Source organism: Furipterus horrens, unplaced genomic scaffold, assembly GCF_987537825.1.
Source record: "Furipterus horrens unplaced genomic scaffold, mFurHor1.1.pri manual_scaffold_5, whole genome shotgun sequence".
NCBI classification, from domain to species: domain Eukaryota; kingdom Metazoa; phylum Chordata; class Mammalia; order Chiroptera; family Furipteridae; genus Furipterus; species Furipterus horrens.
In genome coordinates, this window is record NW_028327175.1 from 55,826,877 (window position 1) to 55,898,965 (window position 72,089).

Sequence of the window (72,089 nt, forward strand, 5' to 3'; positions counted from 1 at the left end):
AACTTTACACTTTTTTATAATGGTTTCATTACTCTGCTGCATAAAATATGGTTAACATATATTTTTATTTTCCCTGTCTCTCTCTCTTTTTCTAAGGGGCCCAATATTTTCTTCTGTGCCCAGGGCCTCAACTGACCTTAATCTGCTTCTGTCTGTAAATGAGTTTCTCTTAAAAGATATTTGGTTTCAGATGAAAAGCCAAGATTTCCAGAACATTCCATACTCAGTGCTATGGTATATTAGACAAAAGATTAAGCAAAAACTTGAATGCCGATCTTAATTTTTTAAACCTTCTCTAATTTTTCTTACTGTCACAAGCAATGTATTCTGGAAGTGGCATCGTTTTACAGCTTTGTCTTATACCTCAAGAGAGGTAATATCCAATAAACAAAATGAAAGACATCACCCTGAAATGTGATGGTTTATTGTTGCTGTTATATACTCATATAGCAAAGCTGCATGGATGCTCTTACACTGCTTGAGTCAAGGTTATGTATATTATGTATTTACTGATCAGTTCGCATTCTGAAGCATGAAAGGCATCTCCTTTATGTTATAGAAGATTTGGCTTCATACCTGGGAAAGCATGGAGGAGGCCTTAAGGCTCAATTGACATTTGAAAGTAACAATCTACCTGCATAGACACCATCTGTTTACGGTGATTGCCTATAAAAAGAATATAAGAATCATTCTCTCGTGAATCACCATTGGAGAAGCTATTATTGTTTCATTCTCACTGAGTGTCTGAGTAGCAGAAAAATATCATTTTGTTAGAAAGCAACCTGACCTCCACTTAGAAAAGAACTATGGAATCTTGATTTTTCTCCTTTCAGAATCAAATTAACTTCTTGTCAATGCTTAAATTGAGTATGGCAACCAAAAATCTCAGGTTTACTTTCTTTTCTCCTGAGCATCCTGATTTATTAAAGAATACAAAAAGGGCTTGTGGGAAGTTTTGAATTTTTATATTCCAGATGGTATCTTTCAGAGCTTTTTATACGTAATAAGTAGGCAATATATGCTAAATGTAGTTGAAGAAACTGATGTAGCATCAAAACACAAATTGAGTTAAAACAAAAATATAAATATAATTTAGACTAAATGAACTAGTTGCTTTCTATTTTGTTTTGGCATAAACACAAAATAAAAGAAGTAGCAACACTAAAAATATAGTACTTTTTTATTTTAGAGGACAAAAGCAATATAAACCCTGATGTTGTGAGCATAATTTGCTTAACTGAGTCAGGAAGGCATTGAACTAACTCTGAGAAACATCATTTCTTTAATACTTGTGGTATTTTTTTTCCACTTAGTCCAGATATTTGTCGGATTTTTAAGCTGAGATCATCTATGTACAAGCTTGATACAGTTGAGTAGGAACTAGACTAATTAATTTTTACTTACAATCTGAAAATCACTGATGCACAATTTTCCAGAGACAGTAAATAGACTCAATCCACTCCCCAACTTCTTTTATCTAAAGTGGTAGTGTGGCAAAACTATGGTTATGCAAAATGACATATTTCCCAAATTATGCACTATGAGGACATTAAAGATACTTAAAAAGTAATCACATGTAGGACAAAAAAGGCAAAGACTTATCCAATCCTTCATATGAAATTAGTCCTTATAAAACTAAATAGATTCATGTGTTATTTCTTCTCTTTTTTCCGTTTGCTTACATTCCCAAATTAGTCCTTGCCTATATTTATAAGACCGTAAGCATTCAGGTAAATATGACACTAACATTTAAATGCGTACTTCACCAAGAAGAAAAGAAAGTCTAGACAGAGGCATGTAATGTAATAAACTATGGAGAATATAGAAAAATATTTTAAAATTTGTTGATAAATTTAATTAACTATTATCTTTAATAATAACATTACATACTAAAAATCAAAATTTGTGGCACACAGCTAAAGCAGAGCTTGGAAAGAATTGTACAGCAAAAATGTTTCCATTAGAAAAATGGAAATAGTTAAATCAATAATCTACATTCCCACCATATCTTTTACTAAATTAATATTACCCTGATACCAAACGCAGAAAAAAACAATACAAAAAAAGAAAAAGAAAGAAAGAAAACTACAGCTCATTATCCCTGATGAATATGAATGTAAAAAACCTTAACAAAATATTAGCAAATAGAATTAAGTAATATATGAAAAGAATTATGTGCTATGACCAAATGGGGTTATTCCAAGGATGCAAAACTGGCTCAGTAGTTGAAAATCAAACAATGTAATTCATCATATTAAAAAGCTGAAGGAGAAAAACCACACGATACTATCAACAAATGTAAAAATTGCATTTTACAACATCATAGTATTAGAAGGGAACTCTTAAATTTGATTTTCTTTTTAAGTCTGGAATAAAACTGTGCATTATAATGAAAGACAATACTCATTCCCTAAGATCAGAAAAAGGCATGATATTCACTCTCACAGCTACTATTGTAACAGTGGAAAATTGTAATGGTGGGATATTATAACCAATCCCAGTATTCTTTTGACGTTTTTCTGTAAGCAGTGACTTTGACTAATATGTAGCTTGTAGATGAACAGCATGCTAGTATAGAAACTAACTGCTTAAAATATACAGAATCCAACCTTCAAGCATCCCAGTTCTGGGAGATTTTCTGACCCTCAGCCATGGAGCCAGGATGACCAGAAGCCCGGATGACTAAACCAGGATGACACACACCAGACCATCACTTCGCATTATAGGAATGGACTGTGTTCACCTGCACATAGAGAACTTTGCAATCCCCTCCCTTGATCTCTTGGTTCTGTTCCACTCTCCCTCCTTGTAAAAACCTCTCCCTCCACTGACATGTGGAGATTTTCTTAGAGACATGAGTCCCCCATCTTCCCAGGAGATTGACTTTGAGACATGAGTCCCCCATCTTCCAGATGACTGGCATCTGCAAATAAACCACTTTCCTTTACATCAGCACCTGCCTCTTGAGTGGCAGGCAGCTGGACCTGCCTTTCAGTTACACTATTAAACATAGTATTGGAAGCTTAAGCTATGCCATAAAGCAAGAAATGAATACAGGACATGCAGAATGAAAAGGAATAATAAAATCTGCCTTTATTTGCAGAAGACATGGTGGTCTATGTAGAAAATTATGCTGAGTGACAAAAGTTAATTTCAAAAGGTCACAGACTGTATGATTCCATTTATATAATTTTATCAAAATAACAAAATTATAGGGGTGAATAACAGATTAGTAGTTGTCAGGTATTAGGTATCATGAAAAAGGAGGTAGCTAGGTGTGACTATAAAGAGATAGCATAATTAAAATGTTTGTGTTAATAAAATATACTCTCTCTTGATGGTGGCAGTGGTTACATAAATTGACACATTTGATAAATGACATAATATTGCACACACATATACCAATGTCAATTTCCTGGTTTTGATATTGCATTATAGTATGATTTGGGGAAAGTAGGTGAAGGGTATGAGACCTCTCTATATTATTTTTGCAATTTCTCATGAAACCACAATTATTTCTAAATAAACTATAAAAAAGCCACAAACTAAAAGAAAAAATATTTTCTATTAATGAATTACAAATAATTGCTATATTACATTTATGAAGAATATAAAAATGAATAAAAAGCAAACAACCAATTAGAAAAATGTATAAAGAATAAAGGAAAATTCCTAGAAAAGAAAAAGATGAGAATAGATATCATTAATATACCACTTTTCCTTATCTTACACTCACAGTTTCTTCTGTTTGGAATATTCAGTTGATAAAACTATGAATTTCTCTCAAGCTATAATGGAAAACTGGACCAATAGATTTGTCCATACAGTTACAACGTGAGTAAATTTCACTCAGTTTTATAAAATATTCAGACTTCAATCAGAAATGTTTGAAATACTAAGTTAGTAAATATTGGGTTGGCCAAAAAGTTCATTTTTTTCTCTTTCAATAAGATGGTTCTAGTAGTACTTAGTTGTCTTTAACTTCATTCTAAATGATTTTGTTAGATTGCATTGTGAGAGCTGTCACATCAGCACACATTTAAAATAACATCAAAATTGATTAATTTTTGTGTAGCTATTTTAATATTGAAGATGGAATATGTGTTTTTGGCATATTATGCTTTATTATTTCAAGAAAGGTAAATACACAACTGAAATGCAAAAGGTTTGTGCAGGGTATGGAGAAGGTGCTGTAACTGATCAAATGTATCAAAAGTGGTTTGTGAAGTTTTGTGCTGGAGATTTCTTGCTGGACAATGCTCCACGGTCCAGTCAGGTAGACTAGTTGAAGTTGATAGTGAATAAATTGGTACATTAATTGAGAACAATCAGCATTATGCCATGCGGGAGAGAACCGAAATACTCAATCTATTCAAATCAATTAAGTTATTGGTGCAAATAAAAAATAAATGTGTATTTTATTTTATGGGGAAAAAATATGACTTTTTGAATCCAATAACATCATTTTTAAAATCCTAGTATAGAACTCAGGATCTCCTTGTATTCTAACTAATCAAAAATACTACAAAATGAAACAGGAGCACCTTATTTAACTTGTTGTGCAAGCTGGGTGTGTGGACTGTGGAGCAGGTACTGAGAAATGGGCGGCACAGGGGTGCTTGATGGGACGGGAGAGGGTGTAGCTTACACAGCTAAATAAAACTGCAGTCTAGCCAGGACATACAGAGTTTAGTAACTCCACTGACAGGGATGTGTTATTATTATTATTGATTTCAGGTAGTCATTTTTGAGCAACAACGCCATGATTTTTGTCTTAATTCAACTAAATTACCATGTGTGTCTAGTTCTGACCTGAAGGGAGGTAAGCTTTCTACTAAATGTGTCAAAGTTACTTTCTCAGAGCTCGAGATTAATGAGAAAATAAATCTCAGATCAAACCAAAAGGAAAGAAACATAACATTCAGCAAACTTAATCAATTTGATTTTTAGTCTAGCTTCACAGCACACCTGAGATGAATACATATTTTCTGTAGCAGTATATATTTCCAGGAAGAAAGCACGTCCAGAAAATAAAGATTTAAGATATTCAATGGCAAATATCCTCAGGAACCTATGTCAACAAAACAAACCCTGAACGGTCCAGGTCCTAAGCAGCTTCCTGAGATGGGGTTGTGGGTAGGGGTCCAATTCAAAATAATACTCGTATCTTAGAGTCAAAATGTCTTTGCTCTCAGTAACAGATTTTCCAGTGTGGTAGTTTTGGTTGGAGTATTATGCAGTCAATAAATAATCTTATAAAATTAAGTCATTAGAAGGAAAAAATTTAAGAAAACAGTAGCATCATTTGGAAAAATTATAATGTTTGTATTTTATGTTTTTATTAAGTTTAAAGTTTGTTTTTACAAGTATTATATTAAAAATAAGAAGGATGGAGTGTTTCAGCTGTTTTTGAAATTTACACGTGTCGAATAAACTGACGTTAGCTTAATATAGATTTATTTATGGTATGTAATAAAAGAATTTCTAGCAATATTCTGAATAAATAGATTTACAAATATATTTTTAGATTTCCAGCGAAATTATTCATTTCAGACTGTACCTACAACAAATGAAATGCATATATACCATAACATTTTGAATTTCACTACAATTAATTTCAAACTAAAGGTGTTTTGCCATCAATTACATTGTAATTTATCATTTTCTCATAAATCTACGCTAGGAAATCTGGTTATTGAATATGCTTTGAAAATATAAATTAACTTCAAAGGACCAATAAAACCCTTTTCTTCTTCCTACTTAAATATCAAAGACTTGAATAAATGTAATCACTTATTTTTTTTAACAAAGTAATTAATGTAAGTAAAAGATCATATTTAGGCAAAAGCATAAATTCAGGGTAATTAAGTAACTTGCTACATTTAAAGTTACTAAGATGCTTCTTGTTTATTTGCCTTTTTGCACACCCTTTTTCACCACATACAAAAATATTTCGAAGGAAATTACCCTATTAGTAATCCATATGAATCAGTACTATTAGACTATTAAGAAGATCTCAAAGTATATAGTGACTTTTATGATAAGTGAATATTTTTTCATTTTTTGATTCTATTGTAAGTGTATTAAAGCCAGCACACTCTTCATATGCACATATTTATTTTCCCAATGCAACTATGATATACCTTTTGTTATTTAGTTTTTCACTTTGGATTTATGTGTTTAGGGTACAATGAAACACTATTATTTACTGTAACTTTAAGTGTTAAAGCTAAAGCATTTCAAAAGCAGCTAAGAAAAAAGTGGATATGATATTCCCAGGCAACAGCAAGACACTAAATGAATTTCATAGCTGTAGCAAAACTTCTTTAAAATAAGAATAAGATATTTATATCAACCTTTATCATCATAATCAAATATAGTATTGTTATACTGAATATTGACTTTATACATCATGCAAGACTTTGCTATTGCTGAAATGTATTATTAAAGGTAGAGTGACAGGTGTGACAAAATCTATTGTTTGTGTGCTTTCAACCACATTGTCTCATCACAATCTGAAAGAAAAATGTGTCACATGGGATAAAGAATAAAAAGAACAACTCCCGGGTTATTATCTTGTCACTTCCTATATACCTAGACTTATTCTATCATCATTTTTCAAGTGAATGAAAAACTAGAATATATTACAAGCTGCAGTATATTTCTTGCTAATACCTCTCTTTCAATTTTTCTTCTGTCCTTAAGCAATCACTTCCAAGTCCATGGCTTCAAATTCGTTGTAAATTGATGATGCTCTCAATTAGTTCTCTCTCAGAATTCTTCTCTGAGGTTTATACTCAGAATGGGCAATATCCTTATTTGAACATGTCAAGAGCTTTTCAGTTCCAACATACCCAAAACTGACCAAAGTTTATCAGTCCCCAGAACTTCCAGTTTAACCCTCTAAATATCATGTTCTTATTCATTTATCTTTGTCTACATTGTGAACACGACACTCCCATCTACTACTATCTGTCATCAAACTCAATTATCAAGAACAGCTTTTTCACTGGTCTCCCAGAATCCATTCTTGGCTCTCTCTAAGCCATTCTTCACTCAAGAACCAGAAACATTATTTTTTAAGACCAAAAAGAATTATCTTGGAGCAAAGTGAGTGGTCAAATATATCTTGTACTACTTTCAAGTAAGATGATAAATGAATAGAGGTGTTGACAAAATATAGAACATGGGTCATGTTGACAAGATTCAGTGAAATGTTAGAGATGGGAGCCAGAGTGGAGAGAGATGGAGTACATGAGAGGTAAGGAAGTAGAGATACTGTATGAAAACGGTGATTTTAAGGAGTCTATGGACTGAAGCAGAAAAATAGGATAGTAGTAACATTAAAATATTACATGAAAGGAGAAATTCCTTAGGATGCAAAGTAATAGAAAATATTTTATGCTGGTGGATCCATCATGCCCTAATAGAACAGAAGCATAAAGTTAAAAAAAAAAAAAAAAAAAAAAGTGGGTCTCTGGATTTTAGAGGAAAGAGGTTTAGATAAAATCTGTGGCTCAGAGAACATCTCTTCACTCCAAACTTTGGCCTTATAGACAAGATTGTGGTAAAAAAAAAAAAGGGGGGGGCAACTACGTAACTGAAATATGGTTTCCTGCTCCCCTCCCTCCTCTCTGTCCCCAGGACTGATGAACGTAAGCTACCCCTCTGTTGGAAATAGATCTTCACTAAGAACTCTAACTGAAAGGCATTAGAGAATGGTCATTATAGAACTCTGCCATATTATGGCCTACTGCCAATTGCTCCCTCCTCCATCACGTGAGTGCTAATAATACTCAAGTGTATTGATACTTACTAACCATATAAATAACAAATTAAAGTGAAAGACAATTAGTGCCAGTCTAATGTAGTGCCCAGTGACCAAACTTTCTCTGATTTCTGAGTAAGAATTTACACTCTTAATAGTCACAACTTTCTGACATAAAATTATACCAGAATGTGAAAGTAAAAGCAGTGGTGCCCTATAGCTAGCAACCAAAGATGGAGGAGAGATGAAAAATGAAATTATAATAATGTAATAATGAAACCAGTACTAAAGTTTCTCTCCTTGTACAATTGTAACTTCTACAGGCTTCCTTAAAATTAAATGTATTGGAGTGACTATGCTTGATAAAATTATATAAGTTTTAAGTATACAGGCTTTCACCCTGGCTGCTGTGGCTCAGATGGATGGAGCATTGTCCCATACACCAAAAAGTTGTAGGTTTGATTCCCAGTCAGGGCACATGCCCAGGTTGCAGGTTCGATACCTAGTCAGGTAGCCTACAAGAGGCCCCAATCAATGTTACTCTCTCACATTGAATGTTTCTCTCTCTCTCTCCCTCTTCTTCTCTTTCTAAAAATGATGAGGAAAAAATGTCCTTAATTGAGATTTTTTTTAAAGTCCAGGCTTTGGAGTGAAATTGAGGTCAAAACCCACAAAACCCACGTAGACCCCACCACTTACACAACTAGGGCGATTCTGAGCAATCCATGTTCTGGAGAGGTCAGTTTTATTTGAACAATAAAATCTTTTTTTAAACTTTCACACTGACATTCTTATTAACATCAACTTTTTAAAACTATTATTTTTTTAATTGTCACACAAAAATGCTTCAAGAAAGCAGTCTCACAATCTGATGACAGTTAAACCATGCCAGACACAAATTTCTTTTGACAACACACACATTTTTTAAATGAAAAGTAAAAAGAGAACAAAGGGTAGGGAAACAGAAAAGATTTAGTGTTCAAATTCACTGGATTAGATAGGTAAGTCTTGTTAGATTGGATATAGGTATCTTCTGCTTTTCGAAAGTTCACTTCATGCCATTTCAATTTTATGAAAGACCTACTTTAGTATCTCCTTTCACTAACCGAAAGAAATCCAAAGAGGATTTTCACTTTAATGGGGAAAAAAAGGCAAAAAGCAAAAATAGCACTCAGCGTTTGTTTTGCTGCCTTTCTAAGAAGCAGAGCAGACCCTGGGCAATAAGTGTGCCACCCTGGGCTCCTTTCCCAGGAACTATATGCAGTATCTCAGCATGAAGCTCTGCCTTGTGTTGGTGAGCATCTGTGCTTTATCTTGACTTATTTTGTGCATGCCTTAGCAAGATGTGTCCTAAGGTATCAGAAAAGCCTAAGAAAGCTCAGAAGGGTGTTGTACTTAGCATAAAACTGGACGTAATGAGGTCCATTTGGTATGATCTGGTAGTTTATTTTCTGTATCAGGGAATGCTCGAAAATATTTTCCATATAAATTATTAGTGATTGCTTCTTTTTTACTTTATGTCATTTTGACATAAAAGGTTTCATAGGAATGCTCTACTTTCTCATAGCAGAGGAAACCTATATACTGCTGAAGCTGAGTGGCACATACAGACTTAGAGTATTTGTGTTTTGTTTTGTTTTTCAACCAGTTACCACTAATATACAGGCCCTGCAACCATAACCACTGACTTTTTACATGCTCAACATGAACCAGGTGAAGCTAGTGTTGATACAGTCACAAGAGGTTCAATAGTTGGCCTGTCAGGCATCTAAGACCATTTTCATTAATTCATTCAGAAAGGCCTGGCTAAAATCCTTTTCATTTCTATTGTCTCCCTATATGCACTTCAGGGTTCTCAAATATCATTAAAAAACAAAGAAAAATGTATATCAGTTTCTCTTATTTAATGTGGCTATAACACACACACACACACACACACACACACACACACACACACACACACACACCACATTTTGCAAAACCCTGTTCTAGGCATATATCCTTCTGCTAACCAATTAATCTGATATTTTTGTTTTATCCTTTTCATTGTATTCTCTAAATAGAGGGTATGGCTACAGTAAAGAGAAGTCAACTAAACTTAATCCTTTATTATGTAATATTAAGACTAAAAGAAATTGGATGAACTGTGAAATACTATGCAATTCATATATTAGTAATATGAATGAATAATAGTCTTTGGTGCACAAATATAAAAGAGAGCAATTTTGTCCTCCAAAACTGGTATTTTATCAGCATTGATATTACAACTAATTCATCAGAACTCAATGTGGACTTTTATTACAGTAGTCCTGAATTTTGTCATCTCCCTTCACTCTTTACTGTATTGTCAGCAGGAAGTAGAGTATTTTATCACCTTCGGAAAAAGGCAGCACTCTACACAGGAATAATTGTTGATGAGCTTTTTTAAAAATAATGAGCAGCTTATTGCCAGTAAGACAAGAAAATTACTATTGTAGACAATCATCATTTGTAACTCTGATTGCAAGCATTCTAGAATGTCTGTTTAGAAAAATGATCTTTAGGATATTTAAGGACTTCTCTGAGATCACAAATTACATATTGACAAAAATTTCCTAGGAAACAAATCAATTATAGGTAAATATAGCTTAATAAACAGTTTAAATAAGAAGTTGCTACATTAACTTTAAAAACTGTTAAGTGTATTTTGTTCCATTATATACTCAATGTTTGTTTTAAAACAGCTCAGGCTCTATGTCTGACAGAATTTAACTCAGTGCCTCATTTCAGAAATAACTGTCAAAGTTAATGAACATATGATTCAACAAATGAATTAGAACAGTTAAATAACTAGTAGAAAACATTTATAGAGTGAAAAATGGGTGCTCTACAGGACTGATTTAGCACTCCTTTGCATTTAAAAATGTTGAGTTTTATTGTGTCAGAATTTTCCTGACTTATGTCATATCTTATATCTCTGCTCGCCTGGGCTTGGTGTTTCTTCTGCTCAGTGACCCTAGCATGCTATGACTTCTTTATCACTTATTGCACTTTTTTATAACTATTTATATTTTGTGTCCTCTATTAGACTGTAACCTACCTTAGGAACAAGGTCTGTATTCCTAATAACCAAGCACAATATCTAATATCTAGCATTGTGCCAGATTATGTGCACTAAACTTTTTGAATTAATTAATAAATAAATTCATCTGAAATGGAGAGGTTAGCTTGGTAGAGAATAGAGACTGGAGGGCCAAATAAGGTACTCTTCCAGATATGATTATTCCTCTTAAAGAAGAGACTTTTAAAAGCAGAGAGGGCAAGAGACATAGTTTAGGCAAAAAGAATAAGCAAAAAATGACAATTGGGACCTGAAAATTATTCAGTATGTCAATAATTTAGTATATTGAAATACCAAATGCATGAGCAACTGAGAACTTAGAAAGATCTTGCAGTCAATGCTGGTGCTGCCTGGTGCTCCATCATTGTGGGTTACATTGTGCCTCCCGCAAAAAAGCTGTTAAAATCAAAACACCTGCTATTTGAAAAGATTTTTACAGATGTAATCAAGTTAAGATGAGGCCATTAGGATGGGCTTAATCCTTAAAATAGGAAGAAAATCTGGACAGAGACACACAAGGAGAATGCCATGTGGCAACAGATATACACACAGAAAGCCCACTCACTGCCTGATTCCCCAAACAATAGCAACACCTCATTTCTAGGCACCAAACTGTGTTCCAGTTATGTCTTGTTGCATAAAAACAACTCCAAATTTAGAGATGGAGACAATCATTTTATTATGCTTATGGAAATTAGATGTACTCCAAAATAAAGTCAATTATGAAATCCATGCAGGACCTGATTTTTAAGAACCATATTCATGTGCTTCCACCAAGTGAATGGATGTCTTTATCAGAGACTGACTACTGAGCTGGGAGGACCAGAGGTCTCACTAGTATGAAAGTTCTTTTTGGATGTAGCTTACATCCCTACATCTATATTTCTTTCATCCTTAAGAAAAAATAATTAAAGGATCTGCAAGAAGAACTAAAATCTGTATTGCTAGCAGGTAGAACATGTTCCTGCTATAAAAAAAAGTCTGCTTTCTTACTATGGCTAATTTTCTGCTTAATCTCTCTAAATTATTTTATAGCTCAAAGTTACACATAGATGCAATTAAAATATGATGAAAATATCAACAATTTTTATTATTTATGGTACACTTTATACATACATAAGCAAGCATATTCAGAGATATAGCAAACTGAGCATTTTTTAATGCACTAGTAAAACAGAAAGAGAATGATAAGGAAATATTATCACTTTCTTTCTTTAATTTACATTTCTATTAGTTCTGACATATTCCCCATACTACACAACTTAAAGTAAGCATTTGAATTCAATTGGTTAAAAATATTGACATTCATTAGGAAAAATCAGAATTAAGGTAATTATATGTTGAACATCTTCCCAAACATTCTTCTCTTTTACCCTCTGGTGGCAAAAGAATTATTTCAAAAGAACCCTGTAATTACCTCTCTGTTATCACTATGCTGCCTAAAATTAGCACACATTTACTATACAATACAATAGGACTGATTTTTTTAAGTTATGCAATTGAGGAGATTTTTCTTTTGTCCTTTAATATTTTAATTCATGCATTTTTCCTTTAAAAAAACTTACCTCTTCTTTACAGAACTAAATGTTTGTTTTAAATAAACAAAATGTTAATCTGAATAAACAAATAAAAGTTTATACTCTATTTCATATTTTTTTGCTTCAATACTAAAGCACTTGTCAACCCATCTTTCACGTAATCAAAATGCATTTCAGATTTTATCAGTAAAATCTGATGAGCAAACAATTTTAAGTAACATCATCTTTTTTTTTTATCAAATGAAAATCAATCAACTTAGAAATTGTAGTTTTGGTCTCTTATAGGCCAACTGCCATTTAAAGAAAATCTATGCACTGTTAAAAAATTTTAGATAACATTGGAAATCTTCTATATACTTATTAAGTATTTATTAATAAATACTTAAATTACTGAAAACTGTTCAAGAAAATTTTCATTTTTTGTTTACTTCTTTTAAAGTAAGTTTTTTAATTTGCTGATTTTTAATTTTTTTAAAATATTAATAATAAGTATTTCTACAGACACAGAAGTAAAGCAAAATAGAGCATTAAAACTTGTATCAACATCTATTTCTTTGTTTCAATTATTTGTATATTTTACAAGGAAAAGATTTTACCTAAAACCTGTATTTCACTTTGGTTTCTTTTTGCTCTTTAAAGATCACTCCATTATTTCTTTAAAATAATGTATAATATAACTAATACTTAATATACTAAGATTCTTGAATATATGATATAGCATTTTCTTAAAAATTGATTGTAAATTTTCTATATTTTTTTCTGGCCTCTCCAAATTTTTCTTACATTACTTTCATTTTAACAGGCTCTTTAGTAAAATCACATCCCATTAGACTATATCTAACATAATGTACTGCATTCCCAAACAGAATTACTAGCGCGCACACACACACACACACACACACACACAAAACAGAATTTTGAAGTTTTAGCATGAGTGCCTTAAATGTCTCCTTAAAATTTTATCTGTATAGTGATTTTAGAAGGGATAATCATGATTTAATATTGCCAGAAACAATTAAATTTTGTTAAAGTTATTTGAAATGTATCACTTTTTCTTGTATTTTTAAGTTGAACATAGCTTTCTGACTAATATGGAAGAATTGAAACTGTTGATTTGCTTAAAAATAATTATGGAAGACACTAATATCAAATACCTAAAAAAAACAATGGAAACTAAAATATGATATGTATATTATATTGTTGTACCCATACTAAAGGACAAAACTGATTATCTAAAAACTTCCATAACTTCATAATACTTACATGGCACAGACACCACCTGAACATTTTAAAATTTGTCCAAAACAGTTTCTCCTGATTAAGTAAAAACTGAAACAAAGAACCTCCCTTCTCTTCATGTTATCTGAAATTATCTGTAGAAACATCACTCCTTTTATAGACTTTGATTCCTGTTAACTTGGAGAGTCTTCAGAGAACATTAGCACTCCACTATAATGTCAACTGTTTATATATTAAAAACGTTAATTGTAGATTTTATACCACCACTCCCTCCACCCCCACCAAGACAGCATGTTGCTTGGAATCCTAGAGAGGAACATGAAAAAGAGAAGAGTCACAGACTGACAGGAACAGGATTAGTGCTCAGAAACTGAAAGACTAATGGCAACATTTTCTACCTAAGAGTTGTAGCTAATGTACATACCGTTTTCATACACAACAGATGTGATCTAAATCAGAAGCAAGAAAATCAAGTTTATGACTTTTTTTAGAGCAACTCAGGGAAAATACTTTCCTTTCCTCTTTCCACTTGGATAAGAGAGAAATAAACCGCTATCGTCTGCCCGGAGATTCCCACTTAAAATGTTCAGCACTGCAACGCTGAGCAGCTCTACATGCAAGGATGAGGAAATACTATTCAGCCTTGTGTCTAGGGCAATCCTGTTTGTACTCATTTAAAGCCATTCTGTGTTCTTGTTTTCTCTGTCAATCTGGATTTTCCTCTCCGCCCTACCCCAGTAAGTGGAAAGTGCCTTGAAAAGATAGAAAAAAGAGTAAAGGCAATTCTCAGATTCTGGGCTGGGATGACCAGGGAAAAGGAAATAACCAGGAGACGGAAAACCGGGAGGAAGAATAGATGTGTGGTGCGGGATAGAGCTGCATCAACCTAACATTCCCTTCCACCAGACTGAGTCTATGCTGCCATTACGACTTCATGGGGAACTTAAAACTCTTCAATGATGGTAATGTGGAGAGAAGTCAGGGTGTGTATAGAAAAGGTGGAGGGCCTTACTTTTGAATAGAATAGAGCCATGTACACAAAAGGGGAAAGAATGAGAACTTTTTCTCCTATTATCACTATCAAATCAACTCATCAGACTTCTTTGGTGCTTCTTGATTCAGACTTTGGAACCTATCACATTATTTTCCTGCTATATTAAAAGGTGACCTCCTTAATCTTTAAATCTGTTTCTGTCATGTTTTTCTGGAATTCCAAGTTATTTGAAGTTGTAAATTGATTTTAACTATGGATTTAATGTATGAACTGTATATTTTCCACCAAATTCCAAAGGTTCATGAGGGAACAGGTGGGGGCTAGGGGAGAGGGAAAGAGAGGATGAGAAGTGCTGTCATAAACAAATTATGCAGTTCTTCTGCAATTTTTTTTTTTATCTTGTGTGTTGCTCTACCTGTTCCCTCCTTAGTTCCTTGCTGCTCCCAGGTGTCAATCCCCCCTACCTTCCATAGGTAATCTTGCCTTCTAGAAAGGTCCTGGGTTGTTGATTTAAATGAAATTCTTACTTCTATTCTCTAATTTTAGAATTAAAGGTTTTACTTTCCTCTTGAGAATGGCAGGAAAAATATTTGGATTTATTATTCCTCTGAAGTCAGGTTTGTCTACTTCCCCAAAACTAAGACTGTTTTTTGGAGGTGGATATAACTCAAATCAGTCATTTTAGTTTAGATAATAAAAACCTTTGTTCTGGGAAAATAACTTTTAATTCATCCCCCTTTTTATATAACCACAAATTGCCTTTACCTCTACCCTCTCCCACTATTTACTCCCTTGGGGATAGAATTCCTACAGCAGGGATGCAAAGAGAAAGAGAAAAAAAAACAATCTCAGCTGTTGAGTTTCTGAAAAGACTTTGGAAAATACCAGGTGACACATAGGCAGAGCAATAAAAATTTAGATCTTGCATCCCTGGATATTGAGTGTCAAAAGCCACGTTCATGGGCTGTACTATGAAAATGCAAAATTAAGGCTTATTCAATGACCACTACAATAGACTTTTCCAAATTTATAATAACCTATACTTCTGCAAATAATACAGAATATAGTAATAATAACCTACACTTCTGCTGAAATAAAAAACAGAGACCAGCCTTGAAAAATTCCCCAGACAGACCAAACCAGATTAGTCATACAAATACAGCTTAATTTGGCTTACTTTGCAAGACTAACTTGACCTGAGTCATTTCTTGATCATACTTCTGGAAATCATAAGCAAAACTTGAACTGTTTCCCATGATTGATATAAAGTAACCATTCAAAATTCTAATATTAGGATCAATCAGTGTGAAGAATTAACAGCCACTGCTTTCTCACTATGTAAACTTTTTTATAATAATATACCCCCAAGACTCATTCCATGTTTTGGTTTGAGTGCTCCCAGTTTGAAAAAAGTCTTTTTGGTGTGTGTACAATAAGCCTTTGTTAAATTTTAATTTTCAATTATAGTTGACATACAGTATTATATTAATTTCAGGTGCATAACATAATGATTAGACAGTTATATTCTTACGAAGTGATCACCCCAATACCTTTAGTGTCCATCTGACACCATACATAGCTATTACAACATTATTGACTGTATTTCCTATGTGGTACTTTACATCCTGTGACTATTTTTATAACTGACGATTTATACTTCTTAATACCTTTTACCTTTTTTACCCATCCTCCCAATGCTCCTTCAGTAAACTTTTACTAATCACTACTTCAGTGGTTCATTGGTTTTACCTTAGTTCTGAACTTCTGGCACTCCATAATAATCCTCCACAGTCAAGGTTTCCTGCATGATTTGGGTTCCCCTCCACACAATAAATGAACAATATTCTGGTTTCCTCATCCAGTGAGTAAGAGAGATACTCTCTTACATCTTAAGTTTATGTTTTTTTTTTAATCCTCAACCGAGGATATGTTTATTGATTTGAGGGGGGGGGGGAGACACTTGAATATGAGAGAGAAACAACGAGGTTGCCTCTTGTACGTGCCCTGATGAGAGATTAAACCCACTCTCTAGGTATGAGCCCTGATCAGGAATTGAGTCAGCAACGTTTTGGTGTACAGGATGGCCCTCCAACAATGAGGCCATCCAGTCAGGACTAAAGTAAATATTTTTTTAAGTAATTTTATTTATATTTAATTTAATGTAGTAGTTTTTTTTAGTCAAATGCTCTGTTTACCTTTGTTATTCAAAAAGTGCCTAAGGTACAAGTATGCACCAAGCTCTTCTTGGCACAACAGTGAGAAAACTAGGAAACTATCAGAGACAGAATGTCTGGTTTTATTTTTCCATTCAGAGGATGATCTTCCTATTGGCACTAGTCAGTAAAGCAGTTCCTGCACAACCAGATGATGATTAGGTTTCCTAAGGGTCTGATTTAAAAAAAAAATAAAAACCTTACATCAAAAACTGAGAAAGTGAAATGTGTGATCTGTGACCCAAGAGGCCAAGAGGCAGGAGTGCGTTGGTGGCCTGGGTGACTTGAGAAGCAAGTATCATTGGGACATGTGAGTACAGCTTGTGTGGCCTCAATACAAAAGTTAATGATATAAACAGAGAAATGCTGCCGGTATGATGAAAGTAAGAGTGATCCCAGCAGAGGGAAAAGGGATGATGCGGGGGGAACAGCAGCAGCACAGAAAAACAGTGGTATGAAAGTCATAATGATGGCTGCTGGGTTTTGAGCATTACCACTTAGATACCATTCTAAACACGTGTTCATTTAATTAAAAATTAATTGTCTCATTTTAAAGATAGTAGTAAGTATATGTTTATTACCTTCTAAATGAGTGGGTCTCAGAGAATACAGATTCATAAGGCATGAAGAAAACTAAAGCAAGCTTTGATATCACTTCCTATCTGCCCTGGATTCAGTGTGAAACAGAGAGAGAATCAATAGAAGTTTATAAATGTTCAACAGTACAGGCAGTGGATGACGCACTGATGGCAGGGAAGGGAGTGGGCACTATGCCAGCTGACTGCATGATTCTAAGGCAGTTGAGCCTTTCCTCACTGAGAAGTGTGAAGCACTGCAATTCTTCCAGTGGGTCTTGGCAAGTGCACAAGTGTATGTTTTGTTGACTCACATTGATCTGAAGAGATGGCCTTAGGGCAGTGGTTTTCAACTCAGAACAATGTTTGTCAGTGGAGGGGACTTTTGCTAACATATTTGACTGCTGTTAACTTGGGAATGTGAGTGCCACTGTCATCTAGTGTGTTAGATGCCAGAGATATAGCTAAGCATGCTGTAATGCATAGGGCATCACCCTCAATAAAGAACTGTCTAGCCCGTGCTCGCTTCGGCAGCACATATACTAAAATTGGAATGATACAGAGAAGATTAGCATGGCCCCTGCGCAAGGATGACACGCAAATTCGTGAAGCGTTCCATATTATTTTACAAAGGGTCTTAATATCTGAGAGGGAGGGATAGTTATTTTTTACGAACCATGGGTATGGACTTGGGGGGGATTCTGGGGGAGGGAGATACTGGGTGGAGGGGAGTAAAGGGGAAAAAATTGGAACTACTGTAACAACATAATCAATAAAATATACTTAAAAAAAAAAAAAAAAAAGGAACTGTCTAGCCCATAATGTAAATAGTGCCCTGTTGAGAAGCTCTGCCATAGGGTCTCAGATTTACAGGACTGGGTGCGGCTTCAGCTTTAATTGACAATATCCAGGCATCAAGGGTTAGGGTGCTCAGAGGTAATAAAAACATAAATAGTTTTAAAGTATATTGCTAAAAGTAAATTGTGGGTGATTGAAATGTTGTATATTTTAATTGGTAAATGAGTGTATACTCTTGTCAAACTCATTGAACAGTACACGCAAAATAGATGTTATTGTATATTACTTATTCTTCAATAAAGTGTATTTAAAAAACTAAATCATAATCTCACACTTGAAACATGGTATGTATTTGCATTTAAATTCAAACTGCCACATCATTCATTCATTGTTTTCAGTAAACATTCATTGAATGTCTTTATGGAGGATTCCTAGGATGGATATATAAGTGATCAGAAATAAAAAAAAAACTAACAAATTCCCTGCCTTCAGCTTACATTCTAGTAGTGCATCAGCCTTTCTTATATTTCAGACCAACATATTTCAATGGCCAATATATTGAGAGGATACAGAAAGGTAATTAAAAAGTGACATACGGAGAGAAATATCAAAAGGGCATTGCCATGGGGAAATTTATTAATAGAACACTTTGAAGCAGCAAATATCTCATCCCTTTTAACAACTCCCTATAGTAGGTGACATTATTGTCGCCATTTGATAGATAAGGAAAGGTCATGCCACTTGCCCAAAGCTAAACAGAGTAGGTCTTCGATTTGATCTCATGCCAGTCTGATTCCAGGTTGTAGTATATTGCCTGGAGTGGAAAACTCTGGAGAAATGTGCAAGAACAAGAAATTTCAGAAGAATTATCAGGATTTGCAGCTATTGTAACGAAGTCCCAAGACTATATATAACTACTGGAGATTGAATTCTTGCAGAGGCACTCTATAAGATTTCAACAAAAAACTAGGTTTCCATGGTGTTCAACCAAACCATTTTCAATTTCCTCTGAGACACATACCCATAGCATCTAGGTGGTAGAATGCAACTGGTTTGGATATCATAATGTGGGCACCAATAGTGCATGCCATCCACTGACCTGACCCGTGAAAACCCTGTGGGAGTCTATACTTTTCATGGTTAATTCAGAGAATTGAGTGGACCCCCAATGGCATTTAGATTACTTTGTGAAAGATTGCATGCTGAATATCTGATTCAGATTGTGACATAGTGAAAAATAAATCTTGATTGTGTTAAGTCGTTAAAAAAATTTTTTTTTATATTATCTAGCATTAAGTACCTGACCTAGTCCAGGCTCAATAAATCAAAGATGAGAAAACGTATTGAAGGAGAGCTCTATGGACACCTGGGACTGCCAGAAGGCTAAACAAGTGGGTCCCAGAGCAAATTAAGAGTGAAACATGGCTGGAGGCAAAAATGACAACACTGAAGCTGTCCTACTTTGGGCATATTATAGAAGTTGGACTTCTTTGGAAAAGACAACAATGCCAGGGGAAAAATTGGAAGGCAGTGGAAAGGAGGAAAATTGCATATGAGGTGTTTGACTCCATAAAGGAAGCCATAGGCATGAGTCTAAGACAGGAGCTGAGCAGCACTGTAGAGGCCAGCACATCGTTGGACATCACTCATTCTTAAAGTTGCCAGAAGTTGGAGCTGACTCAGTGGCACATAACACACACAAGTGTAACACTGAAACAACTGTCTAGATTGGGAAAATTTATGATTTATTAGTTTATTTGCATGCTAATGTAGTTGCACACAGTATCGGAGGCAGAGAGCAATATAACAAAACAAAATAAATTTAAAATTGGGGAGAAAAGCAAAGCCAAGATAAATTTAGAAAAGAAAATAGGGCCAGGAGTAAAGTACACAAAATATATTCATCCTTTCCACTGAATGTGGGTTACACTTTTGGCTCTAAGCTTTCAAGGAACCAGTATTAAGAGAAAATCACAATGAAGATTGTGATTCACAGTATTCATAAGACGAAAGCAAATCAGCTACCCAGAATAATGTGTTTATTCTAGTTCTAAGATAAGGACATTTCTTCATAAGAATCATACAGTGAAATATATTGAAACACATCTTCAAAGGGAAAAAAAATCTTCACAGTAAACTCAGCAATGAGTTTCATAAGTCTGTTATTTTTAAAAATCCCTTAGTACAAAGTGGTAAGAAGAAGCTGAGCACAATTCAGGGATAATGATACAGTTTTAGAATACTGTTCAGTAAGGGTCTAGCTTAATCGAGGAGTAGAAAGTGAACTGGAAATCAAACCTAACACCCTTGTGTAATAATTTTATAATTAGTTGAATGTATAAAAGAACTGTTTAATGAGTTCAGTAATAATTTACTCAGAGTGCACAAATGTTATTATCAAGTAAATTCCATTTTTCATAATTATAAATCTAAATTGACAAGCCAAATGCATAACTGTTACAGCATAAACACACACATCTTGATGGACTGTATTAACTATATAGTTGCCAGACCATTGTCTGGAGGAACAGAGTGCCTTGTATTGGATTCCTGCAATCTCACCTAAATGGTAGAAATATAGTAGCAAGCTTATATGCAGTAATCAGCAACAATGGGCCTGGTTATAAATCAAGATTTCCAGATAGTCTTTATTTGCACAATTCTTAACAATCATTACATGTAATGCAAGGAAGTTGGTTCTACTCTCAAATATCTCTTGTTTTTCTTACTTCTGCTCTAACAACAACAAAAGGTTTTTTTTAGAATGATATATCAAATTCTCTTTCAAAATCCCCTTCCTAATTTAAACTATATGTTCCCTAAAGTAAATAAATTAAACTATTAATCATATAGTATCCCAGTTATAGAAACAAGCAGGAAATGCTGTAGTGAATTTAAAGAAGCCTGTTCAAAGTGATGATAACAAGTATCATTGCAAGTAAAGATGAAGATAAAACATAAATGTAACATGAATCATTGATTTTCAAATTGAGAAATGTTAGTTTCTGTATTCATCTTGTAAAATATACCTACCTGTGCTTGGCAATTCTCAATGGCAAATAATTATATTATGTGTTAATCTAAAAAAAAAAGCGAAGCATCCTTAAATTTACATTGAGATTAAGCAATAAGATTGGAATTAGAAACGTGAAATGCTCGTAAGGAAAAAACAGTATTCAAAACTAATGAAAACAAGATGAAGAGTAAAATACACAGCTTGATCAGGTAAGCTTTTTTTTTCTTTTGCGAAACTGTTCTTCCAGTTGGTCATCACTAAATCATTCTGAAAGCTGGCAGAATATTTTCCAATGCTAACTGCCTCTGTGGAATCACATTTTCTCATTTTCTGAAACAAGGCTTTTTGTTGCTGTTGTTGTTTTCCCTACAAATATAAAATTTCAAATAAAAGTTAACATAGAATTCTGACTTTAACTCTACAGTAGCAAGAAATTCTAAAAACTTAAGACCATAAGAAACTTGTTAACTTGAGTTTTTCAATCTAGGATAGAAATATATAATTTCTTCACAAACAATTTGTTTTTAAATAAACTCTAACCTAGTTCTTAAAAAATCTAAGATAGTACTTTTTGCAAGAAATGACAAATACTGCACTTTAATTTTTAGATCTACTGTTCTATATAATGTAATTTGTCTCCAAAGACTCATGTAGGTCTACAAAATACATTTCTTACTCTATGATACACACCCTACTCACTACTTAAAATAACTGAATTTTATTTTTTAAATATAACTTTGGAGTAAATATCATGTCCTTAAAGATGTTTCTTGTTTGTACCAATCCATGAAATGTTTCATTTTTCTTAAAATTTATTTCATAACAAAAGAATATCATACTGAACCAAAAGTTTCTCTAGGATGATTCACATTTTTCTTCTGAGTTATTATGACTGAATTTATATTCTTAGGCTTTCTGTATCAGAAATTGTGTATGATACCTGTTTCAGGATTCTATTCTTGTATAACAAACTACCCTAAAACTTACCAGTTTAAAACAACAATTTATTCTTTTCTCTCATAGCTATAGAGGCTGATGGGCTCAGCTGGGCAGTTCTTCTTTAACATACTTCATATAGGTGCGGGTGAATCATGACTGTGGCTGGAGTCACCTAAAGGCTTTTTATATATTTGATGCCCGGTTGGGGGATGGCAGAAACAGCTGGGGTCAGGCATATGACATATTTCTCCCCTCCTCTCACCTTTACTTCCCTTTCCCCTCCTCCACCTAAGAGGCTTCTCCAAATGGTTAGCCCTGTCCTTCTCAGGGTAGTTAGACTTCTACATGTTGGCTGACCTCTCCTATGAAAACATTCCAAGTTGCCTGAGTGTAAACTGCAATGCTTTTTATAAGCCAGCCTCAGAAGCTCAGAATGTCACCCTGCTCCATTCTATTCTTCAAGGTCACAAAGGTCTAGTGGGGAGTCAGACCACACATTTTAATTGGAAGAGTTAAAAAGAAATTATAGCTATCTTTAATTTAACACAATACCAATTCAAAAATAGAATATTGCCAGACTTCTTTAAACTTCTTTTATTCTCCATAATGAATTTAAGAGATCAATATCAGCATAAAACCCCTAAACTCAGGGCACATTAGTTAGTTAGCTAACTTATTAATTGGTCACTAATTAATAATTAAGAAAAAATATAGAAATTCATATGAAATTTTTCTTTGCACTCAATTTGGTCTTTTGCAAAAACATTCTTTTAAAATCAATATTTTAAATAACACAGCTTAATTCCTAAATGTATAGATTTATCGTGAGAAACTGTGTTCTTCTTGTGGCAGATGATTTCCCTAAATAAAGCAACGTTACTTCCAGGTATCCGTTCCTGTTATTTTTTACTGCCCCAAACTTAATAACTTGAAAGAACAAGCATCTCATAAATCTGTAAATCAGCATTTTGGGCAGGGCTAAACTGGGCAACTCTTCTCTGCACAGCATTGACTGGGGTCACTCAGTGCTAGTCAGTGGCAGCTGACCTAGGTTGGAGGGTCCTAGACAGTTTTACTCATATACCTGACACCTCAGCCCACCTCCACCTCCTTTTGGCAAGTTCTGAAGATCTTCCCAGACAATCAATCAAACTTCTCAAATGAAAGCTCAGGGTTCCAAGGGCAAGTGTTCCAAAAACAGGAAAGGAAGCTACCAATAATCATAAGGCCTGTGCAGGACACTGGCATGGCATTGCTTGTGCCAAATTCTCTTGGTCAAAATAGTCACAGAGAGGCCATCAATTCAGGAAGAGAAGGCCAAGACCCCAACTCCTGATAAAAGAATTTGCAACTTTCTAATTTGCCACAGAGCCCATGAGGACGCAGATGAATAACGTAAAACTTAGGTTCCCAGGGCCCTTCACAATCTAACACACCACTATCCCAGCCTCATTCATCACTAGTTTCCTCCCTCTAGTCAAAGACTACCAGGAACACACCTGTAATTGGACAAACTAGAGTTATTACACACTGCAGTAAAAGAGACTGAGTACAATGAGGAACCGGGGAATCTTAGTGAAGTGTTAGGACTTAGAGTTTTTGGACTTGCTTTCGGTGACTTTTTCATATTACTAAATCTTACTTAGGAAGAAGGAGTAGTAGTCCAAGGTTAAGGTTGTAAAGAGTAAAGAAGCACAAATCATCATATTAGACAGGATACAGTGATATTTCATCATTTTTGTGATGAACAACGTTCATGCTTTGTCTATGTTCAAATATGATAATACAGTGGTCTTACTCAGAGGCAGATTAAGGTTGCTTGAGGCCTCGAGTGCAGAAGAAAATATTGGGCCCCTTAAAAAAAGAGAGAGAGACAGGGAAAATAAAAATAAATGTTAACCATATTTTTAAATAAATAAAAAATATTATGTACTATTAATATTTCCAATAAAATTTGAATATAATATACGTATAATATAATAGCATAATAATAATCACAAAGTTTTGATGTCGTTTCATTTTTCTAGCCATCAATGAAAAGAAAAATATAAAATTTAATAGTCTTAACGGTTCAAATACTAGAGAAGAGAGTTTTCGTTATACTGCAATAAATTAATGATTAATTAAAATTCAAAAATTATTCATAAACTACAAAAACCCAGGCGCTGATGTAACAAGAATTAATTTTATCTTAAAATAATTTCAACAATAGGAATTAATTTTATTTTAATATAATTTCAACTTACCTGAATATTTATTGATACGCACAGAAAACTATTTTTAAAACCATAAATGAAACAAGTACATATCCACAAACTAATTTACATCTCTGTGTATTTGCGTATATCTTAAGTCTGAACTGCAGAAGAACGTTTGTAACTACAAAGTAGCAAATACTATTCTATTGCTCCGATGAGCAGTAGCGCAGCCATGTGAGGCCTATGCAGCATAGTATGTGTATAGTATGCAGCGTAGTAATAAAATAATGAAAATAAGCGAATATAAACATACTATCAGGTTTTACCGCTTATTGTAAACTTGTACGTAATTAAAATAGCACATATGAAACCAAACTAGGTGTCACTAGAAAAAAGTGTAAAGTTGGGGTTTTGCGGAGCCTTTCAGAAACCGGGGACCAGGATGCGCCCCGTGCGCCCACTGTTAAATTCGCCTCTGGTCTTACTCTTTTCTTGATCCATTACTGATACAACAATTTTGTCTGACGTTGATGTCCTGTGAAATTGTTTACATTCAGCAGGGGAACACTAGATCGTACTCCTGTTTAGTTCTAGATATCAGAGGCTGCTTTTCTCATTCACACTCAGAACATGCCTTACTCATATTGGCCTTGAGTTTTCTCTGCCCTCCCCTCGTACTTCGGTTCTATTCAGTTCCCTGTTATCTTCAGAAATCTTACCCTTAACACTCTACTCTCTCCAACATCCTTTGTACTGGTTGCTTGGGTTTATGCTTTATTTCCTCAGATAAGATGACAGCACACATCTCTCTCAGTGCTGGCAGAGTACTGCAACTCACAGGCACCTAGTATAGTCACAACAAAAGGAAAGGGAAAGGTTTATTTCCTTGTTCCATAAACTAGAGCACACATGGTGAAACTGCATTACTAAACTGCATAAAAATCGTTCTGTAAAACAGACTCCAAGATCCTTTCAGATCTGAACAAATCAGTGGCTGCTCTTAAGATGCAATGTAGGTTCTGGTCCTCCCCGAGACTGGCGCGGGACTACATTTCCCACAATCCTTCAGGGCCAACAAGAAGCCTCGATGTTCTAAACTACAATTCCCACAACACACGGCACCAGCCACGTTGTCGCGATTTTCGAGAGCTCTGCCCCATTTCCCGTCTTCTCTTTCCGTACTTGCAAGGAGGAGAACAAGGTCGTGAAAAGAGGTGTAGGTGTGATTGCGCCGTTTTTTCTGCTTTCGGTGTCTGCGCCTTTCTCAGTGCTTCCAACAACAAAATGTTGGGACAGAGCATTCGGAGGTTCACGACCTCGGTGGTGTGTAGGAGCCACTATGAGGAAGGTCCAGGGAAGGTTAGTGAGTAAGGGGCCCGGGTTCGTTGGGGCGGGGGCACTTGGCTGCGACTCGCTGAGCTCTGTGGAAAGGCGGGTAGTAAGCCGCGAACTTGGTCTGGGAGGCCGACTAGCATTCCAGTCTCCCCAGGGACCAGAGAGAACGCTCAGGACCCTGGATGCGCGCCTTAGTCGAGAAAAAGAATTAATAGGTAGAGTTGGAGGCCCTACCCGTCCCCGACCCCCCCACCCCCGATCTTGGGGCGAGGGAGTGGGGATCCTGGGCAGCTTGTTGGCAGTTATTGTGTCTTAAAGCCGAACTAGAGGGCACCGGCTTCGGAGTGAAGGTCATTGGGAGCTAATGAAGACCTGAGGGCCTGTGCTTGTGGATCGAATCTTTGACTGGTTGATTAAATTGTAAATAATCCCTCCTTGGTTGAGGTTGAGTTTAGCCTCAAGTGTAAATAGCGTAAATCGGGTAGTTAGTCGTAACAATCTCCGAGGGTTATTCGAGGCCTAGTAGTAAAGGGATGAGAAACGCTATTGAGGGTAGGGCTGCCTGATTATGAAAATCGTCAAACTTCATAGTACCGTTAACATTGACACGTGCGTTCTTTAACAGGTGTCTAGTTTTTAACAAATAGTGAACCAGAACAATGTATTGTGGTCCTAAATTTAACTTTTGGAGAGTATTTTCGATTATCTAAAATAAAGGAGAAAGTTCGCTCTTTTACACCTGAGTTCTTAAGACCGCTCCCAGACACTCAGTGAAGTTATATATATATATATACACTTATTTATTTATTGTGTTATCTATGATGAAGTTTATAGGATTTGAAAGATAATGTTGAAAAGTGCTGTGTTACATGGTTTATATAACCTGATTATGTAAAACAAAGAAAATATGGTATCCTTCGTGTATTTGTTTTTGATCTAATATCAGATGATTTGAAGATCTGTTTTTGTTGCTGCTTCTCTTCCCAACAGAATTTGCCATTTTCGGTGGAAAACAAGTGGCGGTTACTGGCTATGATGACTTTGTACTTTGGATCAGGATTTGCCGCACCTTTCTTGATAGTGAGACACCAAATGCTTAAAAAATAAGGATGTTTTAGTTAATCCATGAAACAGGTAATTAATTATTGCATTTCTAATCTTCCCAAAGCATTTCTTTCCCTTTTATTTCTTCTCCCTTTCTCCACCTTAAAAAAAAAAAAAAAAATTATCCTCCCTTCCCAAAAATTACAGATAGGTTTTTGCATGTAGAGCTAATTCCTGAAGGTAAGTGTATATGTGGTATTGGTGGAGACAGTTTGATAAACCTAGAAACAAATGTTTCTTTACCTGAAGGCTAGGGTTTATTTAGTACTACTGTTTGTAAGGCATACTAGCAAGCTTATGAAGTGTAATATTAACCTGATCTGAGAAACAAAAAATGTTATCAGGCTTTTTAGTCAGACCTCATACTTCTTAATCAGGAAAGTTCTAGTAAACTGTTAGTCTATCTTGAGGGCAATATATATTAGTATATTCCCAGAGGAGTCTTGTGTTCTGAGAGGTTAGCAAATTCCCTGTGTGAGAAGAAATATTTATTTACTTAATTGTAAACAGAATTTTCCTCAAAATGACACTATAGGAAGCTCTGTGGGATAATTGGAGTAAATCCCAAAGTATATTTTAAAAAATAATTTGTCATAGTTTAGAAGGGAAATGATTTATATAAGCCATTAATGTGGAACGATTTTGGTGCATATGATGAAGCAAATCAGTATGAATGAAGTTGTGATACTGTAAACGCTTTCTGATGTACCAGCCATAAACTGATGGATAGATGAAACTACATGATGTCTGTTAAGTGAATGGGATTTTTCAATACCATGTTTTTTGCGTGTGTGTTTATTCACAGGTATGAAGAGGAGCATTTTAAGAGGTGCAGTCTGTTTGAAAAATGGATCAAACTGTTGAACTCAACATACTAGAAGTGTTTATAAATAAACATGTGGCGTGGATCCTTAATGCCTCTTCTCTGAAATACAAAATGTGATCATTGAACATGTACATACTTTTTTATTTGGGTATTATCGCAATATCAAAACATATGTGATTTAGCTCGTTTCTTGGTCTTAATTTCTAAGATTTTATTTAATTACTGATTGCTAGGTCACAACCTTGTTGGTAATTTCTATTATAAAAGAGAAGTGCAAACTTGACTTTATGTTAATTCCCCTTTTATTTAAAGGGGGAGAGAAGGTTTACTTTTAGTCTTCCCCTTTGCTTTGATGGAGTAAATTGCCTTTTCTCCATGAATGGTAAGAGGAAAACCAGTGGTGTATACCGATTAAAGTATAAAAGCTTCATTTTTTGCTTCTAGACCTATACCCTAAAACTGAAATTTTTGTCTTATTAAATGACCAGTATTAGTCTTGACTAGACTGATAAATGGTCAGTATTTAAAATGAAATATAATAGCATGTGAGATAGAATATAGGAAATAATTACCAGTTTATTCCAGAGCTTTGACTAATAAAAATAGGTTAAAAAATAGCCCTAATTAGTATTGTATCAGTGAATCAAATTCCATGAGTAGTGAAATGTTACTTGCCACTTAAAAGTTTAGTGACTTAATTCCCAGGGCTTTGTATTAGGCCAAGTAAAAAGTAGTTAATTACTGAATATTTTAATCTCAGTTTGGTCACTTGGATTATCACTTGTGTTACCAGAAGACTGTAAAGCAGAGGTATAAACTGGTGATCTGGCCACCAGAATGGCAGGGGTTGCTGTGCTGTTTTTAAACCGATATTTAAAACCAGAATATTCAAGTATTTTTCACATAAAAGTATGTATTTCTGGATTCTTAAAAAATTGTTCTGGGTAGTTCTACACATCTCTTCATGAAACTAAACAGCTGCCTCCCTCATTCTTCACCATAACATGGATTTCTGATATGGCCTTAGTGTTAAACTACAGATTTGCTAGAATCTTAAATATTTATTCTCTCAGTTTATTTGAGAGGGCCTGTTCTAGACTTTTCAATAACCACCTGGCAACTCCTTAAATGACGGTTACAATTTAACCTGACTATCCATCTATTCCCTGTACTTGCATGTCATTGTTTTTGATTATCCATTTATGGATCAGTTGTTATCCTGTGTATGGTGAGTTTTTCTATGCAAATGAGCACTGTTTGTGTTTGGGAAAAGTAGGTTTCATACAATGATGCTAATTTTGTTTCAAATCTTTGCCCTTAAATTACCAATTTAGCTGCCTCAGTTTTCTTGGAGGAAATGGGGATGAGCCTACCACCTATTTTGAGAATCAATGAGCTATATAAAAGCATTTTACTTTCTAGCAAGTCCTAAATGAATTTTTTTAAGGTTTAAAATATATCAGGAGTCAAAAGTTAACTTAGTATTGGATAGCAAGGTGCGGTATAAGACATCTGATTTATTAAATTTGCTTCCCTAAGTTAAAATACTTGAAGATTATACAAGTCCCCACTTAACTGCCAATAGGTTCTGCAACTTGAAACAAGGACTTAAAACCAGTTTTACCATAAACTAATTGGTTTAAACAAAAGTTAAGTTCCTATGGCATATTTCTGGTTAAAAAAGAAAAAACACTAAACTTACAAAGACCAAAAACTTATAAAACATTTAGTAAGTGAAAAGCTATATATACAAAAAGGAAGGATTAATAGAAACACATGAGAATTATTTTCCAACCTGCTTATTTCCATTCAAGATTGTTGGCAGGAGAATATTTGGGCAGCTCAGGGTTCAACGACAGTCCATCACCCATATTCACCCCTACTGTCACAATTTAGGCATGCCAGTACCCTCCACATCTTTGGGATGTGGGAGGAGGTCAGTACCCAGAAAAAATACAGAAATGGGAGAAATGTGCAGATCACACAGTAACTGGCCAAGAATGGAAGAATTGGCGTCAAACCATTTGAAAACCTGCTTTACAAGAATGGGAGAAAAACTTTTGCCCACCCTGGGATAGGAATAATGAATTGCACCATCCCCATAAAGACTTCAAAAGGCCGGCTTTTACAGTGTAAGTATATTGAGTGATACAAGGCAGAGAAATGTTCAGTTTTTGTGTCAGGCTTGTCCAGGGAAACAACTAACCTGATGGGCAGGCTTATTTTAAGGAATCAGCTTATGTGATTGTGGAGGTTTGATAGGTTCAAAATCTGATGGGGTAATACTGAAGAGTTGCAATTATAGTCTTTTGGGGAAGTTGGTCTTTTTCTGTTAAGATCAACTGATTGGATGAAACCCACATGAATAACACTTGCACAGAGACATCTGTAGTAATGTTTGACTAAATATCTGGACACTATGGCCCAGCCAATTTGACACATAAAATTAACCACAATTTCATATAAGCATGTGAACAGTATAAATTTGGTGTTTGCTTGAATTTTTTAAGACCACGGAATATTAATTTTATAATTTTATATTTCCCCTATACAGTTCTTTAAAGAAAAAAACTGAGCTAAAACAGACATGGTATAAATTAGTCAAGTTAATCAATCCCAAAGCTATTCTAGAGTGGTATTTTCAATAACTTGAACCATACCAATATAAAGGTGTCTGGAGTCACGGTACTAAAATGCAAGTCATATAATAAGCTGTTACCATCAATAAATTCCAGCTCCTTAGCACGTCACTGGCCACACAGCTCCATGAGGTTTTTGTACCATCTTCATAGCTTAGGTGCCACCTTTTGGCTGTAAAGCTTTTCCCTGTTGATTCCTCCCAGTATTCCAAACACCAAACAGAAAACACCACCCAGGAAATAGCTTTATAAATTACAACAGTATGTACTGTAATTACTAATTTTCTTCTTTATCTGTACCAGCTTATGATTTTTCTAAAACCAGAGAGGCTTTTATTTATTCATCTATTCTGCATATATAATTTAGTAAATGGTCAATGGACAGTTACTGAATGGATTATTGAAGCCAAGAATGATAAAATTACATAAAAAGAGCAAACCCCAGGCCTAGTTTATACACTAAAATGGTGTATGTTCTAATGTTTTCTAAATATAAATGAATTTTTCCCAGATTAACTTGCTGATTTGGGTTCTCCAACGACATGTATATTGAAATAATCCAATATTGCAGACTTAAAAGTTTCTGTTAAAATGTAATTCAACTTGTCACTGACCATACCAGTTAGTCCATCTATATTCCTTGTGGACAACCAACCTTGAGGAAGGAAAGTGTGTGCTGATTTACATTCTGACAGTAGTTGTTGATCTTGTTTCAGACCAGCATTTGAGAAGCACTGGCTTAAACTTAGGGAATGTCAAAAATTAAAAAAAAAAAAAAAAAAAAAAATCATATATATAGTGAGACCATAGTTAATTTCTGATTTGTATGTGTAAAACATTTTAAGACCATATTGCATATACGTCATTTTATTTCATCTTATTTTTGCTTTGTTAAAAAATAAAAAGGGGTAATTGTATTACATAACAAAAGAACTCAGTGAGTTTAAGGGCATATCTTAGTCAGCCTGTTCTCAGCTATTGCTTTGCCACAAGTCAGCTGCTACAGTTTCAGGTATCCTATTCATACTTGATAATATTCAGCAAGACGAATTCCTGTTTCAAGTTATTTTTAACTGAAGAAAGGTTTTTTAGAAAACACAGTAGAAGACTCCTCCACTTGTTGAAAACAGTTATATATCCATTTTTAAATATAACACTAGAAAGTGATTTGAGCAATGAGGATTTTCTCCCAAGTGTTATGTGGGAAGAATTAACACTGAAACAAACCAGGATTCTAATAGAAAGGGAGAAGGAAGTGGCTATTGGGTGTGCAAAAGATAGTGTCTGCTGCAACTATTCTGTAGTAGTGTACTGAAAAGATAAATCTAACTATAAAAATGTAATAAGCCTTTATTTTAGTATATCCAATAAAGACCGTAGCATGGGTCTTTAGAGTAGAACTTAAGAATAAACTGATTATAGAAAAAAAGCAGTGTTAGGATTTTTTTCTCTTTTTTTCAATAGAAGATAATTTATAAGTAGTAATGAAAGCTTTTAACATGATTTATATCCTGTCTACATCAACACTTTTTTAAAAATTACCCATTATAAAATATTTTTGTCTCTGTAGCTATTGAAATTTAACAGATCAGAAGGAATATAGCCACTTTCTATATATCTACATTAATACAGAGGTTTTTTTAGTGAGTATAACAAGTTATAGTTTATTTTAGAGAGACTTCTTGAATTCCTGTTTGAATGTGTGTACAAACTATTTGAGTGTTCCCCTCACCTGGATTAGTAGTCATTAGGGCTTTTCAAAAACATGCCAGTTTCTTGTCTATATGCATGGCAGAATTGAACTCTGTTCCCTTTGCTTTGACAAATGAAAATGTAAGAAGAAGTAATGTGTTTTACTTCATGAAAGCTTTAAAAGACTATAATTCACCAAGTTCCCTTCCCCCTACTGCAGGGATATAACCTCTATCACCCTTGTTCCCTGAAACACTGGTGCATACAGCCCTTTGTCAAATGTTTAAAGTGAGCAAGAAGCTTGTATTGTTTGAGGATTATTTATTAATGCAGCAAAACGTGGCCTACCCTCATTGAAATACTTGGACACTCTATGTGCCCTTAAAAAGAATTACTAATCCCTTTACATTTCTGATTCTTCAATTGTAGAATTCTGTGTCAGCTCTTTTAAGTACTCATCCATTTAAAATTAGTTGTATCTACAACTACAAACTGGGTGTCATACAAAAAAGCCTGACTCAGGGTAGTAAGGAAAGATCATTTTTTAGAACTCATCAAGTGTGGACAGAGTCTAACATGATGGTGGTAAATAGTTTTTGGCTTTTCAAGTGGTTTTTAGAGCTGCAGTTTTGAGTTGCTACCTACTAGACATTTCCACCTTATCTCTCATTTTGATGGACCCCATTTACCTATTGGACACCTCTGTAAAAATTATAGAAAAATCAGTCCCTTCCAGGTGGGCAAAGCATTATGCCAGAACACACTTGCTGCTTTGGCCAGTCACCTTCATTGTACATTAAACATTGGAAAACAGTGCAACTCTCAGTAGCATTCCTACACAAAGTCATTTAATACTTGAATTTTTCAGATTATTTCTACTAAAATTTACTGTCTGCTCCCAGTTTTCTCAGATCTGATAAAAAGATATCACAGTAATTGATATTACTGGGGTTCCATATCCTATAGAATAAGTTTTGTATGTTTTCTTTGCTGCATTCCACAACTTAGTACCATGCTTCATAAATATTAGGCTTTCAACAAATATATTTAGATAGATGGAGGTAGGATGAATACTAATTGGGTTTAATAGCATTTCCAAGTATATGAGGGGCCACTCTAGGAAATTCTCTCCTGATGCCTAGTAATAGGAGATTATTAGTTAAATATATATTAATGAATTTATCAGGCTTACATTTTAACTCTGATCTGCTCAGATTAATAACAAATTTCCCATGTTGCATTCTAAGAGCTTCGTTCAATGCAATTCTATCTATACACTGTGTAGTGTGAAATCTTTATTCATGCTTAAGCTCTCATGTTAACTACCAAAATCAATCACACTTTTCCCCGACAGGGCAGATATTAAGTTGAACCATATGAAATTACTAATATTTCACATTTTGGACATAAAAGATAGCAATTACTGATGGTTCAATGGTCATAGTTTTCAGCTACTGGGCTACTCATGGACTTTGTTTGCTCCATATATGCACATGTTTGGGAGGCCATAAATTTCTCCACGAGCAGAAATTGATGAAGTGTATTATATACTCATACATCCAGTGTAGCCGAACTGCAACTATGTAATCTAGGCTTCATTGTTTTATTGCAATTCAAGAACAAGATAATCGAAGTTCTCAAATGCAGCCTTTTCTCAGTCTAAATTTTGGAGACATTACTTTCAATTACAGTACCAAAATACTTCCTGATGCACACAGTAGGATGAGTTTACAGCAAGACTCTGGCTTGCAATCTTTGCCATTATAGGATTTAATATGAATTGTCTGAAAAAAGTCTCGATTTTAGGTAATTCTCTATTTCAAAGTAATCACAGAAAAAAGAAAAAGGACCTGATATGTACTGAATGTTTGTGTTCCCTAAAATTCCTATGTTGAAACCTAATCCCCAATGTGATAGTATTTGCCATGGAGCTTGTGGGAGGTGATTAGATCATCATATTGCAGCCCCCATGAATGGGATTAATACCCTTATAAAAATGACCCCTGAGAGCTCCCTCACCAGACACCAAATCTACCCAGCACCTTGATGTTGGACTCCCCATCCTCCAAAACTGTGAGAAATATGTCTGTTGTCTATAAGCCACCCAGTCTATGGTATTCTGTTACAGCAGCCTGGGTGGACTGAGACACCTCCTAAATCTACATTTCCCCACATGTCCTCCCAAAAATTTTACTGATTGGTAGGGAGAGCAAATTCACCCGTAATCTATACCTATAATGTGACTGTGATGTGATTTTTAAGAAATATATATAATAATTCAGATGACCAAAATATATTTCTCATGCATATTTGCTCTTCATCCACAGTTCCTGGCTCAGCTCCCAAAACGTTTGGAATTTTTTAAGCAACAAGTGTAATGGGAGCATCTCTCATTATAATATTTAGTTTGTTTTCCTCACAGTTAATAAAACGGCTTTTAAGTCATAAAGGTGAAATGGTGCCTTGTGATTTATAATTAGCCCCTTTCTACCAGAACTGAGTTTATTTTCATGAAGGTCACATTTGGAAAGCACCAGGGATGGGGGCCGGTTGTCGGGGGAACCAACCTTGACTAGAGGGTTGGAACTTTCCCTATTAGCCCCCCTAATTTCTGGGAAGGAGAGAAGGGATATAGGTTGCATCAATCACCAATGACCAATGAGTTCATGAATCATACCTATGTATTGAAGCCTCTATAAAAACCCAAATGAGAGGGGCTTCAGAGAGCTTCCAGGCTGGGGAACCAGAACAATACTCCAATGAATAAACAGGTTTCCTGAGGCCTGTGTGCCATTCTAGCAAATTAGACAAACCCAAAAAGAGGTTCATGGGAACCTCTGTTTTATAGCCAGTTGGTCAGAAGTAAAGGTAATAAACTGGACTTGTGATTGTCATTCTATATCGGAGGGGGTGATTGGAGCCTTCAATTTGTAGCCAGTGGGTCAGAAGCACAAGTAACAACTTGGGCTTGCAATTAGCATCTGAAGTAGAGGGCAGTCTTATGGGTCTGTGCCCTTTACCTATGGAAGTAATGCTATCTCTAGGTAGATGGTGTCAGAATTGAGTTGAATTCTCAGATAGCCTGCTGATATTTCAGAATTACTGGTGTAGGAAAATCACACACACACACACACACACACACAGGAACTGTGTTTAGAAACCCTAAAGACTCAACAGATTTTAACTTATAAGTAGGAAAATGAGCATTCAGACCAGCAAAATCATGTGTAGAACCTATACCCAAGGAGAGACTTGAGCAGAGGTGGAGTGGAGGCAGAGGAGATATACATGAGGGCTGCAGGAAGGGAGACCGGGGAGGTTGGGATACAGATAAACTCACTCAAAAGCCAGCTGCACTCAGCTTGAGATCTGGTAGACTGGAGCACTGCTGCTGTGACTTGAAAAGCAGAAAGAATCCAATGGCACCGCTTCTGAGTAAATGCAAGTATCAGGAAGGTGAACCCATGGAGGCTTCCTGGTAAAAGAGGAAAAGGAAGCAAGAAGGGGAAATTAAAGTTCCTGTAAAAACAAAGTCACAAAATCAGAGGATACACTAATCCCTCTCCATCAAAACATTTGTTAAAGAAATAGTAATATTTCACCATATCACAAAAAGAGAATGTTTTTGAACTAAAAAGCCTAGTTAGCCTCTTTAGACTCTCACTTTGGCTACATATAATTGTATTACTAGGACAGTAAAATAATATTTCAAAGTTAATGGCATATGACAGATGGTATTTACACAAAGTTACTATAAGAAGAAAACATAAATTTAGTTCAGCTGATGAAAATTATGCTCCCTCCTCCCAAATACCATCTTTGGAGCAAAAGAAATCTTAACATAATTTAGTGTGAATTAAATATCCTTAACATTTGCAAATATTGAAGGAAAAAAGACACCTTGAATTAAAAATTGAAAACCTTGGAACAGGAATTGGCCCTGGGGCAGGAGGTGGATGAGGTTGAAACAATAGCTGATCAAACAATAATTGATTCAAATAGGAAAGAAGACACAATGTTCTTTGAAATTACAAGATATCTAAGGAAGGATAGATTTCCCAGAAATTTTATAAAGGAACTGAAGGAAAGGCTTAAAACAGCTATGAAATAAATACAAAACAAAGATGTAAAAAGGTAATATTTACATACAGTGAAATGGACAAAATCTTAGTGACTAATGAGTTTAGATAGATACATACATCAGAATAAACAAATTCCTATTAAAATATGGAACTTTACCTTAACTGGAGAAAGTACCCTCATGCCCTTTCTCAATCTCTGTCTCCATCTTTCAGATGCAACAACTCTTCTGATTATTTTCATCATAGATTAGTCTATTCTAGAACTTCATAGCATATGTAATATTTATATATTAAAGTTTCAAGGAATAAAAATGCCTTAGATGTATCTATTAAATGACATTTTTAGGAAATATGAATCTTAGTATCAGTTCTAACATTTTCAAAGTATTTCCCACAGAAAACATGACCTAAGAACTTACAGATGACATAATAAGAATTGAAGAGCTATGGAATATGGAGTATATGTGGAGTGAAAGAATTAACAGCATCAGGTGAGGAATCAGAAAATTTTCTTCTCAGAAGTATCTTAAGTAGCATATAGAGAAAATATTTTTTAAAAGATTAATAAGGAACAATTAAGGAATAAAGTATCCTTAAAGGCAACTGACGCATCTTCACGTTTTTGTGTTTCTAGCACAGTATCTGGTAAACAGTTTGTATTCAATCAATGCTTGTGGCAGTGAATTTAAGATCATTTCTAATATATAGAAGAGTAGAACACAGTTGAAGATAAAAAAATAAGTAAAACTTCATGAAGTATGAAGAGGCCCTTGGCTTAATTGAATTCCTTGGAATGAGATTCAATAGGTATGTGTGGTGAGAGGAAAGGCTGTGGGGGAACAACTTAAAGTCCAGGGTTGATGGTCGGGCTACAACCCATTACAATTGTGAGCATGTGGGTGACAATAGCAATATTGATTTGTGACTACCTTCATGGTGGCCTAGTAAGAAGAGACCATGAGAAAGAAGAATAACCAGGAAGAGCTAATTGAAGAATGGGAATATGAGGGTTCAATCAGGGTTAGAACATTAAAAGTGAAAGGGGAGAATATTCAGTACAAGATATTTGAAAATGAAATGCAGGGAAAGAACACTTCTCATTGCCCTAATTGCTTTGTTTCAGTAATGCACTTGTTATATTGGTGCATTTTATTAGCTTCTTCAGCAATTCTATTATACTGTGTACATGTGCAAAATACAGTAACTGTATCTTACATTGTCACTTCAGAAATAAATGAGAATAGAAACTTCTTCAAAAGGCAAGCCAATGTTAAAAGTACTTTGGCTTCTCTATGTCCACAGTTAGTTTAATTCTGGCCTTAAAATCTTAAGGCCTTTACATTGAAGACCTGTGGTAAAGTCTTTTGATGTCTTGACTACTTAGCCTTTTTTCTGGCATTATAAAATAACTTTATAATGCAGTTGATCAAACGACGGTAAGAGGCAGCACTCTACAGAGAGCTCATTTTAATATTTAATAAGATGAATATTGAACTCTAAAGTTGAAGGCAGTCCCATTCACACACATTCAGCAGTCCATCAAAGCAGAACTGTATGTGCTCTGCCCAAGGAGTTGTTGACAAAGATGTATTCATTATACTCAATATATATTTAAGTCCTCTGTTTTAGGGTGTTGCAGTGGTCTTTGAGAGGAACACTAGGAAAAGTAAGATGATTACTTCTCATCTTTTAGGAGTGCAGAAACCAAGATTAAGATAGGTCTACATATATAAATCATGTACCAATTAGGATAAGATTAAATGCTGGAAGAGAGGCTCAAAAAGAGCTTGACAACATTGGAGAGCTGGAAATCTAGTGAGTCTGAGACAATTTTGTCCAGTTTGGATCTTGAAGGATGGGCAGAATTCATATATATGTGGGGAACAGGTTGGGTCATTCAGAAATAGAATACATATTTGCATATATATTATAAATGTAACACACTTAAACATTTATATAGAGACACACATATATGAATTGTACAGATATGTTTACTTATAAGAATTTAAGCATTCATTTTAATGCTCAAGGTAAACATTTTATTTATTTCACAAGTGTTTTAAAGCAATAGAGAGATGATATTGCTTAGGTATAAAAATTAAATCAGATAATCTGGAACACTAAGCCACTAAGCTCTGGTTGTTATGACAACTTCTTTTGTGTACTTTGTAAGTAGTGATGATAGACTCCAAAATATCACATTGTTAAAAGGAATCTTTATTAAGACAAAACATTGGACCTCAGTGTCCTGCAGTCAAATAAATCATCAATTTGCAAAAGTGAAAAACTTCCCAAGCAACAAACATGTTATGCAAACTTAAAAAGGCTAAAATTTAGCTGTTAAAAATATAATATATGGAAACAAAAATGATCGTTAAAAAGCAAGAATTGGTGGATTTAGAAAAAAATTTTCTGCCACATTTGTTAAATTTTTCATTCACTGTCTATGACAGTTGAAATATATATATATATAAATATTTATATATTTTTGAGTTGCCCTTAAGGACAATTTAGACAGATACTTCTTCAGCCTTTTAACCTTTTAATCTGTGTGTGTGTGTATGCACATAGATATCACAATCATCTCAGAAAGAATGAATAAGAAAATGAATGGATTTTGATTTTATGAGTACATTGAAAGTCTCCTAGAGAAGGAAGACTATGACTAGAAATTTAATGAAAAAATATAATTACACTTAGGACACAGTAGAGACAGACGAGTGGGCCATTTCAGGCCATGTTTCAGGAGGAATCTGCATAGATGTAAGGACTGCATGTGTGCAGACGCTAGAATCAGGTTTAAACATTCAGAAGACTGAGTCATAAATGACAATGACAATATATTGATATATATATAATAATCTGCACATACCTTCTCAGGAGGAAAATTTACTGGAGAGATTGAATTAGTATTTTAGTGTTATAGTCAGAGAAAATAAAAATTAAAGACATGTAAAAATTGTAATATTAAACTATGAAGTATAGAATCCTGGTTTTAATATTGAGAAATAAGTGTTGAATTTTAGGACCATCACACATTATCTGTAATGTATGTTTTACTACAGTGCAAAGAGGTATTAATATTTCTTTATTTCCTAGATACCATACAGTTAACTAAGCTGTTAATGTGTTAACTGAGGTGTAAACATTATTTCGTTCTCAGTATGTTTTGTTATCTCTTAGTGCTGCTGCTGATCCTCCTTTACTCACTTGATCTTAAAACTGGCTGTTTATCCTGATTTTGTGTGTGTTTGGTTTTATTGTTTCTACAGAGGCTTAACCTCTTCAGGATATTCATTTGACAGTAAGTACTGCAAAGAATTAGCTAAAATACATCTAATAAAACTATGTATGTGTCAGAGGCTGAGGAGCCTAGGTCTGAAAGCAAGAAAGCATATTAATGAAGCAAAAAATATATCTCACTGTAATCCTTTTGAAACAATTGTTACATGTTTTTGGTTTGTTTGTTTTTAATGTTTTTTTTCCTTTACTTGAGAATATGGGGAGGACTGGTGACATTTTATAAATATGAAAGTTTAGAAATACCTAGGCAAGAATATATAGTAACACTATTAAACTATTGACATAATCTTAAAACAACACTATCACATAGGTACTTATTTAAGAAATACTAATGCACTGTTCTAGGAAGTTGATATACATCAGTAAATAAAACAGAGCAAAATCCCTGCCTCTGTTAAATTTACTTCCCACAGGAGTATAGAGAGATAATTTTAAAAAGAGCATAATAAACAAATCACATAGTATCTTAGAATTTGGATTGCTGTGAGTAAAAGACATAACTGGGAAAAAGGTATAGTGGGTAGGTTGTAATCTTAAAGAGGGTCATCAATGTAGGCCTCATTGAAAAGTTAGTAGTTAAGTAAAAACTTGAGATATCTGGGTGAAGAGTGTTCCTAAGGCAGGAGTTTGCCTGTTGGGTTCAGGAAATAGCAAAAACGTGAGAGGGACTGGAGCATAGCAATGAGAGAGCCTACTTAAAACAAGTCTCTCGGGGCTGGAGCGTGTAAAGCCTTATAAGCCTTCCTCAGTACCTTGGCTTTTACTCTGAAGGGGGGCGGGGGTATACTGGAAGATTTAGAGGAGAATTGTGACACAATCTGACATGTTTTTGAACAGACAGAAGGGGGTAGGGTTGGAAACAGGAGGTAAAGGAGCAGCATGTTGCAGTATTCAGACAGGGATAATGGGAACTTGGAGCAACATGGATATGTTTTGAAGGCAGAGCCAATAGGATTTGCTGACGAGGATTTCCTAGCAAATGAGCTGTTAATGAGTGAGAGAATGAAAGAACATGCTTCTTCACGTATTAAAGCAAACAAACTGTAGTTTAGAGAGTACCCAAGTGTATCCAAGGGCATACAAGGTCTGTCCAGAAGGTAACTAGCCATGTGATATGAAAAAGAGGCATTAATTGAAGAAGAATCAAGATACAAGGGACATTATACATAGGACAAGGATGCCTCAGTCCTCTTCAGAGTAGGCACCTTGGTACCTCACACAGTTCTCCCAATCGCCATCAGATGCCTCACCGTATTTTCCTGAATCTGATTGACAGTCTGAAATCTCTTCCCTTTCAAAGGTGATTTTAGTTTTGGGAAAAGCCAGAAGTCACGGAGTGCCAAATCTGGGCTGCAGAGGGGCTGAGTCACCTGGGTGATTTGATGTTTCACAAAAAACCTCTGCACAACATGTGATGCATGAATGGTTGTGTGGTTGTGACAAAGCTGCCAATCACCAGTTGCCCATGGCTGTGGGCTTCTAAGTCATCTGAATATTTACTGTGGAGGAATGTTCAAGCTTAACGCAAAATTAGATGCAGATCTGTAGCTCTCCTTCTACTCTCTAACTCACTTTGAATGTGAACGCCACACAGTACACATGCTCACCGCCCCGACAGTGAAGTCATCGTTGTTCTTGCATGCGAATTCAAGTCCACTCTCCTTGACTGCCAGGATGCATCAGTGTCGCACACAACATTCTTGTTATTTTAACAATAGCTGGACTTTTTCCAGACAGACCTTGTATACCTATAAAATGACATATGATCATTTAAATTCAAGTCGAGCTCATGCCACAGAGACTCTTAATCAGTACATTGGATGAGAAAGGAGGCAGAGGGATGCTGTTGCATCACTCATCCCCTCTACCATCAAAATAAGTATTTCTTTTATAAATAATTTCTCATTTTTGTGTCTCTACACCCTTAACTTTTATTGATTTCTCTGTTTTTGTCTTCTATTTAAGTTTGCCTCCCTCTCAGTATTCAACATATCATTTAGCATTTGGATTTTTATAAAGGCTGAAATACTCATATTTTGAGCCAAACCTATCCTGATAACATAATTATAAACAAAATTGTTAAGCCATTGAAAGAGACTCCATCAAAAGACTTACAAGGGAGAAAAAAAAAGTCTCATTTATTTTTCAATTTTTGATATGGAAATTAGTATGTGCTTATCATCCACAAGCATATTGTTTACACATCAATCACATTCACAATGCCTACAAATACTTTAATTACACACTACTAAGAGCTGGAAAATTATATATCGCATGCTTCAGATAGTCATTCCCAGATGTCAGACTAAATTATAGATGAGGAAAAAACAAGTATCTTGTACAATGCCATAATAATATGGACAATTGTTATAAAAAAAATACAGTCCCTATTTATTTACCTCAATTTTTGAGGATATGAATTTTATAGGAGAGATACCTTATTTTTATTATTTCCATCAGCAAGTCCAATTTCAGGGTGGAATGTTAAGACTTTAAAGGCAGACCCCTGTGACTCTGTGCTGATAAATTAAATTCGAGAAGAAAAGATGAAAGCCATGGATAAAGTTCACATTATTTTATTTTCTGTTCTGCTAGGCTTGGTGGTCACAGAAGGAGGAATCTTTGGCACACCAAACACAAAATGTTTACATTCATAAAACTTTGTTTCCTCAAGAGAATCTCAAACCTCCCTTTAAAGCTGGATTAGAATTTACATTTTTAAAGATTTTATAGCTGATATTTCAATCTCCATTTAATTTCACTTAATGAAGTAATAACATAACCTCAATTTAAAAGCTTTAGTCTTTCAAAGGAAACATTTGAAATTTCTCTTGGCCTTTTAGATATCAAGTCCAATTTATAATCAGTTTGAATGACAACTGCTAGAGGTTATCTCTAGAGAAAGGTATGGTGAAGGTGACAGCAGAAGCCAGGCCTGGGGAGATGTTTGTCCCCCTGAGGTACATCCTGCCAGGTCTGTACAGTTAGTTACTTTAAGTGACCATACTAAGATTGCATCAGACTCCAAGGAGTCAGAGTCCCCGGCCTCTTCTAGAGACTATGGCTTTTTGAAATTTATTGCAAGGAAGTTTCTTTTCCTCATTGTAAACTTACTACTGCTTTGAGCCCTCCTCGCATTCAAATATACCAGGCACGTGTTAGAAAATCTAGGTTGATATATAGACACTTTGGCTAACAAGGCCTCCAGAATCATTATGATGGTTTTGAATGAATACAAAGTTAAATCCTTGGCCTTATGCTCTTAGTCCTCAAAAACATATGCAGGTTACTTGTTTAGTTCATCTATTCCATTTGCATTTAAGTTCACTCTTCTTTGTCAAATTCTTCTGACTCCTAACTCTTTTATTATTCAGGCAAGGCTAGGCCATAATAAGTGAGGAGAAATACAGCTTCCCTGGATTTCTCAATGTTCTAGCTCTAGCCTCCTGGGCCACAGAAACTTAAATGCTGTAAAGTTAGAGAATGTTTGTTTTTGCTTCTCATAGAGTGTAAAAAGCATCTTTCACATATGATGAAAATTAGTTCTGTGGTCATTTGCCAGGTTAATTTATCTGGTGTGAAAGGATCATAAAACTTGTGTCATCTTTCAAGACCAGCTGGTTAGAGCCTTAACTAGGTCACTAAGTTAAGCCCCAATATAACTGAAAGAGTGAAGGGCTTCCTCAGTAGGGTTTTACATGTCAAAATGGGACGAAGCTCTAGAAGTTAAAGAATTAAAAGCTGAGAATTAAAAGCTGACACAGTCGTATGGCTCCTGGAGAGATTTTATTTACAAAAGGAGAGGGAGACAGCACCTTTTTTTCTTTTCATATGCAGAGAAAAATCATTTTTCCTCCACTCACCTATGAATATTTGGCCATTCACATAGGACTATTAACATGGCTTTATTTTGCCACTCTAAGGTCACAATAATACAGGGCCAAATGCACTCCTTATTCACTGTGAGAAATTTACTAAGAAATCTGTCTCTGACTCAGAACATCTTGTATGTGTATTCAGGGTAAAATGAATAAAGAGAAAGATGAAAAATGTAGCAATAATGTAATAAAGTAATCCCGAAGTTAAAATAGCTTCAGAAAACAAAAGGTTTATTCCTCATGGTGATTATTGATCAAGTTGGGTGGAAATATGCTCCTTGTTCAATGACTCAGGATGATAGATGTTCTGTCTTTCTGTGGCACCATCACTACCATAAAGCTTTAGGATTTGTGGTGGTAGGAGAAGAGAGTGCAAGAAAAGTAGTGGGGAAGACACCTGCTTCTACTAAAGAGTATGTCAATTCTGCTCAAACATCATTGGCCAGAACTAGTTACAGGGACCTCTTAACTACATGGAGACTGAGAAATGTTGAGTACAGTGAAAATTCAATGCATGCTAAATATTTCCACGATATCTTGGCTGTTGTTCTGATGATTTCACAGCCCCATGGCAAAAAAGAAAATAGAGAATTAATCTAAGTGAAAGATAATTCAAGAGCTTTAATTCTCCCCTTGATGAAAATCTCCAGCCTCTCTGCCATCAATGCCTAAACAAATACCTTTTCATTCCCTATCAAGTCCCGCTCATACATTTGAAAGTTGATAGATGCCAAGGGTATTTCTGAAGGACTGCCCTTGAATCTTAATGCTAGTGAAACATTAGGGATCATAAATTTTAAAGATGATTTAAAATTTTTGTTCCTACCATATTTCTCTATTATGTTACTGTTCATTCTCTAGCCAGGGTAAACAACATGGTTTTTGCCATCTGTCATTTCTTTGAGGGTTAACAGTAAACTGACTCTAGTGGGCTATGATTTATGGCTATTTTTGCAAAAATAATTCTTGACAGGGTAGTAGCACATTGGAAGTCTGGCTGATAGACATAAACATCACAGATAATATTATCTGTAATTATTTAATTTTTTTCTCACACATTAGAAGTGACACCATAAAATACATTTTTTCTATAGTGAGAAAGAATCAAAAGTTTATAATTGTCATTTGAGAATACAAGATACACAAAAGAAAGGAAAGATCAATAGTCACTCATACTGGTTATTTGCAGTATGCTTGTTTGTGTAGTCAATTCTTATCATTTATTCATAGTAGTTATGTTCTATGATGTTGCCACAAAAGCAGAATTAGTGGATATTGACTCTTTGCTCCTATGAGAAATATAGGGTTAGGTTCCTACAAACCCATATTAATAACTTTTTGCAACTGATTAATGTGTAACTTTGTTTTATGTGTGTTTCTGCATAAAGATATATTATTTAATACATATTGTTGATTCATTAACACTAAATTCATGTCCAACAGCACTATGACTCATGCTTAAACAAATATTACCTAATATATGTGTTTTCTTCCGTAAGGTTCAACACAGCTTTCCTGTGTTCAGAACACTAGATAGCACTTCAGCATTAAGCTTGGAACTATTTCAAACAAAATCATCACCCTACCAACAAAAACAAAAAACAAAAACCCACAAAAATGAAAATAACATGGCATTAAATAGACCCCCCCAAAGGACACTTGTTTACAGTATGAAATCTGAAACAAGAAGGCAGCGTATCACCTTGGCCCTCAGATGGGAAGGTGCATGTTCTGAAATTCAGAGCTTTCACCACTTTGTGCATGTCCGGGAAAGACTGGAAATCCTATGAATATTGATTTGGGGAATTACAGATACATTTTTATGAGTAGGTAAATTTTAAAATACAGAATTTACAAATAAGAAGGGATGTATTTGCAAAGACACCAAAAATGAAATAAGCACCACATTGCTGGTTATAGCCAGCCATGCTTTGCTGCTTTTTCACTGGAGTTTAAGCAGAAACTGGACAACTTTGTGAGACATTTTGTGGAATGAATCAAAACATGGGAGAAATTTGGGAACTAGATAATCTTTTAAGTTCCTATAAACACTGAGATTTTATGACTTTGTTTTGTGCAGATTTTACGCCAGAATGTTAAACCTAAGAGATGACTTTGGCCTCTAATTTTTAAAAAATTAATAATAATTAACTGAGGTTTTAAGTTGTCATATAATTATGTCTTCTTTTTATGCAATAAACACCATCTTCTGGCAGTGACTTTGATGTTGTTTTGACATTCAAAAAATAATCTAGGGTAATGGGAAAACTTAAACATGCACACACACACATGCAAACCTACAAGTTATACATTAAAGCACTTCGGTGAGGTTTACATTCACATAATTAAATGAATTTGTTGTTTCCCATAAGTTCCCTTAGAGAACTGAGCTAAGTATCAGTTATAATATTGCTACTATGGTTCAAAAACTTCTCCTTCTTCTCTTTAGGACTTCTTTTTTTTAATTTCAAAATTTCTAAATCACAAAGAAAAGGGGTCTTTCTATCTTCTGTTATCTTTCTTTGAACTAAAAATGGTGCTATCCAGTTTTTTTTTCTTATTACTTAGCTTCTTATGAGATCCTAATTTAAAATTTAAATATGCTACTCATGTTGAAGATTTGTCTCACACATAAACTATTAAAACTATAATCCTGAGTGTGTACATATACAATGTGTTCAGTGAGGGCAAGCACTATGTTTTTGTGGCTACAACTTCATTCTTACCACCTTAAATACTGCTTATTACAGTACGGTATCCAAAAAGTATCAGTTGAAGCAAAAAAAAAAAAAAAAAAAAAAAAGAAAAGAAATGAAGGAACACAAGAACTCAAGGTATAAATGGGAAGGATACAATTAAATATGGAAAGCTATTATGTGAGCCTATTTTTTTTTTATTACTAACCTATATATCATTGTATAGAAAACAGTCTGAATGTGGGTCTTATTAAGACGTTTGTTGATTTAGCAGATCATATTATTTGAAGTTGGACTCATCAATATGTAACCCATGCCACATTCTTACAATATGATATTGCACTTCCTCTATCAAAGTGATATCTATGATTCTTTCCCCTCGAACATGAGCAGAAATTTTTAACTGACCCTATCAATAAAGGTGGTAGAAGGCAAGGCCATAAAAGCTGATGCAGATTCTGTATGGCTCCCTCTTTCTCAGAACACACACCTTAGGAGTCCTGAGTGAATATGTAAGAAACTTGGCTACCATGAAACTACCATGCTGAAGAAATCATGTAGACAGAATATATAGAGATAGAGACAGATACCCAAGGAGCCCAGCTGTTTCTGCACCCACCTGTTTGAGTCTTTCCAGATCAGATGCATGATATGTGATTAACGAAACCTGGGAGATAACCAAGCCACAGACATCTGACTGCAATCTTATGAAACACTTTAAGCCAGAACTGCACAGCTTAGCTGCTTCTGTCATCCTGACCTGCAAATATTGTCAGATAAATGAGTGTCATTATTTTAAGTAATTAAATTTGGGGATAGCCACTGTAATTGAAGTAGCTTGAGTGGGCAAAGGAACAGTTCAGTTGCCAAGACTCTTAAGAGCTGAGACACCATACGAAATCCTGTAGATTTTACTGATTGAAAGATCTAATTCCTTACATACCATTATTGATTCTCTGAAAATTCAGAGTTTATTAAACTCAGTTTTCAAGAGGTATCTTACAACTTGAGTATGTAAATTGTCTGTTTTTATGTAATGTGTGTGTGTAAACCTGGGGCAAATTTCAAATGAGTATCTTTTTAAGAATATAAATTTTGGGGTACAGAAGTACATGATACCCACAAAGTTATAATAACAAATGTCTTGCCTTGATTAAAGTAAGATTTCTCTCTCTAATTTCTCGTGTTTCAAAGAAGACCATTTTTGTGTCTTTGCAGTAGAATGCACTTTGATGGAAGAATTGGCTTTTGATTTTAAAAAAATAGCTCAAGTTAATAGTTATTTCTGTTTTGTATGAAATGGATATATTTTGTGTTCTACCCAAGGTTTCTTAGCCCACATACTTCATCAACAATCTTTTTTTTAAATAAAGCTGTATTTCTGGTGGGTTATTATCTAAGAATGGGTTGATACAGATTTAATTTAATACACAGTTTCTTTAAAAATAATTTGTTTTTAAACTAAAAGAAAATACTGCTTTTGCTATGTTTCATTTTGCTATATCAATATATACCTCTTAAAACCATATTTCACAGTCTATTTTTCTTTTAGTTATCAACCCTGCTAATTTTGTCACTAATTTGTTTATGACCCTGAGGGGAGAGACAAAGGGACAAAGGACTGAGAGTTTACTGGAAAAATGTTTGTTGTCAAGCAGGGAACCCAATTCAGCGCCAAGGTTGTGCTCTGAGTTTCCGAGGAAGAGACATAGATGAGTAGCTCTTTTAAAGCCAAACTGTCCCTTTCTCATTTTAAGAAAACCACGTCCTCAACAGTTGCAAACTAGCTGCCAATTGTCTGGATTTGTCAATTAGGTAAACACTGGGTTGATGGGAAAGTGGCTTCTACTTCAAAAGTATAGTACCCACCTAAGGAGAGTGGTGTCCAGGTGCCACTACTGCATATGTGAGGGGTCCAATTCAGGATTATGATTCCAGTAAGAGCTGCACCATGTGAGCAAGTGAGGTGCCAAGTAATGGTGGATCGGCTGTGTTAGATGTTGGTTTACTTTGGTGTAAAAGAAGAACAATATGTGGTTCAATCTATTTTCCTGTTACTGTTCACAAGAGGATCATCCTTGGACCTGATATTGCAGCAGCTGTTGGTAAAGCCTTTTGTCGTTACCATGTATCCCTGTCCACTAGCTGCTCTGTCTGTTCTAGAATTTTGAATCCTATTGGTAAGCCAATAACAATGTATATTAGTCATCATATAGGTAAAAAGTTGGAAATAGCCAAAACTGGATCTGATAATATAATAGCTAAGAGTAGATTACCTCAAAGGAGAATTTAACTAAAAAAGAGGAAAAAAAAATTCAAGGGAGTGCCTTTGTGAAGAGAAGGAAGAATTATTTCATTAAATCCTTGCCTGCCACCAAGGAACTGCCTCAGCTTCCTCTTCAAAATAGACATTAGTCTGACTGCCAGGCTCACTCTGATCAAAAAAAATTTTTTTGGAAGAAACAATAATTTAGTTCTTAGCTCCCAAGTTCCAAAGTTTATCTTCTGGGTATTTAAGAGCAATTTAAAAGATTCTTCAAAAAGATGTCTTTATTCTAAGAGCAAGTTTCCTGTTATCTGTTGGAAGCAACATCTAGATAGATTCAACTCCCAGTTTTCATTTCTCAAGTGACATTTTTAGAGTTATTTCCTTGGTATGAATTCTCAAAAACTCTTCTAGTCCATATTTTAAGGAATGCTTTCAAATTAATTAATGTTCAATGGTAATCTTAATTACATATTACCTCTAGGTAATTTTAAGAAAAGCTTAGATATTTTTAATATGTAGAGAGATGCAGAAGGACCTGTAAGAATAAATACAGAAAAATAAAAAACTAAATCAATTAGGAACTGGGGAAATAAGAGCTATAAAATGGAAGATTTAGAAAATGTATTTTAAAAGGTCAAAGGGGGAATATAGCTCAGAACTGACAGTTGATAATTAAGACCAGCAATATTTCTTAGCTCTATTTCCCCCACTTTCCTTTTGCTTAGATCTGGAGGGGTTTTTCTGATAAGAATTAAGACCAGAGTTCAGTTAATAGAACAAAGCAGATTCAGAAAAATTGTTTAGGTAGTAAAAAAAGAAAGAAAGATACAAAGCAGAATGAAGAACCACTCATGTACAGAATTATGTGGCAGATTTCTTAAAATTATAATTTATTATTCTAAAATAAGGAACATTTGAAAAAATCAAAATATAGCATGTATAAATCTTATTACGTGAACTTCCTAATTTTATCCTTTCGGCCACCCTTTTTTGTTTAAAACATAAATTATTATTGATTGATTGATTAATAAGGACTTCTTTCTATTAAACAAATAAGCCTTTTGTCCTTCATACCATTTATATAAAGCAGACTTAAGCATTTATCTTAAAATTCCAATAAAGGGGGAAAGGAAGGATGAAACACTAGATTATGTTATAAGAGAATGAACTTATTGTTAACAATAAAAGCTTACATTTCTTTATGTTTCTATTTTCTGCAATTCTTTTTTAAGTTAAGAATAAACTTTAAACCAAGCTTTTCCCTGAAACTCTGTTTGGAATTAAAATTATTAATTAAATCATTTTAAAATTAAAACGGTCTTAGTTGGAAATTAATTGACTTTGGCTAGGTCAGAAATTAAATGGTAATGGGACACGGTCAAAGTAAGTTTAGATAATCAAACTTGTGTCTTTCTTTTCAGTCTGATAAAGAACAACACTAGGTGATATGCCTGGAAGACACCGCATGGTTAGAAAATATCATACAATAACAAAGCCTTAAGTTAAGCTACAACTAAATCTATGTATTTTCAGGGGCTTATTTCATAGCTCCTCTCCCCATCTGTATCACTTCATTAAATCAGCACAAAGAACTTCAAAATACCATGGCAAGTAATTTAATACGAATTACTCAATGTACCTGATCTAATTTTCAGCAGTTAGGTAATAAAAAGGGGAATGTGAGAGCACTCAAGATTTTATTCAGTCTCATTGTTTTAAGCACCATCTATAAGCCGAGTTCTCCCAAATTTCAGTGTGCAGCCTTGATAGTTACACTGAAATCCAGCCACCTATACAACTAAATTGTTTCAAATTACCAACAGCCAAACCCATACCTTAAACTGAATCTATAGATAAAACTATGTATTTGACCAGATGGATAACTAGGCATTTTTAGCCCTCTTTTTTCCTTCACACCCCAGCTCCAATCTATTAGCAAGTCTTGTTTTTTCTCTCCTACACATATTTTTAAGTCTGTTTCTCACCATTGTCTCCTGGCTGAAGTCCTTGTTCATTATCACTGTCCTAGGCCTTCTGCTTTTCCTGCTTCTGCTCCTGCTTCCCCACAGTCTGTTGCCCACATAGAAGTGCAGGTAGTTGTCTTAAAGTTTAATTCAGATCATTTCACTTAGCATCAAACTCATGACAGTTTCCCTTTGTCAATGGATTTGAACTCAAACCTGAACTCTTTAGTGTAGATTCGGCTCCCCAATGTTATTTCTTATCACTTAGAGTGGCTTTTTCCTACCTTGAGGCTTTTGCATTTTCTGTTCTCTCTGTCCAGCACACTCTGCCCTACATTTTCACATGCCTAGTTTCAGCTTAAACATCACCTCCACACTCCTAGTCATTCTTCTAGCTTTATTTTCTACATAATGCCAAATATTACCTGAAATTATATTTCTAATTTACAAGTTCATTGTCTATTTCTCCCTAACAGAAAGAAAGCAGGAAGGACCCATAATGATCATGTAGTTCAACTTCCTTGTACTATTTGAGAAGAAATTGAGGCCCATAGAAGCTAAATGTTTTGCCAGTGCATGTTCAACGAGTTAGGGATGAAGCCAGAAAGGAAAATGAATGCTCCTGAGACAACAATAGGCAAAATTTTTTCTGCTTTATTCTCCTATGTTATATTCCATTAACGATCCCTTATTTTCCAAGACACCCAGTGGTAAGAGAGAGCTCTACCCTCTCACCACAGACCTGCAGTTTTACCTACCTCAGCTCTGTAGTAGGGGTATGTCATTTTAAAGTACATCAAGGGTATTCATATAACTATCCATTCATATAGCCGTCACAGGTAATTGAGATGCTTTATCCAATAACTTTTTTTCACTTAGTGACACCAGACAACCTGTAGAGATTTTAAGCTTTTTAATGGTTTCCTAATACCCCAACTCCATCGCATGAAATCAGGAATGGTGGGAAGCTCTGAATTAGAGAACTTTATAGTTTAAATTATTTAGTAAGTCATTGTAACTTGCATTTAAAAAGACAGTAATGTGCGTTATTTCTTTAAATCTTCAGTTGAAGAATTCTGCTTTTGAAAATCTAAAATGCCTAAAGTACTTATTTGCTTTATAAAACACAGTGGACAGAACCCAGACCAGTCTTTCCTTAAAGGTCTGGCAGCATCCTTGGACTAAATTATGAACAAGATTCCTCAGATGCAGCAGACTAACAATAAGACAAAGAAAGAGTAGACAGAGAAATGTGAGAGATGAAGGCTTCTGAATACTTAATACTCAGGAGTTATTTACAAGAATTTAGTTGCTGAAATTAGTTTGTTTTGTTGTGACTTTCATTGTTTCTCCTTAGAGGATTAAAAAACTAATGTGGGTACTTGAAGACTAAAATCTTTGTTATAAATGGAGGAATTTTGAATGCAAATATTGTGGTTTATATAAATCATTCAAGTAGGAGAAATGTGTTAGTCAAAACATGATAGCATTATATTAACTTCTATGTGATGTGCATAAAAGAAACAGAAAACATGGTTTCCATTTTTTAAGTTTTCATGGTCAAGATTACCCTACATTATGACTCTAATGTCCTTCTCTGAGCCAGTAACACCTAGGTAACATCTGGCTAAAACATGACTGTTTCAGTCAATATAGAAGGGGTATAGCTGATTTTTCAGAATTACTGCAAAGGACCCTTAAAGTTAATTGAATATATACTTAGGAAGTTTTACAGTATACAAAATACTGTGCCATATTTTATTAGTGAAGAATAAAAGAATGTGAATAGATTTAAAGTTGGTTTCTGTCCTAAAGGGGAGAGCTAATAACTATATAAATCTTCACGATATAAACTCATGAGTGATAATTGTTATTTGATAAGAATTTTAAAAATGTAGATGTTCAGAAAAGAGAGTAGGCTGCAATATGATGAAAGCAGGAGTCAGGAATTCTCCTGGAAGGCTACGGCATGTGTGTAGTATCCAGAAGGATGATAGTATTTTTATGAACAAGGATGGGAAAAAGGATGTGGAAAGGGGGTATTTCAGATGGAAAGAAACATAGTCAAAGAAACAGAGGCAGAAAATTATTGGAGTTTATTTGGGAAAAAACTCACTTTGGCTGGAAATTAGTGCATATTATGCAAGATTCAGACAAAGGTCATAAATGACAAACAAAATAGCTTTTATTTAATCCTCTTAGTAATGAGGAGCCACTGGGTTCTGTGACTAGAAAGGTGATGTATTTAGAGTTGCACATTAGGAAGATTAATCCATAGCAAGAGACAAAATTAAAGTGGAGAAAGTCTGAAGATCAATTAAGAGGCAATTATGATAGTTCAGCTGAGAGATAATGAGAGAGGGGATAATGGGAATGGAACAGAAGAGACGAATTCAAGAGATTAGAGAAGTCACCAATGAGATTTAATGATTAATTGCAGGTAGATGGCAAAACGAATTGAGGAGATAAAAGGTGATATTGTTTTAAGCTTGAGAGACTGCAAAAATTAAATCATTGAAAGAAATAATAAATTCTACAAGATATAATGGAATTGTTTTGAAATTCTATTTGGAACTTGGTTTTAGACATATTTGAGTAATTATGCAACTAAAAATGCAGAACCAGACACAAGAAAGAGGTTAAAACTGGTGATATAGTTTGTGTGAATATGTGTGGATGTTTGGGTGATCTAAATTTAAGTAACTCTTTGTTACATTGTAAGAGTCAATTAACTCATTAAAGGAGAAACCATGAACAGTATCCCTTAATATGAGAGATGAGAAGAGAAGGCATGTAAGAAGAGAGGAGGAGTTTTCAGAGTTGGAAGGGAATCACAAGACCAGCATCACTAAATCAAGAATGTTTTTCTTCCTTAAAAAAAGGGAGGGTGGGGCCATCATAAGATTATTTTAGATTGTGTTTTAAGTTTTCTTTTATTTCAGAAGAAACTTCTGAAATCTATGTGTAAGTATAATTAATTAAAATAACAAAATAGGTAAAAAAATCTTCAAACACATTTTTTATAGAGAAAACTTTAGTACATTTTTTTGTCAAGAACCTCAGTAAACTAATACATTTTTCATTCACTTATTTGACAGGCATTTTTTTTAAGCACGAAAGACACTTTCTTTGAAACTGTTCCTGTCTGAATAAATAGGACCAGAGGCTAATAACAGAAGAAAAATACTGGACTACTGATTCTTCAACCCAAAGATGTTTGTGCTTCATTAACAAGGGAAGTAATTAATTTAAAGCCATTAAGCATTACATATGGTAGCACCCATATTCCTAATGTGAATTCTTAACTCACAGTGGTGAATAATTGCCACAAATAACCAGAGAGGATTTTCCTCCTAATTCTCTCCTCCTTTGATGTAGTCACTATTAACTACTCACTTTTTGAAATTGCCTCACACATTAATTCAATATTGATTCAATAAATAGTTACCAAGAGTCTATGATGTGCAAGCATCTTTTTAGGTCTTGCAAATCTACTGCTGAACAAAAGAGACAAATATGTCTTCATGCAATTATACTATAGTGGGAATTTACATTAATTAAAGTTAATGAAAATTTTAACAAATTTTGTTTAAATGTTAATATTGCATTATGGCATTGTATTGTCATACAATTTGCTAATATTACACATTTATGTACTTGTGCCCTAGATGATTGTTGTTCTTTAGGATAGTATAGTCACATGCTCCAGGGAAATGAATCAAGTGCATGTTGTTGCTATTTTCCAGTAAAGAACAACTGAAAAACTGCTTGTCTCTTTCTTTTTTCATACTATAAAATTATTGCCATTATTTTGAATAACAGTTTTATTTTCTGACAAAGTTAAAATTATCATAAACTTATTTGGAAAATAAGTGTTATATACTGCTCATAGTATCAGAGATGTATAAAATAAATCTAATAATAGATAAGAAATAAAAGAATTAGAAAACCTCAGTTTTCCAAACCTCAGTACAATAACTGATCTAAATATCAATCACCAATGACTGCTAAAACTCATTGGTACATGATTGATAGCAAATTTATAATGGATAAACCTGAAGCTTTTGACCAATCTTAATACCACTAAAGGTAGGAAAAATCAGACAATATGTGTCTCCTGATATGATAATAAAAATTACATAGAACCACTTATGTGTTTTTGTTAAAAAAATAAAATGAAACAAAACTTGAATATCTGAATCTAAGCTTATAGTTCTAATCATTATATATAGAAAATAATAAGTCTAGACATATATGCTAAATTATTCTGCAAAATATAAATAAGTCAAATATAATGTGAGAAATTCTATAGGACAAATGACCTGGTTTAAAAAAAATGGAGGGTTTGAAACATGGCAGATGATGTGGACCAGCAACAAACTACCAACACCGTAGAAGAACCCCTGGATCTTATCAGGCTCAGCCTGGATGAGCAAATTTATGTGAAAATGAGAAATGACAGAGAGCTTCGAGGTAGATTACATGCTTATGATCAGCATTTAAATATGATATTAGGAAATGTGGAAGAAACTGTGACTACTATAGAAATTGATGATAAAGAAACATATGAAGAGATATATAAATCAACAAAACAGAATATTCCGATGCTCTTTGTCCAGGGAGATGGTGTTGTGCTAGTTGCTCCTCCATTGAGAGTTGGCTGAAACAAAGAATTTATCCTATATGGAAATTAGGAGACTTTGTATGATGGCATCTTTAAATGTAGAAGATATTCAAAAAAGAAATCTGTGTAGATTTTGGTATTGAGAAATGGCGAAGGATTCTTCCACTCCTGAAATTAGTTTAAAACAATGAACTTGGGAAAGGTAGTTAAAGAGACATAGTAGAAAGAGGGAAAGTGTGATGTATTAAAAGAAATTTAAGAAATCATTGAAATGTGAGTCTGGGACTTGTTTGGATTTAAATTTAAGTAAGTTAACTATAAAAAGATATTTTTGACACAACTGGGAAGGTTTGAACATAGACTGGATATTGGTTGATATAAACTAATTATGGCTAGTTTTCTTAGGTGTGATAATGGCACATATTCTAAAAACTTCCTCTTTGTTAGACATATTAAAGTACTTATGAAAGAAATAATATGATTTCTAGAATTTGATTTAAAATACTCTATCAGTAAAAGAAAAATGACAAGAGGTGAGAAATAGATGAAGGATTTCAAAAGTTGTCTAATTGTGAAGCTTGAAGCTTCTCATTCTTATACTTTATTTTAAAACCTTTCCATTATAAAAAGAAAGTTATACATGTACTTCATAATCAAGATTTTATTCTAATATTTATAATTGCTTTTTCATGTTGATGTTATGAAGGCTCCATTGGAGTTATTCTTGGGTACAAGATCATGATATCAGATAGGATTTTTGGAAAGTATGAGAAAGGAGATGACAAAAAGACTTCAAAATAACAAAGAATATGATGTTTGATTCAAAAGAAATTGGAGAGATGAAATATCCTAAGTCATGTTCATATTACATTATATCCAAAGATTTATGAAAAACTGCCTTCTCCTTTTAACTCCTTGATTATAAGCTTTAGACTTACTTAACTACCTTTCCTGAAACTGCCAGCTGATTTGGTGATGTGTGGACTCTAAATCATTTTTACAATGCCAGTACACTATTAGTCAGAATGAAGTGACCTTTCCCAGAACAAAATATTTCTGTGTATGTCTCAGTAAATGTTGACAAAAGTATATGAGAACAAGAGTGGTAATAAGATTTATCATATTGAGACACTGAGTAATAGAAATTCTTCTGTAAATTAACAACCATGGCTAATATTATTTGTGCATTCGTACAGCATAACATCTGTTCTGCCAGAAAAAAAGACAACTCATCTGATGTGGTTAGTGCTCCTCTCATTCCTGATAAGGCCACTTGCTCTTCAACATGCTTTACATGATTAAACCAGCTTCTGGCAGATAATACTAGAAGCTAAGGGCTTCTGTTCCATATGATACTAACAGTGAAGGTACCATATGTCTCATCTTCTAAATAAATTAATTCAGAGCTTAAAAGCCCCAAACATTTACCACTACTATGTAACAACTATTATTATTAGTCTTTCACATATACACACATGAATCAATAACTTTTGCACATCTAACATTTTTTAGCTAGTTTTATCTACTTTTAGAATGGCTTCACTTACTTGAACATATTTTATATTTAAATAACCCCTATGAATTTCTATTTTTAATAGTTCATTTATATTGAATTTTTTCCATTACCATTTATCTCTCCTATGCCCTCCTCCACCTCCACCTAACCCTCTTACCTGCAATCATCACACTGTTTTCCATGTCTATGAGTCCTTTTCCTTTTTTTGCTTTATCCCTCCACCCCACATGACCCCCCCTCCACCAGAGCTGTCAGTCTGATCTCTATGAGTCTGTCTTCATTTTACTTGTTAGTTCAGTTTGTTCATTAGATTCCAGATATAAGCAAAATCAGAATTTCTTCTAGTGAGCTCTGTTTTATTCCTTACAACAAAAAGGTTGTTATATAGATCTGGAGGCTCTCAGATACAGAGAACAAGTTGATGGTCACCAGATGGAAATGGAGTTACAGGGGTGAGTGAAAAGGTGAAAGGGGTTAAGAAGTATAAGTTGCCAGTTATAAAAATAGTCATGTGAATGTAAAGTACAGTATAGAGACTATAAATAATAATATTGTAATAACTATTTATAAGCCGTGGTTGGGTAGCTCATTTGGTTAGAGTTTTGTCCTCATATGCCAAGGTTGTGAGTTTGATCACTGGTCAGGGCACATACAAGAATCAACCAACAATTAAATGACATAGAGACTAAACAAACAATCTAAAAAATCAACAAAACTAGGAGCTGGTTCTTCAAAAAAAAAAAAAAATCGACAAGCCTATACCCAGGCTCATTAAGAAAAAATGAGAGAAGATCCAAATAAACAAAATCAGAAATGAAAGAGGAGAAATCACGACTGATACCACAGAAATACAAACGATAGTAAGAAATTACTACAAACAACTGTCTGGCAAGAAATTTGACAACCTAGAAGAAACGGACAAATTTCTAGAAACATATAACCTTCCAAAACTGAATCTAGAAGAAGTAGAAAGTCTCAACAGACCAATAACAAAGAAGGAAAGTGAAACAGTAATCAAAAATCTCCCTGCACACAAAAGCCCTGGACTGGATGGCTTCACAGGCGAATTTTACAAAACATTTAAGGAAGAACTAACTCCTACCCTCCTCAAACTGTTCCAAAAAATCCAAGAAGAGGGGAAAATCCCAAACTCTTTCTATGAAGCTAGTATTACCCTAATCCCAAAACCAGGTCAAAGCACAACAAAAAAAGAAAATTACAGGCTAATATCACTGATGAACATAGATGCTAAAATCTTCAATAAAATTTTGGCAAACAGCATTCAGCAATACATCAAAAAGATCATACACCATGATCAAGTAGGATTCATCCCAGGGATGCAAGGATGGTTTAATATTTGCAAATCAATAAATGTAATACATCACCTAAACAAAATGAAAGACAAAAATCACATGATCATATCAATAGATGCAAAAAAAGCATTTGATAAAGTACAACACCCATTTATGATGAAAACACTCAGCAAAATGGGAATAGAGGGAGCATACCTTAACATAATTAAGGCTATATATGAGAAGCCTGAAGTCAACATCATACTCAATGGACAAAAACTGAAAGCATTCCCCCTGAAATCAGGAACTAGACAAGGCTGCCCACTCTCTCCACTCCTATTCAACATAGTGTTGGAAGTCTTAGCCACAGCAATCAGACAAGAAAAAGAAATAAAAGGCATCCAAATTGGGAAAGAAGAAGTAAAACTATCATTATATGCAGATGACATGATAGTATACCTAGAAAACCCTATAAACTCCACTAAAAAACTAATCAATATAATAAGTGAATTTGGCAAAATAGCAGGGTACAAAATAAATATACAGAAATCTAAGGCATTTCTGTACACCAACAATAAAATAGCAGAGACAGAGACAAAAAAGAAAATACCATTTACTATAGCAACAAGAAAAATAAAGTACCTAGGAATAAACTTAACCAAAGAGATAAAAGATCCGTACTCTGAAAATTACATAACATTGAAGAAAAAAATTAAGGAAGATACAAATAAATGGAAGCAAATACCATGTTCTTGGATGGGAAGAATCAACATCATCAAAATGGCCATACTACACAAAGCAATTTACAGATTCAATGCAATCCCTATTAAAATACCAATGACGTATTTCACAGACCTAGAACAAATACTCCAAAAATTCATATGGAACCAAAAAAGACCCCGAATAACAAAAGCAATCTTGAGACAGAAGAACACAGCAGAAGGAATCACAACACCAGATATCAAACAATACTACAAAGTCACTGTGATCAGAACAGTCTGGTACTGGCATAAGAACAGACATATAGATCAGTGGAACAGAATAGAGAGTCCAGAAATAAACCCAGGCCTCAATGGTCAACTAATATTTGATAAAGGAGGAAGGAACATAAAATGGAGTGAGAAGAGCCTCTTCAACAAATGGTCCTGGGAGAACTGGACAGGAACATGCAAAAAAATGAAACTAGACCACCAACTTACACCACACACCAGAATAAATTCAAGATGGATCAAAGACTTAAATGTAAGTCATGACACCATAAAAGTCCTAGAGGAAAACATAGGTAGATAAATTTCAGATATCTCATGTAACAATATCTTCATGGATACATCTCCTAAGGCAAGAGAAATTAAAAAAATAAACAAATGGGACTACATCAAACTAAAGAGTTTCTGCTCAGCAAAAGAAAACATCAGCAAGATAAAAAGGAAACCAACCATATGGGAAAACATATTTGCCAATGACATCACAGACAGGGGACTGATTTCCAAAATATATAAAGAGCTTATATGACTAAACATCAAGAAAACAAACAACCCAATTAGAAAATGGGCAAAGGACCTGAACAAACACTTCTCTGAAGAGGACATACAGAAGGTCCATAGACACATGAAAAAATGCTCAACATCATTAGCCATCAGGGAGATGCAAAGAAAAACCACAATGAGATACCATTTTACACCTGTCAGAATGGCCATCATCAACAAATCAACAAACAAGTGCTGATGAGGATGTAGAGAAACGGGAACCCTACTGCACTGTTGGTGGGAATGCAGACTGGTGCAGCCACTGTGGAAAACAGTATGGAATTACTTCCAAAAACTAAAAATGGAACTGCCTTTTAAACCAGTGATTCCACTGCTAGGACTATACCCGAAAAATCCTAAAACACTAATTCAAAAGAACTTATGCACCCCTATGTTTATTGCAGCACTGTTAACAATAGCTAAGTGCTGGAAACAGCCCAAGTGCCCATCTGTAGAGGAGTGGATCAAAAAACTGTGATACATTTACACAATGGAATACTATGTAGCAGAAAGAAAGAAGGAACTCCTGCCATTTGCAACAACATGGATGGAACTAGAGAGAATAATGCTTAGTGAAATAAGCCAGGCAAAGAAAGAAAAATACCATATGATATCACCTAATACAGGAAACTGAAGAACAACACAAACTAATGAACTGAAAAGGACAAAGAGCAGAATAGCAGTCAATGGGGGGGTGGGGGGAGAAGGGGGATAAGTAAGGGAAGGGTTTAGTCAAAGAACGTGTATAAATGACTCATGGACATGGACAACGGGGAGGGATATGATTGTGGGAGAAGAGGTGGACTGGGTGGAGGAGAGAAATAGGGGGAAAATGAGACAACTGGAATTGAAAATCCAAAAAAAAAAAGAATCAACCAACAAATGCATAAGTAAGTGGAACAAAAAAATTGATCTCTCTCTCTCCTTTCCTCTTGTTATAAAATCAATAAGTTTAAAAAATTCAATTAAAAAATAATGGCCTGCTTTAAAAATATTAATAACCATTTATAATGTCAGATGGATACTCAACTTATTGAGGTGAACACTTCATAGGTTATATAGATGTCTAATCCCTATGTTGTATACATGAAACTAATATAATATTGAATGTCGACTGTCATTAAACAATAATTTGTTTTTATAAAAAGGAAGGGAATTCCAACCCATGCCACAGCATGGATGAAGCTTCCAGACATTATGTTCAAGGAACTAAGCCATATAGTATATGACTCCACTTATATGAAGTACCTAGAGTGGTCAAACTCATAGAAAGAGAAAGTAGAATGGTGATTGCCAGGAGCTGCGGGGGAGGGGATACTGGCTGGGACAAAACTCTAGGAAGCTCTGAGTAGCACGCCAAAGAGTTTAGCCTGTCGGTGATTATGGTAAACACTAGATAATTTTAAAGATGATATGTATCTATATTCAAGGAGAAGGAATAATTTATGGTTTTTCAAAAAGTCCTGTGCATCAAAGATTTTAGTTCTGATTTACTAAATAAGGGTGATGGTCTATATATCTGTATTTTTAATGGAATCTTTAACCCCATTACCAGGTAATTCTGGTGCAGTTTATCAAAATTTGAAGAAAATTATTGTGATAGTCTGTCAGCCGGTCAAGTGGTTTGTTCTATTGTTTGACTAAAGTATTAATATTTTCTCTCTACCTTATGTGTCCTTACAGGTTAGAGGTTCAGAATGCCATCTGTAGACTCATCCGTTGACTGCTACCAGGCCTAAAAGCAGATGGAGCCACTGGGCACACATGTGCTGTGATGGGTGACTCGGACACATACACACAACTTACATCTACCTCTGGAGGTGTCAGTTGTGGTAGGAAGAATGCTGAAAACAACAGGAGTCACTAGACTTCAGTGGATATCTTGCTTTTTACTGTGTGACTCCAAGGCAGCTACTCAACTTCTCAGATCCTGAAGTTAACAACAATGTGCAGGTAAATTTAAAATGTCCAGCATCTCTGCCCCTCTCTGCCCCAGGGTGACTTAGAAACTCATGAGAAACCTTGTTTGTGAAAAGTTCTTTGAAATAATCCACCAAGTGCTGTGCAAATGTGAGACATGCTAATCTTTTTGGTTTAAACCATTAAATTTCCAGACAACTCTATTTAAATGCAAGTATGTTGTATAAGAAGGCATAACATTAGCACATATATTAGAATTTTTATGCCAATTGACATATTTTGGGTTGGCAGACCCTGCCACCCTTCAGAATCATGAAGAAAAAATGAAGAGTTGGGAAAAATGTAATGCATGCATCTAAAGATCAGCCCTGGGAAAGTTACTTAACTTGAGGTCCAAAACTAGGTGTGAAAGGGTCAGAAAGCCAACATGCTTACTTGAATCTATTGTCTAGGCTTGGTCCTGATTACTCAGGGGGGCAAAATGTATGTCAAGACACATATTTTTTTTCTTTTCCTAGAGGCAAACAATGAAGGGAGTAGTAGACATAGCTGAGCAACCTATTGCAAGTTCTTAGTATATATATGTCCCAAAGGAAGCTATGTGGATGTACCAAACTAGTGGAACAGAAAACACTATCTCTGTTAGGTAGAAGACACCATTGTATGTATGAATGCTCCACTACTCTACATCCTTCTGAGTTCTTAAATTTAAACATCCCCAGTGTCCTGAGGGAAGAATTGGAACCTGATGTGATTCAGGTTCTGCTTTTGACCCTTATAATGTTAGAGCCTCCCAATAAAGTGCTATGGGTTATGACATTGCCAGAAAGAACACTAGACACCAGCTTTAACAGATGCTCAAAGGCATTAAGTCTCCAGAAAATTGGTAAAGGACAGAAGTCAAATCTGGCTCTGAAGCTTACTTGCACATACTCAAATTTCATCCTCTCTTCTAGTGAAAATCAAGTTGAAGACTCTTATGTGACACTAGAAAATTGGAGCCTTGGATACCCCACGTATAAATAGGAAGGGCAAGGCCACAGTGTAAGGAAGGAGGCTGCTCTGATAAAGATGCATTTTTAATCCTGTAGCCAGCTTGGTTGTTGCTTGGTTAAAAGGCAGTCAACTGTGTTGCCCCTTGAGGCTTACATGTGCTTCTCAATTACAAAGAAACACTTTCATCTTTGGAATACCCAGCCTGAAAAACTGCTGCAGGCTCTCAAATCTCCTGTACGGGTTAACTTGTTCAAATAAAGCCAGCTTCTGCTGAGGGGCATTAGAACTTACACTTTCTACGTATAAAGGCTACTAAAGGAACCAAGAGCTGTGAGAGGACTACAAGAAAATCACAAGAAAAATACCTTGTTTCTATAATAAGTGCATATATGAACTTTTATTCAACCACTATTGCTCAAGAAAGAAATGAGTTCCAAATGTGGAATTCTGCACGAAGTTTCTGTACTTGTCTCTATATTCTTACCTGGCATTGGCAGCAAGACACAAATTCATCTCCTTGGAATTTATATTCTTCCTTCTAAACATTAATTAATTAATTAAAAATTTCTGAAAAGTGGAATATTCCCATAACAGCAAATGCAAAATGTCCAAAGGGATATAGAGAGAAAAAAAGGCTCCTGTTTCATCAAAACCTCGAGCCACTTGTTCTTCTCCCGGAAGCTACCATTGTTGGCAATTTAAGAGATAATCTCCATGTGCAAATATTTGTGTATTTCCTCTCATCTTTTCTCTTTACTCAAATAATTGCATATTATAGCGAGAAAACAAAGTGCAAAAGAGTATCTATATCTATCTATGATCTGTCTCGATATGGTAACCATGTTTGTCTCCTATGTGAGTTTAGTTATAAATTTCCCTGTTATTTTTAATATCTGTATAGTGTTTTTCTTTGTGTGTGATATAGCATAATTTATTTAACTGACCCCTTATTTACAGCCAGTTATATTGTTATGAACCTCACTTTAAAACGATGAGTATCTTTGTGACAGCAGCATTTCACACATGTAAAAAAGTACACTAGATAAATTCCTAGAAGTGGAATTTCTGGGGAAAAAACATGCATTTTCAACTTAGATATATATTGCTGAATTTCCCTTCTTAAATATTTGTAACAACTCACACTCACACTGATAACATCTAAGATTTTCTATTTCCTTATGTTTTGAACTTTTTGATCTTGACAACTAGATACATGCATATTAGAATTTTAGAGTAGCTTTAATCTGTCTTCCTCCAAAAATAAGTTAATACTAAACATCTTTTTATATGTTTAAAAACTTTTGTTTATTTTCTATGAACTATTTATTTTTACAACTGTTCTGTTGTCTTTGGTCTTGTTAAACTTCCATATTAACTATTAAATATGTTTGGGTTATTTTTCCTGAGATTTTTGTCTTTCATTCATCTTTAAATTGTGGTTGTTGTCTTCTGCCAAACAGATTTTTTAAATTTTACTGTATTGCCATATTAACAATATTTTATGATTTTTAGTTTTTGTGTTATATTTAGAAACTACGTCCCAAGGCCAAACTTATTTTTAAATTATCTGTTATCTTTACAGTTATTATAGTTTTATATTATTTTCTTATACATTTCATCTAGAATTTATTTTTGTACATTATAAATTAGGGAAGAATCCATAAAATCTTTTCCATAAAAGTATATCTAGTGCTCCTATCAACCATTTGTTGAATAATCCATTTTTCCATGATAATGAAATGCTCTTTTATCATGATCACACTCTGTTATATATTTGGCTTTATTCTTACACTAAAAAAGAATGTATTCCATTAGTTTATCAGTTTATCTTTTTGTCCAGTAGCATTGTGTTTTAGCAATTTTAACTTTATAATAAATCTTAGTATTTGGTAAGTCAAATTCCTTCTTTTTTCTTTCCTTTCTTTCTCTTCTCTTTTTGATGTGCATGCTCTTTCTTTTCCAAAACATCCTTCATATTCTTGCGTATCTTGTTTGCCAAATGAACTTTAGAACCATATTCTCACATACCTAAACGTTCTATTATGTTATGTTATTGATACAGTATTAAATTATAAATAATAATTTATTTTCTATGGATGTTTAACAACTGAAAGAATAATCTGGGGTATTAAGACATCTTTCTACCACAACATATATATGACAAAGATCCACACAGACTTCTGCAGAATCCTCTCTGGCGTCCTGTCTTCCCTAATTCCCCGACGGGACATTGAGTTCATGTGTCATTGCAACATTCTGGAGAAAATGTGAAGTGAAACACATTTCCTCTGAGAGGCTCCCTGACACTTCCAATGCAAGAACCAGCAGGAGAACCAGGACTAATGAGCCCTCTTTTGAGAAGCTTCAGCAGAATTCCTGCATAGAAAGGCAGACCATCTTCATGTCTTCCTTTGAGAAGTGTCTGTTTAGGTTTTCTGCTCATTTTTAATCAAGCTAACTGTTTTCTTGCTACTGAGTTTTTTGAGTTCTTAATATATTAGATATTAATCCCTTATTAGACATATGGTTTGCAAATATTTTCTCACATACTGTAGGTTGTCTTTAAACTCTGTTGATTGTTTCTTTTGCTGTTCAGAAGCTCAACTCTGATGCAATTTCATTTCTCTATTTTTGATTTCATTGCCAATGCTTTTGGGATCATATCCAAAAATTCATTGCCCTGATGAATATCAAGAAAAATTTCCTTGTTTCTGTCTAGTAGTTTTACAGTTTTGGGTCTTACCTTTAAGTCTTTTTGTCCATTTTAAGTTAGATTTGTATATGGTGTGAGATAAAGGTCCATTTTATTCTTCTATATGTGTATCCAATTTTCTCAACCTCATTCATTAAAGAGACTGTTCTTTTTCCATTATATTTTTCTGAAAATTTTATCAAAATTCAATTGACTGTAAATGCATGGATTTATTTCTGGGTTTTCAACTCTGTTCCATTGATCTATATATAGTACCTGTTTTTTTATGCCAGTGCCATACTATTTTGATTACTAAAGCTTTATAGTGTATTTTGAAATCAGGTAGCATGCTGCCTTCAAATTTGTCTCTTTGCTCAAGATTACTTTGGTTGTTCAGAGCCATTAGTGGTTCTATGTGAATTTTAGGATTGTTTTTTATATTTCTATTGCTATTGAATTTTGATAAGGATTGCATTAAATTCGTACATTGCTTTGGATAGTATGAACACTTTATCAATATTCATTCTTCTAATTCATGAGTATGAGATGTTTTTATTTAAGTGTTTTTTAAAATTTCTTTTATCAATGTTTTAGAGTTTTCAGTGTACAGATCTTTAATTAAATTTATTCCTAAATATTTTCTTTTTTTCTTGAAGCTTTTGTAAGTGGGATTGTTCACTTACTTTCTTTTTAAGAGTTTATTGTTAGTGTATAGAAATGCTACTAATTTTTTTAAGTTATGTTTCTCTCCTGAAATTTTACTAAATTCACTTATTGGTTCTAACAGTTTTTTGTGGAGTCTTTAGGGTTTTCTACATATAAGATCATGTCATCTGCTAACAGAGGTACTTTTACTTATTTTCTTTCTGATTTAGATAAATTTTTGTCTTTCATAATTGTTCCAGCTAGTACACTCAGTAGTATGTTGACTAGGAGTGACAAGAGAGTGTATCCTTGCCTTGTCTTATCTAGAAAAGCCTCCAGCTTTTCACTACTGAGTATGATGCTAACTATGGGATTATCATAAATGACCTTTCTTATATTGAGGTCTGTTCCCCATACCCCTATATCAATTTTATTGAAAGTTTTTATCATGAAAATCTTGCATGTTTTCATAGGTGCTTTTTTCTGCACCTATTAAGGTGATCATATGATTTTTTCCTTTATTAGTATGTCACATTAGTTGATTTGTAGATATCAAACCATCCTTGCATCCCACGAGAAATCCTACTTGATTATGGTGTATGATCCCCTAATATATTGTTAGACTCAGTTTGCTATACACATTTTGTTGAATATTTTTGCACCTAAGTTCATCAGGGATATTGTCCTTGTCTGGCTGTGGTATTAGGGTAATGCTGGCCTTGTAAAATGAGTTTTGAAGTGTTCCTTCCTCTTCAATTTTTGGAAGAGTTTGAGACTGATAATTGTTAATTTTTATTTAAATGGTAGAATTCACCATAAAACCATCAGGTCCTGAGGTTTTCTTTGTTGGAAGTCTTTTGATCAATGATTCAGTCTCCTTACTTGTTATTGGTCTGTTTAAATTTTGTATCTCTTCATGATTCAGACATACAAATGGCCAATAAGCACATGAACAAATTTAATCATCAACTTTATTAATCATCAGTAACATGCAAATCAAAATTACAATGAGATATCACCTCACACCTGTTAGAATGGTTATTATCAAAAGATAAAGGATAGTTGTTGATGAGAATGTGGAGAAAATGAAACCTTTGTACTGTTGGTCAGAATGCAAAGTGGTATGGTCACTATAGGAAACCATATAGAGATTCCTCAAAAGCAAAAAATAGAATTATCATATATATGATCCATCCATTCCATTTTGGGGTATATAGCCAAAGGATATCAAGCCAATATCTCAAATAAATACCATACTCCCATGTTCATTGCAGCATTAGTCATAATGACCAAGATAAAGTATCAACTTAAATGTCCATCAAAGATAAAGAAAATGTGATATATACCACATATTGTATATATGTGTGTGTGTTCATATATATACACAATGGAATATTTCATCCTTAAAAAAAATCTTGTCATTTGTGACAATATGAATAAACCCGCAGGACACTAAGTTAAGTGAAATAAGCCAGACACAGCAAGACAAATACTACAGAATCTCACTTGTATATATACAATCTAAAAAATTCAAACTCATAGAGGCTTGTAATAGAATGGTGGTTGACAGTGGGTAGCAGAGGTTTGTTTCTTGTGGTGGTAGTGGGGGTAATGGGAATATACTGTTCAAAGGACACAAGGTTTCAGTCATGCAGAGTAAATAATTATACATGGTGTGTATAGTTAATAATATTGTGTTGTACACTTAAAATTTTCTTAGACTGTAAATCTCTAATGTTCTCACCACAAAAAAAAAAATTAAGTATGTGACGTGATGAATCTGTTAACTAATTTAATTGTGTAATTATTTCACAACATACATGTATATCAAAATATTACATTGTATACTGTTAATACATATAATTTTTCTTTGTCAGTTATCCCTCAATAAAGCTGGGAGAAATGTTCTTTAAAAAGAAAAAATATTTTAATATATACATGCAATCTATTTGGAAAAGCAGAGAGATTTTAAATTATGCTTTAAAATTCTTTTCTCCAATGTTATGACTTACTTTATAACTTTTTATATTTTCTTAAAGTTCTATAATATACACTAGCTTTAATGAGTACACTTCATAAAATAATACCTAAATTAAAAAATGCCCTGTTGTTTTTGCTTTTTTGTTTTTTTTTTTTTTGTTTGTTTTGTTTTTTTTTTTTTTGGTTTACTCCTATCAATTAAACAGCATTAACAGGGGGAAAAACTCCCAGGAAGGAGGGAAGGAGGGAAGGAAGGAAGGAAGGGAGGAAGGAAGGAAGGAAGGAAGGAAGGGAGGGAGGAAGGGAGGGAGGGAGGGAGAGAGGAAGGAAGGAAGGAAGGAAGGAAGGAAGGAAGGAAGGAAGGAAGGAAGGAAGGAAGGAAGGAAGGAAGGAAGGAAGGAAGGAAAAGAGACAGGCCCGAGCAGGGATGAGAGTGAAGAAGGCGATGGGAAAGGTGGGAATAGACAATAATGGGTCTGAAAGGGCAGAAGGGCCATTGAGCCCATAGCGCACATTCCCACAGAGCTTCAAATGTATATATTTTGATGTTATCTCCAATGAAGTTTTAAATCATACATCATATTTTTAAATTTGAAGTATTGATTTGATAAATAGCAATATTGAAGATATGTCATAGTTTCTAATGCGTTTCAAAATTTCTCTGTCTTCTCCCTGTCCCCTTTCTCTTTCTTTTTCCTCTTCTTCAAAAACAGGAACCTCAAAAAATGGAAGTGCCCAGGGCCTGCTTTAACTTTACAGACTATATTTGTAGTGTAATGTACTAATGTTCTTTAGTAAATTTTTCTGCATCAGATTTTGGCAAAAAATAAAATAAAATCAGAGCTCTGAAGAAACCTCTCATTTTCTTAAGGCCTTCCATCAGCCCTGGAAAAAACTGTATTAGAGACTGGGACTATGAGATGGACAAAATTAAGTAAATTACAACTAACAACAATGAGCCACACATAGTAATGAATAGTGTGAAGTTGAAATTGAATGGGAGAAAATGGCTGGTTTAGTATTTTTTAAGATACTAAATGTAAAAAAGGAAGGCCTAACTTATAAACAAGAACATTTTACCTTTTTACAGTTTTGGTTTAGAATTAACAACTTTTCCACTATCCATCTCTGATCAAATATGTCAGGAAGGAATTTTATTTTTTAAGTAAAAATTAGTTATTAATAAAGTTTTATAAAATTGATATACTCTAGAGAAAAACCTCAGTGATTTGGGATCAAATCAATTTAATTTGTCTTTGTGTTACATACTTTCCTGGCTTACAAGAGTAGTAGAAATTGATCTTAGGCCTCATCACAAGGATAATATTACATGATTCTTAAAACTGTTAACTTTTACCCATTTTCTTTGGGTACCTGAAAGCACAGAGTTTGTCAAAAACCCATCTGTAACAACTAGAGCAAACCGTTTAACAAGACATTTTTTGCGTACTAACCCTTAGTTTTAATTTGCTTTCTCCCTTGCTTTCTTCTTACACCAATTTTCTTATTTATTTTATTATATTGTGAATAACTTACTGAACAATTCTTTAAAAGATAAATATTAAGAACCACTTCCTGATAGTTTAAAAATAGAGTTATCTTACTTGCAAGATTTATGAACTACATATTAATACCTAATATAAACCGTGAGAGGATAGAGAAATTGCAAAATTACATTTTTATTATACAATAAATATATAGTGATTCAAAAAATTTTAATCACACAGTAAGGTCAAAGGTGGAAATAAAAAGACCCCTTACCAACAAGTTTTCCAATTCTACCCCTAGGGAGTAACAATGTTCACAATTTCTAATTTCTCTCTCCAGAATTCCTCTATGCATTTGTAATATAAATGTGCATATAAAAATATTTAATAACATAATGGGATCATACAATACTTACTGTTCTGTGATGTGTTTTTAAATTTATTAAGCACCTTCCAAGATATTATCTACATCACTTTTAAGATAGTTACTTGGTCTTTTGTGGTATAAGTAGACTATAATGTATTTAACAAATTCCCATTCATATATTACAGGTTTTTATTTTTCAAATAAATCTGTAGTGAGTATCCTTGTATTTAAATTGCTGTTCCAATTCTACAATTATAGAATTCTACATTGAAATTTGATTTACAGTGAGATTCTGTATTAATAGCATAAAGCAAAATAAAAGGAGGCTTTAGCTTGGAAAAAACAAATGGTAAACATATAAAGAGGGGGGAAATAATTTTTTAAACTTGTATAGTTAATATTAATAACAGTGATACCTCTCAAACTAGAAAAGGTAAAAATAAAGAAAATAAGACTTGAATTCACTAAAATCTTTCTACTCTATTTACTGATTCTGATACTCAGTGAGTCGGTGACATTTTCAGCAAGTGTCAGAAAGTGGATAGGAGGTACAAGATTGAAAGCTCTGGTCAGGATTTGGAGTTTATCAATTCTTGACCCTTATTTCTCAGACTATTAAGACAGAAATTCTTTGTCACCTTTTAGTTTGATAATAAATTGAGGTCAATTTTTATTTTAAGTTTCCCTATGGTGCTAATAAGTATAATAAATTTGTAAAACAGAATGACAGGAATATATACTATTGCTAAACAATTCTCTTAAGTTAATCAGTAAGAACTGCAGGGATGCCTGCTCATACCAAACTAAAATGACTTGAAACCCTAAATATCCCATTGGTATAGTGCTGTTGTCTTTCAACTGGGGTCCTTCTCAAGCATTCATAGGTATATGAATCAATTGTTAGACCTCCAAGACAGTCTTTCCTAAAACTGAACTTCCTTGATGATGAGTCTTTTTCGGGTACTGTTATGCACTAAGTCCTTCCTTATTTCCTCCTTCTCAATCATCCAGTTGTACTTTAGCAAAGAAATATATATATACATCTCATTATCTCATCCATCCTAAGTGCTGCCATGGTGTTTTGCCCCAAATTGTAACAGACTTTTGGAAAGAAAACAAAAACAAAAACTCTAAAGGGCAATATATGATTTCGGTGTTTGGTATTTTTTATTCAATTATTTGAATAAAACTGAAGGAGGCCTAATAGAATATTCAATTTATAGGTTATTATAAATAATTTCAGGTGAGAGACCACTATGTGGTTAATACATAGATACCCATTGGTTAATTTCTAATAACACAAAAACTATTAAAAAAAAAACAGGAATAGAATTAGATACTAATACTCATTAAATGGAATAATGTAAAATTTCAAACTATTAAAAGAAAGTTCCCATGTATTAATATTTCTCATCTGTAAAATGAAGGAGAGGAATTTGATGTTAGAGTTTATGTACTATGTTCTACAAACACTGTTTATTTCCCCAAACCCATAACACTTTGATTATATCATTCTTGAAATAACCAGTTCAGTAATTGTTCTAAACTTGAAAATATGGCTAATTAGATATGATTTGACAGTAATAATAAAAACTGACATTTATTAAAAACTTACTCTGTCAGCTACTATATTTGATTCTACTTACATTTTCATTTAATCATCAAATTAATATAATTTGTTGAGCCCCTAACTTTTATTTTGTTCCCACAATATTTCTTACTCATAGCAAGGATGCAGCCAGGCTTTTGTTGTCTTACTTCAAAAGTATTGATTGATGTTGCAAGAGTTAAAGTAGAAGCTGTTGAACAATAGCCTCCTCTCTCCACCTCTGTTTCTGTAAAAAGAAATCCATTTAAACGATTAAGCCAGTGCATTCTACAGAGGGATAGGAGAGACCAGTTTTTGGAAAGTAAAGGGAGGCATAGAGTGAGTAGACAGAAATATACAGAGCTATGAAAATAAAAGATTCCTTCAGACTGCAGAAGAATGTGTGTACAAGATGATGAGAATTATGTTCCTGTGTAGGAATGTGGGAAAAGGACAGGACTTCAGAAAGGGTGGCTGCGAGGTGCAGTCATTGACGCTAGACAACTGGCCAGAGCTTTTAGCCTCACATCAATTCAACGTTACCTCCAAACAACACGCTAAGCAGGGAAATAGCAAGAAAAGCCCATTTTCTAATGGATCACTTGGAATTGGAAAATTTATTTCTTAGTTGTGACCATGATATAAGGAAAAGTGGAAAATCTACCTTTACTTTCAAGGTATTAATAGGATGAAAGCTCTTTGGGTTCTTGTGTAAACTTAAGAAGATAAATGCTGCTCTTCTTCCAACCCCACCAAAATCAGGATTAGCATTAAATTACTATTCACTAACTTGAGTATTGGTGGCTCAGCATTAGATATAAGTTAATTTAGAGAAACAAAGTGCTATAATATTTCATATAAGAAAAATACAAGATAGCTATTGTAACAGATAGCTATGCTATAGTTATAACAGATAATATTATAAGAGATAGCTATTGCAATTTCAATTCTCCAGGTAACTATGGTAGCCTTTGGTACTTTGAACAAGGTATTTTTTATTCTCCTCGATATGGGGTTTTCACCTCCTTCCTCAGGTAGGCCCGACCATCTGACTTGTTAGCCCAATCAAATGAGTGCAAAGGTGTGCATCACTTCCAGGTGGAAGCTGTAACAGTGGGTTTACCATTCCCACACAGTTTTCTCTCCTTTCTGCCTCTATAACTGGCAGACACTTCAGATGGTATATGTTCTTTCAGCTTGCATTCTGGAGTGAAGATGGCACAGAGCAGAGTCCACAGTTTCCCACAAGGACATGAAATGTGAACAAAATGTAAGTCATTTTGATTTAAG

General features: G+C 34.3%; 1 protein-coding gene, 2 non-coding genes and 1 pseudogene across 3 annotated transcripts; all 4 read left to right on the top strand.

The window, feature by feature from the left end:
- Positions 1 to 17,945: 17,945 nt before the first annotated feature.
- On the top strand, positions 17,946 to 18,052 carry LOC150008654 (U6 spliceosomal RNA). The gene has a single exon (XR_016511617.1). It is a non-coding gene; the product is annotated as a U6 spliceosomal RNA (small nuclear RNA).
- Positions 18,053 to 25,532: 7,480 nt separating this feature from the next.
- On the top strand, positions 25,533 to 27,768 carry COX7C (cytochrome c oxidase subunit 7C). The gene is made up of 3 exons (XM_090276452.1): positions 25,533 to 25,737; positions 26,704 to 26,847; positions 27,623 to 27,768. Exons 1-2 carry the CDS (start codon positions 25,663 to 25,665, stop codon positions 26,818 to 26,820), a joined length of 192 nt encoding a protein of 63 aa, XP_090132578.1. The 5' UTR covers positions 25,533 to 25,662; the 3' UTR covers positions 26,821 to 26,847; positions 27,623 to 27,768.
- Positions 27,463 to 27,525, top strand: LOC150008656 (small nucleolar RNA Z39). The gene has a single exon (XR_016511555.1). It is a non-coding gene; the product is annotated as a small nucleolar RNA Z39 (small nucleolar RNA).
- A 26,750-nt stretch (positions 27,769 to 54,518) lies between the features above and the next one.
- On the top strand, positions 54,519 to 54,863 carry LOC150008657 (U6 snRNA-associated Sm-like protein LSm3 pseudogene; annotated as a pseudogene).
- Positions 54,864 to 72,089: the final 17,226 nt, after the last annotated feature.

What these genes read in the sequence shown, in the direction of transcription:
- COX7C (XM_090276452.1), top strand. Translation starts at nt 25,663, where the DNA reads ATGTTGGGACAGAGCATTCGGAGGTTCACGACCTCGGTGGTGTGTAGG. An exon ending in ATGAGGAAGGTCCAGGGAAG is followed by an intron (nt 25,738 to 26,703) that starts GTTAGTGAGTAA and finishes TCTTCCCAACAG; the next exon opens with AATTTGCCATTTTCGGTGGA.